This window comes from Halichoerus grypus, chromosome 10 (genome assembly GCF_964656455.1).
Source record: "Halichoerus grypus chromosome 10, mHalGry1.hap1.1, whole genome shotgun sequence".
Taxonomy (NCBI): domain Eukaryota; kingdom Metazoa; phylum Chordata; class Mammalia; order Carnivora; family Phocidae; genus Halichoerus; species Halichoerus grypus.
In genome coordinates this window covers 128351381-128419079 of record NC_135721.1, presented here as the reverse complement: position 1 = coordinate 128419079, position 67699 = coordinate 128351381, and the positions used below count along the sequence as shown (strand labels likewise).

General features: G+C 55.0%; 1 protein-coding gene across 2 annotated transcripts; it reads right to left on the bottom strand.

Moving 5' to 3' along the window:
• Positions 1-8971: 8971 nt before the first annotated feature.
• BCAS4 (breast carcinoma amplified sequence 4) lies at positions 8972-64880 on the bottom strand. Of its 2 annotated transcripts, XM_036064678.2 has the most exons (5): positions 64636-64869; positions 49451-49522; positions 40241-40342; positions 35449-35583; positions 8972-9440 (listed from the first exon to the last, which is right to left on the bottom strand). In XM_036064678.2, the coding sequence occupies exons 1-5, from the start codon at positions 64813-64815 to the stop codon at positions 9321-9323; spliced, it is 609 nt and encodes a 202-aa protein (XP_035920571.2). In that variant the 5' UTR covers positions 64816-64869; the 3' UTR covers positions 8972-9320. The 2 variants fall into 2 exon arrangements, with proteins under 2 accessions (XP_035920571.2, XP_035920576.2); XM_036064683.2 differs by lacking the exon at positions 35449-35583 and having other exon boundaries at positions 64636-64880.
• Positions 64881-67699: the final 2819 nt, after the last annotated feature.

Sequence of the window (67699 nt, the reverse complement as noted above, 5' to 3'; positions counted from 1 at the left end):
AAGCAGAAAAGGATTTACCCCTTTGATTGCCCTGTAGTTGTGTATCCAATCCAAATGCCTGCCCATTTGTAAAGATAGATACTTTTCAGAAGAGAACAAAGTAAGTGCCGGATGTGAAAACAACCTATCGGTGATTGGGGGGCGCCCCAACTGAAACACCACCACTGGAAGCCATTAAACTTGCTTTTGTGAAGTGAGTACTGCTATATACAGGGGTGGTTTCCCTACCGCGACCCCAGACTGCCAGCATCGAAACCTTGAGATGGAGGCCCCAAAATCCTCTCTCAGGGATTCTGCGCTACGAAAGCTTGAGAATCACTTCATTTGCGAGATGGAAGATACACTCTCTACTAATGAAATTAGAATGTATCAAATACGTGGATTTCACAGAGCATCAGGTCAGCCTTCTGCCCCTTTCTTAGGCAATGGTCTTTTCTACCCATTGTGACCCTTAACTTCTAACCTACCCTGTAGCTCACTGGATCAGCAGGCAACTGCAAGCATGTCTCACCAAAGTGTTGAACCCCGCCCCCCAAAAAACTGGAAATAGAAGAGGTTGCTTGTGCCGTTCTGAAATGGCATTGCAACATACCAGTTATCAGTTGGCCACCATGAGGTGGTCTAGAAAGACAGCTTAGATAAATTCTTGATGGTGCATCCAGTTAGGAAATACGGCATTTTCTATCGACTACTATTAGGTCAGCTTGAAAACAGATCCAAACGTGCACCGAAGGAGGGTCACCGTTCTGGAATTCTTTGCATCCTGCTACTTCCCATCAACGTACTCCGCTTAAAAACAACTTTAACGTTCACTAGAACTTAAATCTAAGTGGAATTGCAAATTAGGTGGGAGTTGTGTTCAAAAAACCTGCATATAAGGTGAAAGTTGCGTATCCTGGAAATCCTCCAGTCGTGACTTCAAAGTGCAAGTAAGAGAAGGACAGAGGAAGGAAGGTCTGGAAGGTCCATAGTCATATTTGACAGACAGCCAGAGAGGGAACACAAGCAAGGGGAGAGGGAGAAGCAGGCTTCCCGCAGAGCAGGGAGCCCGATGCGGGGCTCGATCCCAGGACCCCGGGATCATGACCAGAGCCGAAGGCAGACGCTTAACGACTGAGCCACCCAGGCGCCCCCAGAATCTTCACTATTTAAACGAGTTGTTGCAGCTGTGTGTTTTTCAGAATACGATGTTCTCGCACCTGTGATGGAGGCCAAGTGCCGCCACTGCGCAGCACACCATCAAGGCCATTTAAACCTCAGCTGGCTTTTGCCTGAATCTTGCTGGACCTTTATTAAGGTTTTATTACTGAGGCAAAATGGATCTCCTAATAAGCCAATTGTTCACCTTTTGGAAACTGGTAAGAGGCTAGAAATAAAAGGGCTTTCCCAGTGTAGTTGCAAGCACTATGCTGGCTGTGACTTGGACTAGAGCTGAACATGACGCTACATTGTACCGACTACGTGAAGTCACCAGACTGAGAGCCTAGAGATCAATGGTCAAGGCCCTGCACAACTTCCTGGTGGCTGCCTCTGCCGCCAAGGCTAGCTAAACGGGGTTCCCCAGGAAGAGGGAACCAAGTGAGGCTCAAACACAGAGCCCTGTCCTCCAAGGACCCCTCCTCCTTCAGGCTAGGGGCATGACTACACCTTTCCTAGGAGCTCGGCACACACTGCAAGTACTCCGGTACTTTCCAGGCATCCCTGAAGTGTTCCTGGGACTAGTAGGGTACTCAATTCCAAGATAATTTGAGTCCTCAAAACAGCCCTGCCCTAGTGCCCAAATACCCACCCACCCCCAACCAAAAAAAAAAAAAAAATCCTGTGAAGGGAGTATCAGCTCCAGGTTTGAGAAGCTAATTTGTCCCAAGATCCCAGCTGGCAGAGGAGAGAGAGAGAGGCTGACTCGGACCCAGGACATCTGAGTCCCCGGCCACTGGCATTCCAACTGCATCATGCAGCCTTGATCCTGGCTAAAGACAAGCCCGCCCCGTAAGAAAGGCTTTCCCTGCTGTGAACGCAGACACACGAGCCTTGTCTCTAAACCAGCACGTCATGCTTTCCCCGGCACAGCGTCTCCCACCCTCCTCACTCACACTGCCGTCTTGGTCATCTGCCTAACAACTGCTTTATGTACTTAGGTCTCAACTGCCCTTTTTAAAAAGGAAAACTGTCTCTACAAAAAAGGACAGGCAGCAGAATTTGCCATTAATGAAGACGTCCGTAAAAATAAATTCAAGACAAAACATGAGACTAAAACTTCGCCACCTGTTACCGCTTGCTGAGGGCTGTGAGCCTGAGTCTGGCTCTGCTTGTTAAAAACGAAAATCGGAGGGATTCAGGGCACACCGACACCAACATGAGACTTCTTCCTTGGCCCAGGCAAGACAAAGAATCGGGGGAGCCTCAAGTCTTGGTGTGACTTACGTTTCCTAATGCATGCCGAGTGGCACCAAAGAGCCCAGAAGCGGCTCTGGCTCAGAGGGCCTCCCAGGGAAGTCTTCCCCATCACTGATGACCTAACTCTCCTTACCCAGCTTCAGACACCTTTTTTTATGAATGGGACTGTCACTGGCAGGGAACAGGAACTCCAAGTCAGACTGTGCTGGATAAAGGGGACACACAGGTAACAACTATGCTCAGGGGTGTAGGCAAGGACTCAGGTCCTCTGTCCTCCTGCCCACCCACATGGTCACCCTCATCCTAGGCCGACACCCTGGTGTCCACGGGGTGCTTCGCATTCACCTTCCCGCTCTAGTGAGCAAGAGTCCTGACCTTGGAGCCAACTGGACCATTCCAGAGCTAGTCTCTGGCTGGAGGGCTTAGGTCAGAGCTATCTCAGTGAATCCCTGGGAGCTCGGATGACCCTGATGGGCTTAGATCAGTCCACACCCATCTCTGGAGCTGGGGTGGAATCAGTTCAACACAAACCAGAAACCAACCCAAACCCAATCCCACACCACACTCAGGAAGGTGGGAGGCGGACGTTGAGGTCCCTGCACCTTTCAAAGGAAAGCAAGCTCGTGCAGAATGTAAAACAGAAGAAGGTGTGGTTGCTGCAAGGCAGGGAGCCAATCGCTGAAAATCTCCTGACTGCCGGTCTCCCGAAGCTCCAAGGCTGGGCGCCTGCAGACTGAAATGCCCTGGGGAGTTCTATGAGGTCCCTCCCCCACCCCCAGGGCTTCTGACGCAGTTGGTCGGGCGCCCAGCTGATTCCTCTGTGCCTCCAAGACCGAGAAGCCCTGTTTTAAAGACACACACGAGAATGTGGCCTACAGCCCGAGCCCTCACGTGAGTAATACCCTTGCTGCCTGGGGCTTCCTAGGTAAGACCATTTGTTTTCCCCATTCAACAAACACCGGTTGGACAGCCTAAGAACCCCCACCCCACACTCAGAGAGGCGGCCTGTGTGTAGAAACCAATTTTTTGTTTGTTTGTTTATCTCTACACCCAATGTGGGGCTCAAACTCAAAACCCTGAGATCAAGAATCACATGCTCCATGGACTCAGCCAACCAGGCGCCACCCCCCTTTTTTTTAAGTAATGGCCACACCCAATGTGGGGCTCGAACTCATGACCCTGAGATCAACAGCTGGACACTCCACTGACTGAGCCAGCTAGGTGCCCCTTAGAAACCGATTTCACACATGCAAGCGAATGCCCAAGCATCCCCTGGGGTCACGGTGGGGGACAACGAGGAGACCGTGGGCCCCCCAGGTGGGGCTCTGTCTGCCCCCCCTCCAAGGAAGAAATGCACAAACCTTGTCCTCTGGTGCGTGTCCGGGTCTGCTCCCTCTCCTCTGCCTGGGGCCTGGCTCCCCAGAACAGCGGTGGGGACGGCAGGCCGCACGCTCCACTTACCGCGGAGCAGCCCCGGGAACCCCAGGAGCAAGTCCTTCCGGTGGGGGGGCCCACCTGCCGCGCTCAGGCGTGGCTCCGCGGGGGCCCCGGCGGTCCGTCCCCACCGAAGCCCTGGGTCCGCCGCCGCCCTGCCCTTAAGGCCTTCCCCACACCGGCCCCACGTGCAGCCGGCAGGTGCCCTGGCCCCAGGCCCAGCCAGGAGGCAGACGCAGCCTCCACCGCGCCCAGCTGACCATCCCTGAGAAGAACTTGGACGCTTTTGAGGCCACAGCGGGCCCACAGGCCTCACAAGGGAAATTCTGTGAAAGCGCCCCCGAGTCAGAATTGCTTTGAGTTCTTCCAAAGCCAAAGACGGCTGTGCTCTTGAGCAAAAGACAAAGCGGGCCAAGCACATCTAGGAGCCTCCCAGAGCCCAGCCACCTTTGAGCACCCCTCTGCCACCCCCTGGTATCAGAGCTTCTGCCTGAGCCTCTCTCTGCCTCCACTAGGCAGCTTTCTAAGTAACTTCTACACCCAACATGGGGCTTGAACTCACGACCCCAAGATCAAGAGTGGCATGCTTTACCAACTGAGTCAGCCAGGTGCCCCCACCAGGCAGCTCTTTAAGCAATTTTTTCAGCCCTCATTCAAGCTGTGGACCAACTGGAAACAATAAAGCTTTCTGCAGAAGGAGGAAAAAAAAAAATTAAGTGGGATTTTGCTTTAAGATGGGGAGGAAAATGCCCTGCTGCCTCCAGCTTCCTGGGTCAACAAATCATCTCCAGAGAGTTGGTAATCCTATCAGTAAACACCTTTGGGGGTATCTACTCAGCCTCTAACCCTGCTCTCTGAGAACTCCCCTTTATGCCCCAAGAAGGAGAGCTTTTATCACAAATAGATGTTCGATTTTGGCAGATGCTTTGCATCTGTGGAAATGATTGTGTGGTTTTTGACCTTTATTAATACAGTGTGTTACACTGATTGATTTTCAGATGTTAAACCGACCTTGCATTCCTAGGAGAGATCCCACTTGGTCATGGGGTATAATCCATTTTCTACGTTGCTGGATTCAGTCTGCTAATATTTTGTTGAGAACTTTTGCATCTATATTCGCGAGGGATACCAGTCACTAGTTTTCTTAGGTCTTCGTCTGACTTGGAATCAGTCATTTCCGAAAGGAGGGCCATGGAAAGCACACACTTCTGCAGTAAGACCGAACCCCCTTGTCCCCAGGGAATTCGGAATCAGGGCACAGAGATGCTTGCAGGCAGGCAGGCCAGCTGCTAACTACACATAATGGCCAGGCAGCCGTCGCTTACCCCCAGCTGCATTTCTTCACATACCTCATATCCTTGGAGTAGATTCTCCATGGTCTAAGGGCCTCTGGTTCTAAGGCTCTCAAATGCCAAATGCCCACAGGGGCCAGGCAGATCAATAAATTAGTGAAACAGCCGGGGTACAAGAGAAGCCTGAAGAGCATGGCCCTCTAAAGCAACTCAGCTTTAGCTCATCGTTTCCAGCAACAGTGTGAGCCCAGTAGTGCCTCATGTTCCAATTTTTGAAGAGAAGCTGGAAATCCAGTTCTTTCTGTGGACTGTCCTCATTTTTAATTGCTGGCAACTGATTTGGGTAAATTTTTTTGAAGAGGTAAACACCAAAACACCAAAAAGTATAAAAAAACCTGAAACATGAAAAGTCGACTTCTCACCCAAGACAGAGATTCACCGTGCTCAAATTTTTGTGTATCCTTCCATAGAATGTTAATTCCTTTCTCACACAGATGGTAGGATATCGTGTGCATTTCTCTGCACCTTGGCTTTCATATGCTGGTGACATTTCCATTACCAGCTCATAAGGAACTCCTAATCCATTTTTACAACTTCGTAGGATTCCATCCGTCTTTATGTGTGTGTGGACATACTAGAACTGAACCAATCCCATTATTGATGGACATTTAGACTCCTTCCAGTCTTGGGTTATTTCAACATGTGGAGAATCACCGTTTGCGTTTATCATTTCTCTCCTGTGTGTGTCTACTGGGAGGCGAGATCCCTAGAGGTAGAATTACTAGGTGCAAAGGCATAAACATTTCTAATTCGGATAGGTACTGCCCACGGGCCTCCACGAGCATGGAATCTCACTAGCAATGCATGAGAACATTTGTTTCAGAATTTCAGTGACAGTGTCATCAAAAACATTTCATGTTTGCCAGCCTCACACAGTGAAAACAGAGGAATTTCAATATTCTTTCATACTTACTGGTAGAGATTATCTTTCCATGTGTTTAAAATGCCTTTTACATTTTCTTTTCTGTGAGATGCCTGTTCATATCCTTTGCCCATTTTTCTACTTTGTCTCTTATTTTTGGTAGGAGCTGTTTATATATTAGGGAGATTATCCCTTTATAAAATGAGCTGCACATAGATTTTTCCCAATTTATCACTTGTCTTTTTGGTCATTTGTCTTTCGAATTTGCTTAGGATTTCTTGTTTTGTTTGGATTTTTTTATTTTTTTTATTTTTGGTTGAGTTTTCGGTTTGTTTTTGCCATTCAGAGGATTTAACTTTTTTATATATAATCAAATGTATCTTTAAGGCTTCTGGATGTTGAATGATTCTCCAATGTTTCTGCCTTATATGAATTCATTTTATACATCTAACTCGTCCTTAATCCATTTGGAATTTTGGAAATGTTCCTGGTGTACAGAATGAGGTATGGAACTCGCTTTATTTTTTCCAGATGGTTACCCAGTTGTCTCAACACGAAAACATTTTTAAACAGTTCAGGGTAAACCACACACTTCTGCCAACGCGTGGGCCACCTTCTTGAAACCTCTTGCTTTGACAGACATGAAGTTCACATCCACTGGGAAAGCAGGGAGGTGGTTGCCTGAAGAAGAGCCCGGCTCTTCTGAAAATTTGCAATGCCCTTTATATGGGCGTCCCACAAAAGAACCTTTTCCTGGGCAGCAAAGTGACCCTGGCAAGGGCTATGGGGCCTGCCTGAGTCAGCAGTCAAGGCTTTCCTTTACCCGACAGGCCATCAGCTCACCTAGCACGAGGGCGATGCCTCCAGAACACCAGCAAGGACTGAGGTCAGAATCGCTGGCAGGGTCTGTGTCCTGGCCCTCCCTCCCCCCAAGGTGTCCCCAAATGTCCCTCAAAGTTCACTGTTTGGCATCAGGACTCCCAGCAAACTTGGAATGGCCACGAGTCAGCTTTCCCACGGATATTCTCATGCAAGTTCTCCCCTCCTTGCTGACCTGGGGGAAAGCGGGTGTCCCTGAAAGGATCCAAGGACAGCGAAACACAGTGAAGGCCAGTGCATGCTTCCATCTGTTCTTACTCCGAAATTTAAGGGCAGTCCCTAAGTCACTTGCTATTGACGCTCCTGGATGCCACCCATCAACTGAGAAAAGTTGGCCCTTCTTCCAGCCAGGCCAATCACCATAGCAACGCCACCCACTGCAGTGCCCGTTGCTAGCCCTGAGGTCAGCATTCACACGGGTTCCCTCGTATCATCCACACAAACAACCCCCCCAGTGGGCAGGTGCCCTTGTTTGCTGCATTCTCATTGAGAAGGAAGCTGGGCTCAGAGAGGGTAAGCAACTAGCCCAGGGCCACAGGGCTGAGAGATGTTGGAGCCATCCAGGCAGCCTGACCTCAGAGCCTAGAAGCTCTTAGCCACAGTCCTGTGGTCTCTATTTTAGGACACTCACGATGCTGTGGCTTGATCACATGACATTCCCTTTCACCTCCCCCTGGCCCCTGCTTCAGGCCCCGAAAGGGAAAGAGGTCTGGGCGTCGCCAGCAAGCCACATATACTCGGCCTTCCGGAAACTGGTCTCCTCACCGCCTGTCTGAAAAATAACTTTCCCTCTCCCTGAGCGGACACAACAGGGCCCAGGGAGTATCTGAGCTTCCTTCATTAAAAGCATCCCAATCAATACAGCACGGCCACGAGGATGAACAGTCTGCCGCTTACATGTAGCGACAGGCACAGTGTCAGCCGGGGAAGCCGACACCCAGACGGCACCACGTGGGCCCTGTCCACCCATCCGAGGTTACACGAAGTACAGACGCCCGCGACGGCCGTCTGCACGGACAGATGTCAGCGTGCTGGTAGCCCGGGGCGGGGTTTGTGAGAAGTCACTGGACCTTCCACCTAGGTGAACCTTTCTGTATGTAAATTATACCTCGATCATTTAAAATAACGTATACAAGGGGCGCCTGGGTGGCTCAGTCGGTGAAGCGTCTGCCTTTGGCTCAGGGCATGATCTCCGGGTCCTGGGATCGAGCCCCGCATCGGGCTCCCTGCTCAGCAGGAAGCCTGCTTCTCCCTTTCCCACTCCCCCTGCTCATGCTTTCTCCCTCTCTCAAATAAATAAATAATCTTTTTAAAAAAATCAAAAAAATAAAATACAAGTTTAGTACAAGTTTTTTACTAAAAAAATAATCTCCACAGGAAAATGCTGGCTTCTCTTGAAACAAGGTGTCCACCTATATCTTTTTTTTTTTTTTAAGATTTATTTATTTATTTTAGAGAAAGAGAATGTGAGAGCAGAGGGAGGGGCGGAGGGAGAGAGAGAATTCCAAGCAGGCTCAATCCCATGACCCATGAGATCACGACCTAAGCGCAAACCAAGAGTTGGATGCTCAACCAACTGAGCCACCCGGGAGCCTCTGGCCTGTATCTTTAATTCTAAAAATGTGTCCTAAAGTTGTCAAGATCCAGCTTTATTCCTTGCTCTTCTACTGCTCTCTCTCGATTCATTATGTTAGATTTCCTTGAAATTCGAATACAGGTCTGCAGTTCAGTTGTGCGTGTGTGTGTTTTCTTGGCTCTGTGAGGAATTCCAAAAAAACAACCCCAAAAAACCTCACAAAACCCGGAATTATTCATCACCAAGGTGAGAAATCTGGAATTCCAGGACAAGAGCAGGAAACCCATCGGCATGAAATGAAATGAAGGCCAACCCACCTTTGAAGACCCCTGGAAATGCTAACGATCTCTCCGTTCTTGCTGGGAATCTAAAGGCCGGGTGAGGGGCTTCCCGACGAGCAGATTCGGAGGGTCAGGCTTGCCTCGGTGGCAGGAGCTCCCTTCGAGAAAACATTTGCACCCAGACCACACGTGACCTCTGGACACCTTTATTGAGATGCTTCACAGGCCGGCGGGCACCGGGGTTCGCAGACACGTCCACCACCGCAGGCGAACCGAGCGGGCCCCCCACGATTCCCACGCAGAGCCCTTCACGGAGAGACGGGGGTGGGGGGAGCGGGGGGGCTCCGAGTCCCGGGGCCCAGAACCCCGGGCAGGCCCAGCCCCGGCGGGAAGCTCCGGGTCCAGATGGGCGCTCGGGCCCCGCCCCGCGTGGGCCCCAAACGCGTCTGCGAACCGCGTGGCTTCCCGTGCAGCGAGGGAGGGGATTCAGAGCGGGCAGGGACAGCAGTGGGACAGGCCGACCCCGCGGCTGCGGGGGCTCACACGCGCCGGCGCCGGGGGCCGGGGGTCCGCAGAGCGGCCTGGCCGGCGGCCGCGGGAAAGTAGTCCTCCGTCCGGTACAGCGCGGGCAGCTCGAAGGGCAGGGGCGCCGGCGGCTTCTGGAACGACAGAAAGCGAGGTGCCCCGTGAGCCTCCGCAATTCCCTCGCTCTGTGACCCAGGATTCCCAGTCGTAGGAATGACTTCAGCCCGCGGGGAGTGTCGCCCCTGCGACAACGAGGCCACGGTCCTTTGGTGGCACTGCCCGGCAGGGCCAAGGCCACCCCCACACACACACACGCGAGGGCGCCGGGCCACCAGGGCCGGTCCCCGTCCAGGGCGGAGCGCTGCCGGCGTGGGGACGCACAGGTCTGATAGAGACGCCCCGACGAGGCAGGTGTCCCGCACGCCCGCGTGTGCGTGTGCGTGCGTGCGCGTGCGTGAGTGTGCGTGCGCGCACACGTGAGCTCCGCGGGGGGCCCCGGAGCCGGGCACCGGGCCTGCTGCCGGGCAACTGGGGGGCGGGCTGAGCGTTCTTTCCCCGGGTCCCCATCTGTGCCGCCTCGAGTCGGTGCCATCTGAATGTGTTACTTTTTCCAAAAAAATCAAAAACCAATTTCAGAAGTGCTCACTTGTATCTGGTGCGGGTCTTTGCCGAGAAGGCTGGGAAGAAGCGATTTGCCATCAAGCAGCCCTCCCCAGGCTCCGGTTGCTGAGACCCTTTCTGGCGGAGAAACCAGTTCCACAGAGGACCATGGCAAGCAGGGCTTCTCAAACGTGGCTGCACGGTGCCCCCCACCCTCCCCTCGGGAGAGCTAGGAAACGCCTCGGAGCCCCACCGTGCGCCTGAGGACACTGATCAGGGGTGTGGCCCGGCCCCGGGGTATTTCGAAATCCCCAGATGGTTCTCATGCAGAGCCACGGCTGATCCCAATGACTACGGCCCTCTTGGAGGAGGGACACTAGGTCCTGCTGGGAGATGGGAGGTATGTGGGGCTCAGGGGTGCAGAGGGACGAGGTCCTTCTGCAGGTCTCCACTGGGCGTCCCTCTCGCCACCCTCCTCTTTTCCCCCCACTCCCTTGACTCCTCTCCCTTGACTGTCCCACCTCCTGGCCCCCTCCAGCTGAGACCCACTCTGAGTGGCCTGCAGGTGCAGGTGCCAGGGCAGGGGGGCGGGGGCTCTGGCCCATGGCCAGCAACGGCTCCCCCAAAGCCCAGCACCTCCGTGTGCCCCGCACTGCGCTGCGTGCATAGGTGGCCTCCCCAAATACTCGTTCCCCCCAGCGACGCCCTGACCACCATCCCCGTGGTGGAGGGGGGGAAACCAAGGCTCAGCGGGGGTGCCTGACCCACGTCCCACGTCCTCCAAGCCTCCGCCCACTCCACCACCAGGTCCTGAGAGCCGGCGCCAGCCAGGGCCCATCTGCGCACAAGACGGCAGCCCCAGACAACCCGGGCTCACTGGCAGGAGAGACAAAGGAACCAACAGAACTGCTATGTGAGGGCTAATGGTGGGGAGGTGCAAGGACCTGTGGAAACTGGGGGAGGCCCAACTCCCCCTGGGGGGGCGGGTCAGGGAGGTTTCCCGGGACTAGAGCAGGCAGGGCGGGCTTCCAGACTGAGGGAATGGCATGTCACAGTGCTGTGGCGGGGGAGGGAGGGGCACTTGGGGACTCCAGCGGCTCAGTCTGGACTGGGGCCAGGTCACTGTGTGGACAGAGATGAGGCTATAAACCAGGGCCAGATCACATGGGCTCTCAGAGGCCGTGCTTAAGAGCTTCATCCCAAGGGACCAGGGAGCCACTGAAGTCACTAATCGGGAGTATGTGTGTGGAATTAGGTGTTTTAGAAAGAGCAGAATTGAGAGGAAAGAGGGGAGCAGGGAGGAGGCTGTGGCCAGGATCCCCTAAAGGGAAGCAGCCAGGTTTAGGGCGGGCGTGCACAGATTCTCATGTCTGAGCCCCAAAGCCCTGAACTTTGCCCCACAGAAGGAAACCATCAAAGTATTTCAAGTAAGACAGAACGTGCTCAGGTGTCTGAGGACTACGTACCTCCCCGTGTCACCATCCCACAGCTGGAAAACCAGGATGAGCCATTCATCTTGGCGAAGGGCCAGCCTCATGAAAGGGCAACAGAACATTCCATCTGTCAACCCTGGGTCAGCCATTCTTGGCTCAGCCTACTTGGGGGTACTTGGGGCCCAGGCCTACCACCTGCCCCCTTTTTCTAGCACCTTCCTGGGCTGCCCCCTGCCACCATGGATGGGATGCAAGGCCTCCAATAGCTCCATGACCAGAGCACAACTGAGAAATGAGCCACAAGATACATCTCATAGCCTAAGGGATGCAATCTGTGGGTAGCCCATAGGCTTAGGATCTCTTCACCCCATTTCTCCTGAAAATTGGTCATTGTAGTAATCTAGAAAATATAACTATCAAGCAAATAATGACAGCTTGAAGACCAGTTCCCTGGTCCTGACACATGGGGATCAAAGAACATTTTGTGATCCTGAAATGATAGGTCCCTTCTCCTGACCATCAGGTCCCAGACAAGGGAAGGGGCCCATGAGGGGCCAGCGTGGCCTCATCCTGACCCCCTGTTCTTTTTGAAATAGTTCCACCATTCAAAAGGCGGTGCCTCTGAATGGGTAAGACACCCCCCAGGGACGGGGCTTCTGCTTCCTCCTTCAAGGAGAGAGACTTCCAAAAAAGGGAGAAAATCAATATAATTACAACAGAACCAAGGAGAAGTCATCCTAAGAGCCTCCTAGTGGCCCTGGACCAAACCCCCGCCAACATCTTAGAGCACGTGGGGAAATGTGGGATGGTGACTCATAGCTGGTTGGAGAGCTGAGCCTGAAGTCAGCCAGGAAGGGGTGACCTATGATGAGCCAGGGGGCTCCAAATGTGGCCTCAAGGGCACACATGCTGCTCTTAGAGAGTGGGGGGTGTGCGGTGGACACAGGCCTGTCTAGCCTCCATCGCCCTCTGGGATCGGCATCCTGATCTTGAAAGATCACTCGTGCCTGTGCCAGACCTGGCCGCCCTCACCACCTGCTATGGCTCAGGTGGGGGCTGCGGGGGGTGGGAGGCCTGACCCACCGGAGCTGTGACCCGGGGGCGTGGGGGAGGATGGTCCATGAACCTGAGGGCCACCTCTGCCACCGCAGTGCAGGGCCTGCCTGGGATTGAAGCCAACACAGGGACGCAGAGCTGGGAGACAGAGTGAGACAAAGTCCTGACGATATCATTTGAGCAGCCGAATCCATTATTGCCTGAGGCGGGAGTTACCCTGGGCCGGCTCCTGTCCATGAGCCCTGGACTTCTCTTGTTTGCTTCAGCCAAGTTGACCTGGGTTGCTGTCACTTGCAACCAGGCATCCTAAAACAATAAACCCACAGTGCAGCCACTGAGTACTTGCAAACCAGCGGCTTGAATCAGCAGGTAAGGGCTGGTGTGCAAGGCTGAAAACAGCCAGATGCCCCAGCTGCTGCTGGGAAGAACAGAGCACATCCTGGAAGCCAGGCCCCAATCACAGGCACGTCAGGACACCATGGAAACCCAGTCCTCCATACCCGTTTTCTCCTGGATTCTCCGGGCAACCTGCAAAACTGGGGTCTTCCTTGTGTCTTTGAAGTGGCAGGAGCCAGGGGACCAGGGAGCTGGAGTCCACCAGGCCTGTCCAGCTCGAAGCCCAGCCTTTGCCCATCCCCAGACAGGGCCCAAGTCTTTGGGGACAGAACAGCAAACCCAAACCCTTGGGAATCTCCGAGGGGACTTCAGAGATCTCTACCTCCCATCCCTCCTTCTACAGATTCCCCTGGGGGTGGGGGGTGGAGCGGGCTGCCAGGTAAGCAAGGAGGGGTGTCCAGCTGCGGGCTCCCCAGCTCCCAGCCTGCAGGCAGGAATGTTCCACCGGCCTGGGACTGGTTGGGAGACGGGGCAATCTGACCCTGCAGGTGCCAGACTCTGCCGCACCCCCTCTCTCAGAGTCTCCCTTCACTGTCCCCTCTCCCCCTCTGCCCCCAGTCCAGAGCTCGCCTGCCAGCTTACTGTGCTGGGCCTGGCCTGCTCTTCCCTGTCTACCCACATCCGCGCATCCTCACTCCCACCCTGGACACCCGAGTTCTCAAACCTGTAGCCCACACACCAGACGGATGTGCTCGGTCTGCTTCATGATGTCTAAAAAATGGAATTAATTGCAAACAGGCAACAAATCAGGAGATTTCTCATGAACACCAGACTGCCAGCTTCCCTTGGAAAATCAGACGATCTGGCAGCACTGGGCCCACAGCATCTCGTGGGCTCCGGGTGGCCGAGCTGGGGAGCAGGGGCTGCTCTCCTGGGGTTCCAGATCCCTCCCAGCCACTTCGCCATTTCGACGGCCTGCTGCTGCCAGGAGACCCCTCACGGCTGGCCTCCCTGGTCATCTGCGCCACCAGGAAGCTTTCACACAAGCCCCCACGGGGCCGCCGCAGGACTGCGTTCAGGGCGGATCACTGTTTCCTAAAGCGAAGCTCACCCACCTCAGGGTCTTGGCTTTGCCCTGTGCCACCTGCCCACTTGTTTCCAGAAATCCCCACCCCCTCCTTGGAAGTCCTAGCCCGCCTCGTGTCTCCCTCTTGGGAAGCCCTAAGCACACATCCTGAACCCTGGTCCGCTCTCTGCTCGGGCCAGGGTCTGCAAACTTGCTCTGTGAAGGGCCAGACAGTAAACACGTTAGGCTTTGCAAGCCACAGGTCTCTGTCGCAACGACTCAACTCTGCCCTTGAAGGCCCACAGCAGCCACAGATAAATATGCAAACCAGCAGCTCGGCCGTGTGCCAGGAAAACTTCACAGAACAGTGGCAGGCCAGATTTGGACCCCCGGCCACGGTTTGCCCCTGAATGAAATCTGTCTTCCTAAAGAGATCAGGACAAAATTCCTTCCCTGTATCTCCCATATAATGGGCGCTGGGTGATAGGTCACCAGACCCGGGCTGGAGGATTCCGCGCCAGGCCCACTGTGCTGACTGTCCCGGGCCCAAGTGCTATTTGGTTGGCTGCCCTTGGGCCATCACTCTAGCTCCAGCCCGTCCTGCCTCACCCAGCAGGCCACGCGGCAGCCCCACTCATGGGCTGGCTTCTGAGGTCCACAGGGTCAGCCCCAGAGCCTGGTCAACCCCTGGGGGACTGAGGCCCCAGGCTGACCTTGTGCAGGGGAGCTCGGGTGCCCAGAGGCCCACACTCCTCTCCTAGGTCACCAAGCACCCCCAGCTCTCTGGGGCTTGGGAGAGGCTCCCCCCACTTCAATCACTATACCTACTGTGCCCTAGGCTCAATGCAGTGTCAGTGAGCCTCCCAGCCCTCTCCAAGGTCGGGTTTTCTCTGCCCCTTGAGCCTCACCAGAGCTTAGCTGCCCCTCCCCTTGATGGGGCTGCACTTGGCAAGTGGCCTCCAAAGAGCAGAATATGAAAAGGAAAAGGAACTGCTCAGGAGGAACCTGGCGAACACTACCTGAGTCAGATGGTCAAGGTCAACACCATCAGTGCTACATCTTGTTGACAGCCTGTGCCCTGGATGTGATGAAGGCACTTCACCTCTGCGGTCTTCCTCCCCAAGCCCGTGGCCCCAGTCTAACCACGAGAAAAACATCAGATCGGCCCTAATAGAGGGGTAGTACAAAATACCTAACCAATATTCCTCAAAGCTGTCAAGGTCATCAAAATCCAGGAAAGTCTGAGAAGCCATCCTAGACCAGAGGCGGCTAAGGAGGCGTGAACTAAACAACGCGGTTGGTATCTTGGATGCAATCCTGGAACAGAGAAGGACATTAGGGAAAAACTAGCAGAATCCGAACAAACTGTGGGGTTTAGTTACTAGCAATCCATCGAGGTTGGTCCCCCAGCTGGGACAACGCACCACAGTAAATACGGTCATAACAATGAGGGAAACCAGGTGAGGGGTACATGGGATCCCTCTGTATTATCACAGCAACCTGCCCTAATTCTAAAATTTAAAAAACATAGCTTGGGGCGGGCCGGGAGGGGAGGCGGGGAGAAAAGCAGCAGACAGAAGAAACAGCTCTATCTGCATAGACCGAGCCCCCAGCCTCTCTACAACCATAGTGACTGAGTACTGAGCACTTTCTGAGCACCCAGGTCAGGATGGGCCCTGAAGGTTCACAGCCCATCTGCTCTCAGCTGCTGAGAGAGGCAGGTATCCTTAATCCCATTTTGCAGAAGAGGAAACTGAGGGTCAGAGAGGTACTTGCCCAAGATCAGCCTGTTGGGAAATGGCAGAGCTGGATTGGAAACCAGGGCCACCCAGCCCCAGCCCCCAGCCCGGACCCAGGAAGCCCTGGGGCTGAGTGGGGCTGGGGGTGCGCTCTCAGTGCAGGGCTCGGGATGTCCCTTCGTTGCCGGCTTTCCAACCTGAGGGACATCAGGAGCTCCCCCCCGCCCCACCTTTCAGCCGACTCAGAGATCGCAGACTGGTGGCCTTTGGTTAGCATCTGGCCCGCAGACATGACTGGTTTGGCTCATGTAAATTTAAACATGAGTTAGCTGCCAACATGGAAGAACTGGGGTGTTTCAAATAAATACGGAGTTCCTATTTCTCCTGAAAGGAGCGATCTGGCCACGCTGGGCCCGCGTTCCTGTGGGGTGCAGGGAGCTGGCCCCTCTACTGTGCTGCCCGCCTGCCGCCGTCCCCGCCCGGCCTGACTCACTCGTCCGCGGGACCTGCCGGGCCTTGTGGGCATCGGAGCCCACAGTGGCCCCAGGCTCAAGTCACATCACTCAGACACGGGGCTCCCGAGGAGCTGGATGGAGAAGGCGTTGCTTCCCGTCCCTGGCCCTGGGCCCCATGGGCTGGGAACCGCCAGCCTGGGGCTCCCGCCAAGCCCAGCGGCTGCCTCCCTTACCCCCTGGCTCCCCTGCGCACCAGAGCCCGGGAGGCAGGCACTGAGACCGTGGAGGACAAGGCAGGCTGGGAGAGGAGAGGGTAGGTCACATGCCCAGGGTCACCCAACTGGGAAAAGGCCGAGCTAGGAATCAAAGTGGGCTCTCGTGAGCTTTGGACCCTGTCCCCCACCACCACCAGCCCACGGGACCTTCCCATCGGTCCCAGCCTCCCTGCTCCGTCCCGGCCCAGGGCTTTCTGCACCTCAGGCCACGCCTGGCTATTCTGCCTGCAACGTTCTGTGTCTGCTCCAGGGCCCTAAGTCTTCTAGAATGCTCTGACAGCTGTGAGCAGAGCTCCTCCCATCTCTCTGTAAGCAGCCCCTGCGTGTCCAATCCTGCCTGAAGGGCTGGACTGGCCAGCCTCGCTGTGCCTGCCCGAAAGCTGTCCCCCTTCCTCTCCGAACGCTCCCACCCAGCTGGGCCACCAGCCCCAACCTCCGCCAGCCCAGGGACCGGAGCAGCTGGGGCAGGCTGCTGAGGTTCTGGTGACAGAGGAACGGGGCTGGGGGCTCCCACAGTGCGCGGCCCCTGCCCGGAAGGATCCTAGCAGCAGGGACAAGCTGGTGCAGCCTCGCTATGGGTGGATGCTGACCCCAGGCAGCAGCTCTAGAAGGTTCGTGGATCCCCAAGGATTCTGCTTTTAGCTGGAGGAAAAGCGTTAACATGGAAACTAGCAGAGGAGGAGCCCCGGGAAGTCCTGCCAAGATACGGCTACTAAATCCAAACTCACACACGGTCTGGGAGCGAAGACAGGACAGCCAGGTGGGAGGAGTCCTGTCACGGCCTCCTCCAGAACTAGACCTTCCTGGGGGCCTCAGCTCCAGACCCAGAGTCTGATCTCTCCACCCTTGACCCACACTCTGCTGTTGCAAGCCTGGCCCCTCCTCCCTCAGGGCCCCTCTTCCCTGAGTCCTGGCTCCCCCTCCAGCTGATGCTTTGCATTGGAGTCCTCCTGTCTGAACTCCGAGGGCCCTGGGCTTTGCTTCTCATCCCATGGCCACTCATGGAATTGTCTGACTGCCATGTTCTTCCATGTGTATTTTAAAATATTTTGTTTTTTTTTTTTTTAAGATTTTATTTATTTATTTGAAAGAGTGAGCGAGCAAGAGAGTGAGCACAAGCAGGGGGAGAGGCAGAGGGAGGGAGAAGCAGGCTTCCCGCCGAGCAGGGAGCCCGATGCGGGGCTCGATCCCAGGACCCCGGGACCATGACCTGAGCAGAAGGCAGACGCTTAACCGACTGAGCCACCCAGGCATCCCTACGTGTGTATTTTTAATTGAGCACCTGCTATGTTCCAGAAACCCAAATCTGCACAGGTATCACAAAGCCCTTCTACAGATGAGCAAACTGAGGCTTTCAATAGTTAGGTGACTCACTGCGAGGCCCACCCACTGCCCAGACTGGACGCCCGCATCCCCCCTGTCCTCAATCCCTTCTGCTAACTCTTCCCAGATCCCTCTCCCCGTCACCGCTGTCGTCCCATTGCCCCCAGCTGAGGCTCTCGCCCTTAACCCATTCTCCACATGGCAGCCTGAGGGATTGTCCTAAGAAACAAATCTGATCCTCTGGTAAGTGCAACACTTAGAAGATAATGCGACTCTTCACCGTCGCCTACAGGCCCTGCCACCGAGGTCACCGACGGGCACTCGTCTGGCCAAACCCAGACCACAGCTGCGTCCCGCTTGGCCTCCACTGGGCTGAGGGTCTTTACTAGTATTGTTGCTTCTGTTCAGTCGTTTGCATCCTCCTGTTTTTGAATGAAATGCCACTTCTCTTGAAAAGATGGATCTCCAGCTTCTTGTTTAAAAAACCCAGAGCTCTGGTGCACGGAGTGGTGATGACGAGCTGGCGCTGAGTTCTGGCCAGCCCCTTTCAGAGGGGACCTGTGCTCTCACCTCAGCCACCTGCCTGGCCCTTAGAGCTGGGGTTTGCGACCCCAGAACCCTATGATCCAGCCTGACTCTAAACACAGTCTGTCACCTCCCAGTACGCATAACCCTCCAGCCTGGAAATCTGTTCCTGGACTTCCCCAGGGTCTGTCCTGACTTGGCCTTGCACCTGCTCGTCCCCCTCAAGGCTTTGCCACTGGGGTCTTCTCCTGCTGGTGTCTTCCTTCTGGCCCTCCTAAGGGACCCCCAATTTCCCTGCCCCGCTGCACCACAAAGGTGCGTATCCTGTCTACCTCTTTCCTCAGTCTCCCCACCAGGCTGAGCTCCATGGGGATGGGACCTGTGTCAGTCTTCAGGGCCACAGCCCCAGGGAGGCGAGACTCAGGCGAGAAGTGAATGAACTTGAATGTGCTCAACAGCCGAGGCAGAGCAGGAAGGGCCGGCCTCTTGCCAAGTCAGGGCTCAGAAGACCGAGACCAATGGTGACGAGCATCATCTCCAGATGGGGACACCTGAAGGAGCTCGAGGCTGGCATCCCTGCCCTGCCAGGTCCATGCCCCGCTATTGGAGACACCAGTCCTGTTAAAAATAAAACAGACTCAAAGCAATGTGCTGGCCTGGAGGGGAGCCTGGGGCGGGAAACGGTTGTCTACGAAAGTTCTGGAGAAATCCCAGCCAGGCCAGAAGTTAGTGACTAGGATGGTGCGTTGGTGTTGAGAACAGTGCCGTCGTGCTGTAAGATGACAGTGAAGGAAAGTGATTCAGGGGCCGACCAGAACTCTGTATTGCCTTTACGAGCTTTCTGTAAATCTACAATCATCCAAAAGAGAAACGTCATTGAAAAACAAATAAATAAACAAAGTGCGCGCACAGCAGCATCTGCAAAGGACTGAGCGAACGACACAGACAAGAGCTATTAAATAATAACACGCAGGCACCTGGGTGGCTCAGACGGTTGAGCGTCTGCCTTCCGCTCAGGTCATGATCCCAGGGTCCTGGGATCGAGTCCCGCATCGGGCTCCCTGCTCCTTGGGAGCCTGCTTCTCCCTCTGCTTCTCTCTCTCTCTCTCTCTCTCTGTCTCTCATGAATAAATAAATAAACTCTTAAAAAAAAAAAATAACACGCATGTCGTGACAATAACAGCCAAACCTTGCGTTACTTGAAATCACGGCTCACGACGACCCCGTGCAGAGGTTCTAACTGTAAATCCCGCTACGCAGATGTGGGGACTGAGACTCAGCAGGCTCAGGACCTCACTCAGGGTGTGACACTTGCAGGTGACAGACAGGGCCGGCCTCATGGGTGTGCCCCCCTCCCCGTGCAGTCCCACGGGCCCTGCTCTCCCTCAATGCTCTGCTGTCACGACCTGGAAATTCTTAATAAGCTCTAACAAAGGGGCCCTGCGAATTCTGCAGCCCGTCCTAGGGTCTCTGGGCTCCCAGGGTAGGTGTTCACGCCTCAGAAGGGTCATTCCCGGGTGGCTCCATGGGGAGCGTGGGGCCAGCACCCTTGGCCGAGGAAACATCACGGGGCAAAGGGTAGCCGCAGGAGCAGTGGTGAATTAGAGGGGGGCCATCGGTGGATGGATTCGGGTGGAGCCAGGACTGACCCACTCTCGACACAGAGCAAGGAAAGGAAGTTGCTTTCCCAGCCCAGAGCATCAAACCAGCCACCCCCTCCCATGGGTCTGCTCAGTTCAGCAACCGCCTTGTCAGATTCTCCGTGGCCCGACAGGAGGCACGCTTATGCCCAGAGTCCAGCCAGTGGTGGTCCACCTCCAGACGAGTGTCCGTGGCCTCTATCAACAGCTGGCCAAGGTCCCCAGCCGGCTACTGTCATGTGCGAGCCGTACGGTTCTCGCTCTGATGCTGGTTATCAATAGAATCTTTGGAGGTTTTGTTGGCTGGCCTCAAACGTGGTTGGCTCCACAAAAGAATGTTGAAAATAGCACCAGTTAGCTCTGGGAAGCCGAAAGCAAACACAGACTCGATCAACCATTCTGTCAGGGTCCCTAACGTGGATAGCGGTTCTCCATCAAATAAACAAGCCATTAGGGCAAGAAGAGGGGCGTCCACCAGAACCAGCAGGTGTTGGGAAGCCGCCTCCATGCCTGCCCCATGTCCCTGCCCAGCGTGGAGAAAGACTCTTGTCCCCGGGCTGAGCAGCCACCTCCTGACAGCTGACGGACCCTGCCTCAGAGCCATGGCCCAGACTGTCCCCTGTCCCAGGCATCCAGGCAGCCTTGGGAGCCTCCTCTCAATCCACCCTTTCTTCAGACCCAGCTGTCCTCAGAGCTCCGGTCTGGGCTTACAAACCTCGGCCAGGCCTGCCTCCTCCGAGCAGGCGGCCTGGGCTGCGGCCACCGCATCGATGCCATCCCCAAAGCCCTGGCACTCGCCTCGGGAAGCCCTTTTCCAGGAGCTCGCCCCCCGTGCTGTCCCGGTCTGATTAAGACATTTTATCCACTGGGCCCCCTGAGAGTGACAAGGGATGATTTTCAAGGTCTGGAAAATAACATCTGAGAGTGAGAGAAAGAAAGAGGCCTCGATGGGGTGCCTGGGTGGCTCAGTTGGTTAAGCGACTGCCTTCGGCTCAGGTCATGATCCTGGAGTCCCGGGATCGAGTCCCACATCGGGCTCCCTGCTCGGCGGGGAGTCTGCTTCTCTCTCTGACCCTCCCCCCCTCATGCTCTCTCTATCTCATTCTCTCTCTCAAATAAATAAATAAAATCTTTAAAAAAAAAAAAGAAAGAAAGAGGCCTCGAGATGGGCAGAGCAGGAGATAACCGGAGACAGGGAAGGAGACACAGACAAAGAGAGGGAGAGCCGGAGGGGGACAGAGACACACCCGAGAAAGAGAGAGAAGATGCGGAAACAAGATAGGGGAGACTGACAAAAAGTAGAAATAGATGGAATGCAGGAGGGGAAGTGGGGGAAATGGAGAGAGAGGGATGACACGAAGAAGTAAGACAGAAGAGGAGAGGGAAGGATGGGGGCCAGGAAGGGGGTGGCTCAGGCAGGTTGGGGACAAGGACCCGGAGGGGAGGAGATGGGGACGAGAGTACATTCAGGACCTCTCCAGACCCCAGCCAGGTCACTGCGTCAGAGGCCATGAGAAAACACTGGCCAGCCACCAGCCCCCACCTGCCAGCCCCACCCCTTTGTCAAAGAAATAATATTCCCAAAGGACAGAGGCCGTCTCAGAAGACAGGTTCGTCTTTGTGGAAGGGACTCCATCTCATCTTAGAGGCAACACTTTGCTCGTTTCCCATGTGGTTCAGGACTCCTGAAAACCCTGGTCTAAACCCTGCATCTCGGAGCCCAGCCAGTGGGGCCCAGCCCTCTGGCTGCAAGGAGAGAAGGGCGGGGGATGGAAAGATCCTGAGCTCGCTCCCTCTCTCACACCCACCCCAGACACCCAGCCCGGGGGCAGCCCCACCCCACCTGCCAGGACCTCGTCTGTCTGTCTGTCTGTCCAGGGCTGGCTATATCCCTGTGCCTGGTGCACTTTGATGCTGAATCAATTCGCACTCAGTCATCGACCTGGCGCCCCTCTGCCTCCCTGGGTGGCCTCATTCAGCCTCGGGGCCAAAGCCGCTGCCGCATGCTGGACACCTCCAGACCTGAACCCCACACTCACATCTCCAACTGGGGCTCCACCTGCAAACACATCCACACCGACTCTTGAGTCACACGGCAACTTGGATGAATCTCCAGGGAATGATGCTGAGCAAGGAAAGCCAATCCTGAAAGGTTACCCAGTGTAGGATTCCATTTATAGAACATTTTTGAAATAGCAAAATTTGAGAAACGGAGGGCAGATTAGTGGCTGCTGGGAATGGAGCAGGGGTGAAGGTGGTCGTGAAAGGATAGCCAGAGATCCCTGTAATGTTGGAGATGCTCAGCGTCTTACAGACCCGATACAACTGTAGAGAACAACTGTTTCAATGTTAATACCTGGCCGGGATACTGTACTACTTTTGCAAAATGTTACCACTGGGGGAAAATGGGCCAAGTGTACAAGGGATTTCTCTGTATTATTTCTTAACTGTGTGTGAATCTACAATTTTCTCCATAAGGAATTTCAATTAAACACCATGCTCCCCGCCCACACACACACAGAATGGACCCTGTGTCCACAGCCCCACACTGCTCCACCCTGGTCCAGGCCATCAGCATCTCTCCCTGGACCATCCCAGGGGCTCAGAACTCCTAGCTTCCACTTGGACCCACAGGCCAGACGCAGGCCATCTTGAATCCCATAGAGCTGAGTCCCAGCCCTGGGCCCAGGTCTGCTCCCTCCGCTCCCTCCACCTTCCCCTCCCTGCTCCGCGGGCTGCCTGCTCAGGTCTCACTGCTCCTGCAGCTGCCCAAGACATCTGCACACCCCCTTCCCCACCTCCTCCAGTGCATCCCCTTCTCAGGGAGGCCTTCCCTGACCACCTCCTGCCCTCATCCAACTCCCTGCATGCTTCTTCTTTGCTTTTCTCTGTCCCCTGGGGCACCAGACTGTCAGCTGCTGGAGGGCAGGAATATTTTCTGTCCTCCTTGGGTTCTGAGGATCTGAAAGACCGAACAGCTCATACACGTGGGTGGCTAAGTATTTGCTGAATGAACGAATGAAGAAACGAATGTAGAATGAACAGAAGAAGAGAGGGGAGGTCCGTGGAGATTTGGCATCAAAGGAGTTAAGTCTGGCCCAGGGGCTGGGGAAGGAGGGGGTGAAGGGCTGGGGTCTGGAGCAGCCCAGGAGGACTTACAGGGGAATGCGGGGGAGGAAGAAGCCACTGTGTGCCTCAGCACAGAGGGGGGGTGGGCGGGGCCAGCTCCAGGAGCAAAAGCCCAGGGCACAGAGAACACCCTGCAGGCTGGCCACGTGCCCACACCCCCAACACACACCCCAACACTCTTTCAAGAAAACCAGACACAGGGTTTGGGTGGAGGCTGAGCTCACTTTCTGGGGCCTCCTGAGGATCTAGGGGCCAAGTCTAAGGGGCTTCCTACCTAATCTGCCCATTTCCTCCAAAGTGGCTCACTGCTCGGGGAATGAGGATGTGCGTGAAGGCGGGGGTCGTGGGGGCCTGGGGGTCACCGAGGGCCTTGGATTTGCTCTGACATGCTCTCCAATGCCCCACATGGAGCTGCCAGTGCTGAGAGCCGGTCCCTTCATCCAGCACAGGAAACCGTCCCACTCCCACATCCCTCGGACAGCAGTGGTTCCCCTGCCTAGCTGTGCGATCTTGGCCAAGTTACTTACCCTCTCTGTGCCTCCGTTTCCTCACCTGGTAACAGGGCTAATGATAGTTCCTACTTTGCAGGGTGTTATGCCCATATAACTGCAGAGTGCTTAGAAAGCGCTAAGTGCCCGATGGTTGCCGACTAATTTCATTACTATTACGGCCCCCTGAATTCATATTCTTTTTAAATACCGTCAGTAGCTCAGAAAGAGCCCAAGCGTACAATTTCATAACATTGCACTTTTAGTATTAAATGCATTCAGTTTCAAAACATGAACATTTAAACTAAACCACAGTTGTGGGAACCCGTGCTGGTACTGCTTTGATTTTTAATAACAAGGGGCCTCAAAAATTGTAAGTGTGGGGACATTCCCCAGCCACTAAAAGGCATGGCTCATCTATCAATCAAGGCAGCCGGCTCGCAGTAGATACTCGATAAACACCTGCTGATCAGTGACAAGTTACGGGAGGCACAAACACTGGCAGCCAGCCCCAGCAGCAGCCCCTGGCCTGTGGCTTCCCACTTCTCTCACACCAACGACTAATGCCAGCTGAGCCACTCCTGCCCACCCGCCCCCTGCCCCCCCCCGACACCTACTCCTCGGGGTATCGCCTGAGGCCTCTGGAGCCAGGTCCAAGCCAGCTAAGAGCTGCCGGTCACAGGAGGGGAAGAGGGGGTGCCGGGGCCACAGTGCTGAGACCCCCAACCCAGGCCCCAGTGGGCACCTCCCCACCAGTGCTCAGCAACATCCAGGCCTGGAAACAGCCCCTCCCTGCTCCGGCTCCTCACTACATTTAAAAGCCAGCATTACCCCCTTCCGACTGAGGTTCCCAGGTTAATTATTAGGACTCTCCAAGTAACGGGAACTTTGGCCTTGACTTTAGGTCTGGCAGCAAGACCAGGAGCGATGGTATCAGCCGGAACAGGTACCTGGACGAATTTACTGCTTAATGAGACGTGGTTTATTTTCCCAGAAGAAAGCTGACCATGAACAGAGCCAAGTTCAAGAGCTTCCCAGGCCCCTCAGGCAACAAAGGGATCGCACTTCCTCCAGGAGCCCCAACCCCAGCCTCAGGCATCACGCAGTACCTGCGCTGACGAAGGGCTCACCTGCACGCGTCACATCCCTCGGAGCCAGGACGGCCGATGGCAGCTGTGACCCAGCGCCAAGCCAGTCCTCCCCCTCCCATGGCAGCCACTGCCCTGACCTCCCTCTCCTTCTCTGTCACGCGTTGGGGGCATGCAGCCCTCTTCAGAGTTAGCTGCTAATAGCACCCGCCCGGGAGCTGTACTTTCTGGGGAGACCTGAGCCTAGGCGGGGACCCGGTTTCATCATCCCGTCACCCTTTGGTGCTCAGTTCACAGCTGGTATTACTAGTGGCTCCCATGTACCACGTGTCACTGCAGGACTCCCTCCTACGGTGCGCTCACGTCCCCAAGGACACCAGGGCTCTGAGAGGGGCGGTGGGTGTCCACGGCGGAGCCCAGCTGGTGCACATAGGACCACATTCAGACCTGGGGGCCCCTCCACTCCACCCCTCTTTCTATCTGAGGAGGGAGGGGTCCTGGTGAGGGGAGTAAGAGGGAAGGGGGCCAGGGGTCACGGTGAGGCTTTGTGTGGTGCGTGTGACACGAGGAGACAGAAGCCCAGAGACACATGGAGAGAGGCAGAGACGGGCAGATGAATGCTTCAGAGATGGGGATCCAGATGGACACAGAGCCTGACAGGGGCTGACCTCCCCACGTGGTGGCCAGCTTGGCCCCTAATATGTTGACAGTGGTGGGGACTCAGAGGCAGACCCCAGATGCCCCCGGTGCCTGTCCCCCAATGACCCAGCCTCACCTGGGACACGTCCTCAGCCAGCGGTGCGCTGCAGTCCTGGCATGAGCAGGGGGGAGTCCGGCCCAGGGGCGACAGTGGCTCGGGGAAGAGGGGGTTGCCCCATTCAACTCCCACTGGTGGGATGGGCGGCAGCTCTGCACCAGCTCTTGGGGGTGCAGGTGGAACCCCCAGTCGCTCAAAAGGAAGTTTCTACAAAACGGATCCCAGCAACCCACACTCAGAGCAGCTGTGGGGTGCTGGCCCCATGCTGAGTGCCACACACACGAATCCCGGTCCCCGGAGGCAGTGTGCGGCCCCACAGGTGCTCTGGAGCCAGGCAGCTGGGGGCATCTGGGCTGCTTCTCTTCCCTCCTCTGGCTGGTTGCGGGCAAGCGGCTCGACCTCTCCCTGCCTCGGTTGCTCTTCTATAAAATGGGCCAGTGATGGCTGCCCACCTCACTACAACAAGCAGGAACTGAGGCCCGAGTTCAGTCCGGGGCACCCAGCACAGTGCCTGCCATGCAGGATGTCCTCACCTGGCTCCCCCACCTAGTGATTTATGAGCCTCAGCACCCAAACAGTGCTCATGTCCGAGCAGGTGCCCGACAGGAGTTTGCCAAGTAAAGAGGGAATCCTGCACGCTGCAACCCTCAACCCGATTCCATGAGGTTTGAGCACTGCTCCCCCATTTCATAGAGGGGAAAGGTGAGACCCTGTTCCTAGGCCACGGAGCTGGTGAGCAACTCTGCCAAGGCACAAACCCAGGGCTGTTGGGCTCTAGAACCCACGCTTTCATGTTTTTAAACTCCTATTTTGGGGGGCGCCAGGGTGGCTCAATTGGTTCAGTGTCTGCCTTTGGCTCCGGTCATGATCCCAGGGTCCTGGGAATCGGGCTCCCTGCTCAGCGGGGAGGCGGCTTCTCCCTCTGCCTCTGCCCCTCCCCCCAGCTCATGCTCTTGTGCCCTCTCTTGCTCTATCTCAAATAAATAAATAAATAATCTTAAAAAAAATAAACTCCTTATTTTGGAAATTTTCCATATTTACCGGAAACACAAGAAAACAAAGAGGGGACAATGATGAGCCCCACATACGACCGTCCGGTTCTGAGAACTTTCATTCATCTGGGTCAGCGATTCCTAACCCAGGGCAATTTTGCCTCCAGGGACTTTTGCAATTTCTGGACTTTTATGATGGTCATAAATGGAGGCATCTGTTGGGCAGAGCCCAGGGACGCTGCTAACATCATACGATGTGCAGGACAGCCCCGCAGCAGAGAACGATCTGGCTCCAAGTGTCAGTAGTGCCAAGGCTGTGGGGCCCTGGTCTTAACCATGCTTTCAGCTACCCCCCTCCGAGTACCACAGGGGTTTGGTCTACACTTGGGGGTGGGGGGGGGCAGTGCATTATAACATGGGAACAGGGAGAGCAGAATCTATGAAGGGTGACCTTGAGGGGGACACTCCCACTCCCTCAGTAAACAGGCATTGACCCCACACCTGGCCAGGCTCCATAGGAGGCCTGGGAGCCAATAGGTCTCCTCAGATTTCTTTGAGCCTCAGATTTCTTTTCAAAATCAATCGATTTCACATAAAAATCTGCATTCCCAACCTCTCTTTTTTAAAAGAAGGCCAACGGGGCACCTGGGTGGCTCAGATTGTTAAGCATCTGCCTTCGGCTCAGGTCTTGATTCCAGGGTCCTGGGATCGAGCCCCACGTCCGGCTCCTGGCTCAGCAGGGAGCCTTGCTCTCTCTCTCTCTCTCTCTGTATCTGTGTCTCAAATGAATAAATAAAATCTTAAAAAAAAAAAAATAAAATAAAATAAAAGAAGGCCAACGTCAGGCCACTCGGAGCCTTAGTTCCGGGCTGGTGCTGAGGGCACCCGCCTCTTCAGTCGGCAATCCCTGCCCGGCCCCTGGGCCGCATTTAGGGCCACCTGACCCCAGTGTTTCGACCCCTGGAGCACGAAGAACATGGGGCTCTAGAACCAAAGGAACCAATTCCTGGTGAAGTCCAAATGTTCTAACTCTCCTGAGCCTCAGTTTCCTCATCTGTCCCGCAGAAATGGTAACAGTACCTGTGTAACAGGTGGGCATGAGGATGAACCCAGGTAAAGTGCTGGCTCCCGCTGGTCCAAAGAAGAGCCCAGAGCGCTCGGGCTGCTTACCATTAAGTCAAAGATAAGACAGTCCCCACCCTTGAGAAACTCAGTCTGGGGGAACAACAGGTGAAGATGCAGATGACACCCTGAGGTGCTAAGACACCAGGGGATGGACAGGAAATGGGGAGCCCCAAGGAATACTGGCCCGGGGGTACACGGGCAGCTTCCCAGACGTGGTAACATTCCACTTGGCCTCGAGCAATCAATCAACATTACCAGGCAGGGTGCAGGGAGGGTATCCTAGGCAGGAGGGGACCAGCATGTGCAAAGGGCACGGTGTCCACCAGCCCCGGGGATGCTGCGGTCACAGCAAGGCCGATGGTGGACGCCAAAGCTGATGGTGGCGGCGCTGGAGAGGGCTCACTGCGCGCCCACCCGGGAGAAGTTGGAATGCTCCCACATGGGCTTCAACGAGCAGCCCCCGTGAAACAGAAACCCCTCCTTGTCGAAAGGAACTTTCTTCTCAGTCACCCTCAAAATCTCAACAAGAATGCAATGCTTTAAAAAAAAAAAAAAAGAATCTGGTTCGCAAACCAGCCTGCCAGGAGCCCCCGGTCCCTCCCCAGCACACATGCCACCAAATATCTGGAGTCAAATAGATCCATGACCGTGTGAGTATGTAGCTCACGGAGGGCCAGTTTGGTGGTGGTGGGGAGGGGAGTGGCTGGTGAATAGGGGGGCTGGGGACCAAGCGCCACTCAGCCCTCCATTGTTGCGTTAGTATTTGCCATCTGCTCATGTTGCATTTCCACCGCAAGGGATGATGGGACAGAAGGAGAAGAAGAGGCCAGTTCAGGGCCGGGGAGAAGGAGCCTTGGAGTCTCCTCTGCCTTCTTTGTGTTGGTGCCTGGCTCGGCCTCCACCGCCAGATAAAGCCCCAGCCAAGCCATGCCTCCTTCCGGGAGTCACCCCTCCAGGGGGATTGGGCTGAGGGAGGGGGAGGCGTCCCCAGCCAGCCAGAGCTTCCCTCCCTCCCTCCCTCCCTCCCTCCCTCCCTCTGCTGGGCTGGGTGGGGAGGGAGCCGGGGGTGCACAGAGCAAGCGAGCTGGAGGGGAGGAGACACCGAGCCTGGCACTGCTGACTCCTACAGGCCCGCCTGGGCAGGGCTGCTCCGCCCACAGCCTCCATTACCTCCAGGAAAACCCAAGAGGCGGCCCCAGGCTGCAGGGGAGAGGGGAAGGCCGGGACTCTCATCCCAGCTCTGCAGGGCCTGGAGACCGCCTCCTGAGAAATCGGGGGAGGCCATCAAGGGCCATGGAAGCCTGAAGAGCATCCACTGATTAATATTTCCTGAACACCTACTACGTGCTCCACCTGGGTGGGAACCTCAAAGGCCCAGAGGCAGGTACCCAGCATGGGCGACTTGGGCCAGATGGCAGGGATGCTGCTCAGGAGCCCAGACCTCTGTTCTTTTAAGAGAAGACAAGTACAGATGCTTATGTGAAATGTGGTTTTTAAATGCTGGCAACTCATTCAGATTAAACACACACACACACCCCCCACGCTGGGCAAAGAACATACGTTGGTAGGGCAGATTTGACCTAAGGATCTTCCGTGTACGACCGTGACCATTGAGGCTGTGGTCCCAGGCCTTAGAAAGAGCACAGAGGGAGGGAACAGACACACCGACCAAGGTCAAAGCGGGGTCAAATCCTGGCTTTGCCACTTATGCCCGGTGACCCTGGGCAAGTATATAGACCCCTCTGAACCTCAGGTTCCTCCCCAGTGAACAGGGATAACAACAGCTCCCTCTGGGGTTGTTACGGGAAGCAGAGACAGGGCACAGAAAGCCCTTCGTATATGTGCTCCATAGAACTGCAATCGTCGGAGCCATAGTAGATGCTCACGAAAACTGCAGGCTGGTAGTCACGCTGCTACTGAGGGCTGAAGGGCCCCCGCTGGGGCCGGCGCAGAGAGGGAAAGAAGATGCCTCTTCACTCTGCCCTGCCTCCAAAAACCTCTGAGGAGGTACGGGCCATCAGCCTAAAGTTCAGAGCTGGGGAGTATGCTAGACACAAGCCATGGGGGCCACGGATTTTTCCCACAGCGCTTCCCATTTAGAAACATTCGCTGCTGACTTTTAGACACCAGAAGGTTCGTAGAAGACTCTCGAGGTCCAGCTCTCTCTCCAAAATAGGAAAATCGGGTCACACTTGGCCATCACCTCATTCCAGTGAGGATGCCAGTGAGCTGCCAGACAATCTGTCCCCCCTTTTTTTTTTTAAAGATTTTTATTTATTTATTTGTCAGAGAGAGAGAGAGCACAAGCAGGGGGAGCAGCAGAGGGAGAGAGAGAAGCAGGCTCTTCACTGAGCAAGGAGCCCGATGTGGGGCTCGATCCCAGGACCCTGGGACCATGACGTGAGCCGAAGGCAGATGCTTAACGACTGAGCCACCCAGGCGTCCCAATCTGTCCCCCTTTTGATGAGGCGCGGGCTCCACCGTCGCCGCGGGTCCCGCTAGTCCTCACGGTGTCTCGGCGGCAGACGCGCTCCTGCACGCTGCCAGGCCGCCCGTGGGCCTTTGTTGGCCGAGAGGGGGCCGGGGGGCCGGGCCGGGCTGCAGTCCACCCGGGCAGCCTGGCTCTGTGTGGGTGTCACCACTTGGCCCCGAGTGGTTTTGCTGTTAGCCAAAGAGATTTCCTTGGAAAGCATCACACTCTTATCCACCAGAAAATTAATCAAAATGACACCTCCTGAACAAGACGTTTTGGCTCGACGGAAACCAAACCAAACAAATCAGCGAGGCTTCTCTGTGCCTCCGGGCATGGGTGCAGATGGGAAGGCCTGGTCAGCAGGACACAGGGAGGGTGGCCACGGGGCTGTGACGGGGCCTGGGCCAAGGGACACCTCACATGGTCTCCCATGCCCTTCCCAGGCCCAAGGCCCCATGGCTCCAGCTCACACTTCCAGTTCCGCACACGCCTAGAAAGATCTCCAGGTGTGAGGGGCCCCCTGTGTTGACCCGAGCCGACGGCCACCTGTTCAGGTGGGGTCTCTGGAACCCCACAAGGCCCAGGGAGGTGAGGATTCCAGCGAGCTCAGGGCATACCGCATGGGACGTTTCTAGGCTGAGGACTCTCACTCCTACCAACTGCACCCAGGAGCTCGGAGGGTACCACTCACCCCACTTGGTTCTCACACGACACTGTTCAGGTCTCAACACGGCACGGCCGACCCTGGATGCCAGCCCAAGCTCAGGGGACAGAAGGAGCCTGGCGGTTCTCCAAGCAAAACGGACTTACCACGTCACTCCCTTGCTATGAACCCTTCCATGGCTCCCCATTGCCCTCAAAATTGTGTTAAACACCTGTGTGTGGCCCGAGACCCTGCCTAACCTGGCCGTGACCCCATGTCCCCCAACTCTCCCCCTTGTTCACTAGGCCAAGCCACACTGCACATCCTGCCATTGCTCTGCCGCGCGTGCTGTCCCCTGTCCCCCCTCAGGGCCTCTGTGCACCCTTTCTCTAACATCACACTGACTTCCTCATCATCCAGGTCCCAGCTAATGGGGCCCTTCCTTGGAGGCCGTCCTTGGCTCCCTCAGAGCAAGCCAGGGTCCCCTTTTGAAATGACTATGTACTGAATTTTCTTAGGATTTGGTCACTGCCTGTATTCTTCCACTAGACACAAGCTTTCTGGGGGAGGAGATCACAGCTCTCTCCCAAGGCAATGGAGGACAGCGCTGAGAAAGCGGGTTCATATCCTGATGCCCCGCTGTGTAACCTTGGGTAAGTTACTTAACCTCTCTGTGCCTTAGTTTGCTCGCCTGTGCAAAGGTGATAAAAGCAGCACCCCTCCCCCCACCTTCTGGGGCGTTGACCAGCTGCGAACAGTGCGTGCCACCGCAGGGCTGGCTCTGTGTCACCATCGCCACGATACCTGCAGACCACTGAACGATTGGACAGTCTGTCCCGGGTCACTCCATTCATTTCCAGGCAAAGCTGGCTTTTCGGATCTGCCGATGCTCAGCATCAGAACCGTCCTTCGGAGAGTTCTGGAGTCTTTCCCTTCCTTTCTCTTCCCACCACTATTCCTCGTCACTTTGCATCAAACACCAAACCCGTTTCCCGTCAAGCTGAGCTTCCCTGGTCCTGCTGCCTGCCGCCCGTGAACCAACAGCTGAGTGGCCTGAGGCTCACAGAGGCTCAGGGACCTGCCCACGGACACACAGCTAAAACATGCCGGAGATGGGGTCTAGCTACAGCAAGAGAGAAGTCCAATGCTTAAAGGCTACAAGTTAAAAATCTTGGAACACCGTAAAAAACAATATAAAAGTGTAATGGGAAACTTTTACATAGTACAGCATGAAGATAGAGACCATTGTCCGATAAACACATGTGCATCAGCATTAAAATCATGGCACGGACCACGTACATTCTTGTACCTGGGCACAGAGGGCCTGGGGTACCAGGCCAGCCCTCATCTCAGCCTGTGGACCGACGGCCTGCTTCTCCGGCAGCTCAGGTCAGAGGAAAAGGCCTGGGTTTCAGGGGAGCTCGTAAGGAGGTGGTGTATCCTCGGGCTGGCACCCCCAGGCCCCGCCAGGCCAGCCCAGGCCACAGCCCGGCACGGTCACATGGGCAGGCGCCGGTCCGGGTCCCTGGTGCTGGGTGCGGGGGTGGGCGGACTACTTCCTGGCCCTGTTCCTGGGGTGCGGGGAGACCCTGGCCCAGCTGCCCTGCACCCTCCCTGGGCCTCCCACTACATCTGCAAAGTGAGGGAGGAGGGAGAAGGAGGAGGGCAGGAAGGAGGGAAGGTGGGGCTGGCCAAGTTAATAAAAACAAGGACCAATTTTCTCTCCGTGCCCCCCCTGCCCTCCCCAGGAACTCCTGCTTCAGCTCATGGGCTAGCAGGAAGGGGGAAAAACATACCCCAAAAGGCCCCTGCCCAGCTCCAGGGGTGAAAGCTGACGGCCCTCCCTCCTGGGCCCCACGAGAGGGTCCCCACCCTTCCCCTGACTCTGGAAGGGTCATGGGGGCACAGTGATGGGTGGTGGGCTTTCAGGGGAGTGCTACAGCTCACCCTATGGGGACAAGATCCCTTGCCAGCATTCCCACGGGGCCAAGGGAGCCCCGAAACCCCTGCCCCACTCTTCACTCCATGGGGACCTCGGGGACCCTCGGAGGGAGTCTGAAGAGGGTGGGTAAGGGCAGGAGATGGAATCTGGGGCTGGGGGGGGGCTTCACACTGTCAGGGGAGGGGAGGAAGGCCTATTGTGGACTCACTGAGAGGAATCGGCTGGAGCCAGTGTGGAATCCTGGCTTTGGGGGAATCCACCCCTGCACTCTAGGAGAACCCCCGTCTCCCAGACAGTGGTCCCAGGGGCAGAACTAGGCACAGCGAGGATGCAGGGCCAAGTGGCGCAGGTTACCGGCCCTGAGCCCAGGCCTCACTCGCAGATCTGAATCCCGGCTTCACGATTTTTTGGGTGGACAAGCAATTCAACTCTTTGGTGCCTCAGTTTCCTCCTCTGTAAAATCAGGACAACGACTGGACCTACCTCACAGGGTGGGAATGGCTGGTGCCTGCAGTCAGGGCCCCACCACAAGCTGTGACGATCATTATTCTAGAAGGACTCCTCCAGCTCACACCCTCAGTGCAGGTAGAGCCCTGGACATCTTTGGGTCTGCATAAACGCGCGTGCACACACTGACGGGCACCACCTGCCCCAGACAAAGCCCTCCTGGGGCCAAGTTTAACATGCTGGGTTGCTGAATGACTCACCACCCCTGGCTGGAATGCACTTCCTGGAACAAGTCCCCGCAGGTAGGCCTGGGGGGGCCCCACCTCCCGCAGTCTGGTAGAGATGAGAGAGCGCAGGTCCCAGCATGCCCAGCCACACTCATGTGGGATCCTGCTCCAGCAGTGGGCAGGGGAACCCCAGTTTCAGAGGCCTGCAGGCCTGAGTTCCAAACCTAGCACCGAGCTCAGATACATCTCTCTGTCTCTCAGCTTTAGTCTCTGCCTCTAAATGGGGACACTAGTGCCAACCACATGGGGACAACTGCAGATCACAGAAAAAGATTGGAAAGTGCAAAGACCAAGGGCCCAACAGGCCCCAGTGTTAGGAGACTTGCTGGAGGCATGGGCAGCCAAGGTCCTCTGATTTTCCCCCCGATGTGCTTCTAAACCATCAGCACTGTGTGATTGGAGGCGGGGGGGGGGGGGTTCCCTATTTAACAAGGAACAGTCACCATAGCTCAAGGGAGAGGAGGACAGAGAAGCAGCTCCTGACATCATCATTGTTGGAAGACAGATTGCATTTGTCTGGAGATGGGGCAATCCCAGAGGGCTTCTCAGAAGAGGTGGCATTAACTTCGGTTCTGAAGGATCAATAGAAGTTTCAAGACCATGAGATCTGTGAGGCCACTGTCTAGCTGTTACTGGCCTTGGGCCAGTGACTCACCAGGTGGCAGGTAAGTGAGTAGCACAGGTGTAAGACAAGACAGAGCAACGGGTTCCCGGCAGGGACCAGACAGGGAAGCCCAGTCAGGCATCCCAAGTCACACCGTTGAAATAACATTGCCTGACCAAATAGAACGAGTACACCAGCTAAATGCTGTCCGTGGGCTGCAAGACCACAACCACTGAAACCTTCCAAACTTCCATTGCATCTCCTACCAAATCGGAATCACGCTGATGCCCAGTGCACATGATGGCTGGGAAAGGTAAATGAGTCCACACACACGAAGGGCCTGGTGCAGCGCCTGGAACACGGTCAACCAAGTGGAGATATGCGGGCAGGCAGAGGGTTGGAAGAGCAGAGGGGGGACCCCCAGGCAGACCCTAGGAACAGTGAGAGACCCCACTGAGGGGCGGGACAGGGCAGCTGGCTGAGCTGTGACGGGTCCAACCCTGCCTTATCACACCAGGCTGTGTGGCCTCCCACAAGTCCCTTCACCTCCCAGAGCCTCAGTCTCCCTCTCTGTAAAGTGGGGGCGATGATAAAGATCCTTCCTCCAGAGACTGGTGTGAGAACGAGGTGCCACAGAAACCAGCAGACGGAGCGCTTGGAACAGACCTGACAGGAACCACTGTTAAATGACCGAACGTGGCCTCGGGCGGGGTTTCTCAGCCTCGGAACTACTCGTGTGCAGAGCTAGAGAATCCTCTGTCGTGGGGGGCTGTCCTGTACGTTGCAGAGTGTGTAACAGCACCCCTGCTTTCTTTCTTTTTTAAAAAAGATTTATTTATTTATTATTTGAGAGAGAATGAGAGCGTGCATACAGGGAGAAGCAGACTCCCCGCTGAGCAGGGAGCCCGATGCGGGGCTGGATCCCAGGACCCTGAGATCATGACCTGAGCTGAAGGCAGACGCTTAACTGGCCCACCGAGGGGCCCCATCACCCCTGGTTTCTACCCACTAGATGCCAACAGCCCCCCTCACATCCAGCTCACAACCAAAATATCTCGACATTGCCCAGTGTCCCCTGGACTAGGGGACCAGCAGATAATAAGCTGCAAAGACAGGTGTGTCTTAAACACTGAAGGTCTCCGCTGCAGAATCAGTCTGGCCTCAGTCTTCCCATCAGCAAAACGGATACAATGATGGTTTCTTTGGGGTTGTAGGGAGCATCCCAGGGAAGCAGAGATGTGGAGGGACGAGGCCTTTGCAAGTTACAAAGGGCCACGTGCAGGCTGGCCCTGCACCGTCCCCAGCCCCTCTGGTCGGCTGGAGGCTGACTCGTGCCTTCAGAAGGAGGACCCACCCTGAGTTCTGAATGTCACCCTGAGCACATCCTTAGGTGTATAAGGACAGGACAGGAGGGCAGGGGCTGTCCCTGCTCACTGCGGTAACCCCGGAAGGACCATAGTGCTCAGCATACAGCAGGCGCTCAATAAATGCTGGATGAATAAGCAGGCGGTCACAGCAGCGAAGCTCAAAGCTCAGGGCAAGAAGAGGCGCCCAAGGGAGGGACGGAGACACTCCAGCCGGGCCAGCAGTCCCTCAGCCAGCCAGCCAGACACCATTTCCTGTCTGTGGAAGTGAGACATGCCCTTTGAGCTCTCACTTCCTGAGCCCCTCTCCCCACTCTGGGGTCTGGCAGGAGGCGGGCGGTGGGGAGATACTCACATTCCTGAAGGAGGGAAGCCCCGTGGAGCCCAGCCACCTCCGCAGAGCCCGCGGGAAGGCCCCGTGGTCCCGCTCGGCCTGAAGCACGTGGGCCTCCAGGAAGGAGACGTGGTGCCCGACCATCCTGACGAAGGCCTGGCGGAGAGAAGGGAGAGCCGGGGATGCCACATCTGCCGCGGACTGGGACACAGTCCTGGCCGCGCTGCTCCAGCCTGCGGAGAGGGGCTGGCCTCGGTGTGTGCTCCCGGGGGGGTCACACGGGGCCTGCTCAGCGGGGACATCCTCAGACGCCCTGACCGTAACAGTAACGGCTCCCCTGTGTCCTCTCACCTTCTCCCCATGGGGACCCTAGTTTTAGCCTCTATTTTACAGAGGAGGGACACTGAGGCTCAGAGGGGTCGGGTCGTCTGACCAAAGTCATGCGGCCAGCAAGTGGCCGAGAGAGGAGTCAGGTGCATATCCATCAGACTGCAGAGCCTTCTTTATTAAAGATGAGCTCTTTAGAAATTGCCAAAATGCTCACTTTCATAGTTGATGGGGATAGCAGAGAGTCTCAAACTCAGAGGCTGCTAAGGTGCAGGCAGGTGACCAGCAGGTGAAGGAGGGCTGAGTGGAGGCTAGGATGGCCCAGAAAGCTGGGTCCAAGCCCATGGGGGCCACTCCGCTCCAGGCCTCTGATACAAAATTCCCAGGTGCAAAAAAAAGAAAAAAAAAAACAGAGAGAGAGAGAGAGAAGAGGGAGAGAACACTCTGGGGTCAGACTCTGTGGATTAGAATCCAGGTTCCGTCACTTACTAGTTGTGTGCTTTCTGGCAACTTACTTAATTTCCACAAGCCTCAATTTTCTTACCCATTAGATGATAATAATGATGGTACTACTATACTGAAGACAAATAATACCAACCTTGCTAAGCAGTTAAGTGCTTAGCACATATCGACCTCAATAAATGTCAGATATCGTTTTGAAAAAAAAAAAAAAAAAACCTGTAGATTTTATGAAAAGTCTCCAGTTTTTATCAATGTTAGCAATAAATTCACAATTAAAAAAAAATAATATTGTGTAGGCCCAGAAAGATTCAACCCACCCATCGGCCTCCTTTTTGTGGTATCTCTTCATGCCTTCCTGCACACTGAGCACACGTGAGTGCCCGTGTTCGCGTGTGTACGTGTTCCTGCGTGTGTTCGTGTGTGTGTCTGCATGCGCATGGATTTAAGTGTGTGCGCGTGGTCATGTGTGTCAACGTGTTTGTGTGTTGCATGCATACATGGCTAAGGCCACCGAAGAGCCATGTCACAAAAGCCTCACCTCTGTTTACCTGCCTTGTTCCCACAGTGGACTGGAAGAGAGCTTCTCTCACCAGGAAGAGGAAGGAGGACATCTCAGGGCTGGGCCCTCCGAGGGAGCCTCCCTTCACTAGAAGGAAGCTCATGCCGCACCCCCCCCGCCCCCCGCCAAGGCCTACAAGGAGCCCACCATCCCCAGCCCTGCCCGCTCATACTCCCACACACCAGGCGCACCGGCCTCCCTTGGGTTCCCTGAAAACGCAGGCCCCACTCACCACAGGGCCCTTCCACCTGCTCTCTCCAGGCCGGGTCCTGCTCTCTGTCCTTGACGGGGTGAACCCTGCCCATCTCTCAGGCCCTCCACAGACAGGCCTTCCCTCACTGCCTCATCTACCATAGCCCCCGGCACTGTGGCGACCCCAGGTTTCCCTGTCTTCTTCTTAGCCCTCCTCAGCCTCCGAACTTCCTGTCTGCTTATTCACAATCCGTCAGCCTCCAGAATGTAGGTCCTGAAAGATCAGGTGCGGAGTCCGAGGCGGCCCCGTAGGGGCTCCGCTGGATGGAGGGCGCGGACACGAGCAGCCCGAGCAAAAAGATGCCATTGCGCCGCTGCCGCCCCAGGGTTCTGGCAGGGGCAGAGCTGGAAGGTCCAATGAGCCGCATGAGATTTGGGGGGGACGGGAGACAAGGGGCCACGGGGCCAGGGAGCTGCCCCCCAGCAGAGGCACATCTGCTTGTGAAACACAGCAGAGGGTCCCACGGTCTCCGTCCTCCCCGTCGTCCCCATCCTCCCCGTGCTCCCCATGCTAGCGTCAGTCTGCTGGGGAGTGTGAGGCGACGCTGAGGAAGCGCACTGCCGGCGTTGGAAGAGCCTCCGAAGGGCCCGCCAGCGAGAGGCCTGACTCGGGGAGGCTCCAGCACAGACGGGCCCGGGGGGACAGCGGGAGGGCCACCTCCTCTGTCGCGCTGGTGGCCGCGCCTTGGGAGTAGGGGGGACTCCTACCTACCTCGTCTTTTCTACAATGAAACTGTGCGACTTTTATGATCAGGAGGAGGGAGGGAAGACAGGGAGGAGAGAGGAAAGCCCCCTTGTTCCCAAACATATTGGCAAGTACTGACAGGTGCGAACACTTCTGGCAAAAGGCCCCCCGGCTTCAGACCAGGGCGCGGTCCAGGCAGGAGAGCCAACACTGGGCACTGAGGAGCGGTCAGGAGCAGACGCCTGCCACCCCAGCTCTACCCCCGCCCAGCTGTGTGGCCGTGGGCAGATCACCTCACCTCTCTGTGCCTCCCTGCTTCCTCTGCCAAAGGGGACCTATAATGGGACCTTCCTCCCGGGGCGGTGGCGGGTGGAGCGCCTTCTTACCAGGAAAGCACTTCGAGTCCCTGGCTCACAGCAGGTGCCCTGTATGGACTCGTTTTTAATACTAAAACTGAGAAAGGCCCAAGTGCCTGCCCGAGTGGTCACCCTGTGGTCCCCAAGCCCCTCCTGGCAGGCAGCACTGATCTGAGGGTGGTCCTGAGCTCCCTGGAAGGGCCCGGGGTCCACAGCCAACTGGGCAGAGCAGCGAGCAGCCGCCCCGGCCAGACTCACCTCTCGGCCTGTGGCAGCAATGACCAGAACAGTAGTGGTCCTCACCGAGCATCTAAATGTGCCCCCACGGAGGTCCACGTCCTCACTCCCAGAACCTATGAACCTATTACCTTCTAGGGCCAGAGGGACTTTGCGGATGGGATTAAAGATCCTGAAATGGGGAGATGATGCTGGATTATCCAGGTGGGCCCCATGTCATCACAGGGTCCTTGTCAGAGGGAAGCAGCAGGGGCAGAGTAAAAGAGAGTCTGGAAGAAGCTACGCGTGGGGAGGAAGCCATGAGCCAAGCAATGCCGGCAGCCTCTGGAAGGTGGACAAGGCCCGGACCCGGAGGCTCCCCAGAGCCTCCAGAAGGAACCAGCCCTGCTGACAGCTCAATGTGAGCCTGTGAGACACATCTTGGACTTCCAACCTCAGGAGGATTGTTAAGATACAAATCCGTGTTGTGTTAAGTCCCTAAGTCTGTGGCTATTTGTTACAGTTATAGGAATGCTTTGTGGCCGGGTCTCTCCTGCTGGAACACGGCCACGGACGGCCCCTGTCTCTCCCACTGCGAGAGCCCCGCAGCAGCACACAGTAGGCCCTCAGCATGAGCAGACTGCCTGCCATGGGAAGGGCTGGGCCAACCCAACGAGGCGAGAACCAGGGCTTCAAATCCTCACATTTTCTTTCCTCTGTCAAACGTGTGGAATAAAATTCAAATGAATCAGCTATTCCAAGGGCAAAGTTTTAATTATATTCCTGCCTCATTCTCTCCTGACAAGAATGTTAACTCTCTGCTAACTCCAGTGTGGACTGCCACGCTCCTTTCCTCCACAGCTCGGAGGGGCTCACATCCCCTCTGTCCAGGCGACCGCGATTAAACGGCAAGCTCCTCCCAGCCTCCCAGGCTCTTCACTGTGTAAGGAGCCAGGACCCCAGGCTGAGGGCCCCGGGAATGATGAAGAGCTTGGGCTCCAGCGGATGCCAGCCGAAGTCCCAGCTTCAAGGCATGAGTGGTGGGACCCCGGGAAAGTGGCTTCCCTCCTGGAGTTTATGCTCCTCCTCTGGGAGATAGGACAATGAGGGTGTCGACTTTGTAGTGCAGCAAGGAGAAAAATGAGATACCCTGGGCTTAGCCTGGGGCTCCCACAAATAAGATGTGGGTGAAGTAAGTCAGCAATGAGGCAACAGGGCATGGTGGGGATTGTGGTAAGCTGCAGGACACGGGCCCCATCTGAGGGACGGCGGCCATTAGCTCTACAAAAACACAGCCCAGGGCTTGGAAATGTTCTACTTCTCAATTTGGGTCATCCTCATATGGGAGTTGATGTGTGTAAAAATTCACTGAGCCATACACTTACGATGTGTATACTTCATGTATTTATACCTCGAGAAATAAACCTTGAGATTAAAGTATTTAAAGTATTTAAAGAAATGTGGGCTAAATGCTGTTAAAGCTTCTGAATTTCCAAAAGCGGCTTAAAAGTCAGATTCTTATAAAAAAAGTACCCTAATTTTTAAGTGGGGTACTTTATATAAATTCGTGTTTGTCATATTTTTAAAAATACCATGTAAGGGGCGCCTGGGTGGCTCAGTCGGTTAAGCGGTTGCCTTCGGCTTGGGTCATAAACCCAGGGTCCTGGGATCGAGCCCCGCATCGGGCTCCCTGCTCGGCGGGGAGCCTGCTTCTCCCTCTCCCTCTGCCTGCCTCTCTGCCTACTTGTTCTCTCTCTCTCTCCCTGCCAAATAAATAAATAAAATCTTTAAAAAAAAAAATACCACGTAAGCACAGCCCCTCTTTGGCCACCAACCCCCTGCACTGGGTCTAACGCCTGATGTCCTCGAGACCGGATTGGCATTTCAGAAGAGAGGATGAAAGACCCAGAACAAGCCCACGGATCTCGCAAAGAAAGCTCACGATCCCAGACACACCTCTAGCTGGTCCACTTTGGCATAGATGCCACGCATTTCTGTCACTTTGGCCTGAAGGAGCGGGATGTTTTCCTCCAAGATCTGTGAAGTGTCGCTCCTGATCTGCAAGAAACAAAACAGCTCATCAGGCCCTCTGCCCTGGTACCCCAGGCTCCGGCCGGTCTCTCGGGTCGCCCAGGGTCTGCAGAGACCTCGCGGATGGTCAAGAGGCCGAGCGGCATCCTGCACAGGGATAGCCCACCGCCTCTCGGGCCCCAGACCTACTCAGGTGTTACTTACTGAACCGCCGATTGTTTCCCCCACAAACACCTGACAACACCAATCCCAAACGAAAGAGCCCCATTTTCAAACCACTCAACTGGAGCAAATGGAAAGAAATCAAAATCTCTTCTCTAAACCCAAGTTGAGGTAAGTTTTCACTGCCCTGAAATTAATGATACTAGTAAGTCGATAATAATTACTAACATTCATTAATAATGTGAATGAAAACCACAGCTTTCCTGTATCCGAGTGCGTCCTTCTCTGTCGACGCTGCGCTAAGCATCCCCCACACACAGCATCTCTTTTAAGTTTCCACTGCTTCTGCCTGGAAGGGCTCCAAAAGTGGCTATGACCTTTATGAAGCCACATCCTTCCCTTGGGCACTGAAATCGGACGCCTATGCCTCGATTTTCTTTAAGAGCCAAAGGACCAAGCCTAACCCCTCAGTGTGTGGGAGAGAGAGATTCCATCTCCACGTTAGCATCTCCTTACGGTGCGGGGAGGCGGCGAAAGTTGCTCTCAGATGCTAGGGAGCATCGGGACCCCCTGAGGGAGACCTTTCCAATGCTGATTCCCAGGCCCCTCTATGTCTGGGGTCAGCTGGGAATCTGTGTTTTCAGCTAAGCTCCAAAGCCATGCTGGAGTGGGGGTGTGGGGACAGTCACAGAACACCAGTGGGAACACCAGGAGCTGGGCGCAGGACTCAGCCTGGTGTCTGAGTTCGGTTCTACCCACTGTGAGCTGTGTGACCTTGGGCAAGTCACCGCACTCCTCTGAGCCTGCCTTTGCTTCTTGCTTCCTTGGCATGCAGGTGAGGAGAGAACATCTGGCACAAGTGTTGGGCACAGCTCCTGACATGGTCCCCAGTGACCACGGCCTCCTGCTCTTCACCTGCTGCAAGCCCGCTGTGGGATCCCCTCCCCTGGACTGGGAACCGGCCCTGGCGATTCGCTTCTAACAGAGACGACTCAGCCAAGAGGAGAGCGGTCACTCTGGAGACAGGGTTCCAGAGGACTGTCCCCCCAGCTTGCTGGCCTCTCTCTCTCTCTCTCTCTCTCTAGCTCATGCACGCTCCCTCTCCCTCCCCCATCTTCTTTCTCACCGGGCCTCTCCATCACCAGCCAATTGCCATGGCAGAGAGGCCCGCGTGGCTAGGGACAGAGGAACTGAGGCACACAAGTGCTGGCTTCGCGGGACGTGGTCCTGCCCCAGCAGAAGCAACACCTTGCCAGGAGGACCACAGGGACCACAGGGACCACCCAGCGCGGCCGCACGGACGCCTGACCCACAGGCGCCGCCACGTAGTGAGGACCAAAAGTTTTGGGACAGTGTGTTAACCAACAATAGATAACTAACACAGTGACAACTCAGCACAAAATTTTAATTTCAAAAATGCCTGCAGAACTATCTGTTTTTCCTCCTTTTTCTGCCTAACACATGAGGCTTCCTGTGGTTCTCCTGGAATTCTGCTCCCATCGTCCTTCAGGATGTGCCCTGGGTCTCAGAAGCGACCCCATTCCCTGAGTGTCCAAAACCAAACTCTTCCCTCCTGGTCCCCCTCCTCTGGTCACGGTGCTGCCATCTCCCTGGGCACCTGGCTCCAAGTCACTGTCCTGGGTACACTCTTGTCCCACGTCCTGGCCCCACAAGGGCACAGACAGGTCCTGAGAGGGTGGCATCTGGCATCATGCCGCCCGGCCTCCGTCTCTGCCCTGACCTCCCCGTGCCTCGGTTTCCTAGTCTATAAGATGGGGACCATACAGTACTTCTCTTGAAAGAATGCTTTGGAGGTTAAACAAGACCACCTCTGACTGGATGGGGCCCACACATGCACCTCGTGTGGTTCGCAAAGTGTCTGAGTTTTTTAATTTGACTTAATTTCCAACTTCAAGATTCAAGCGGGGCTCTTAGGAGAAATGGCTGATTCTAGAGGTGGGGCAGGGAAAACAAGCCCCTGAAGAATCTTCTAGTTCCAAAACGTAAGGGAGTGTTTTTTGGTTGTTTTTAAACATATTTTTCCTTAGGTAATCTCTATGCCCAGCATGGGGCTCGAACTCACGACCCTGAGATCGAGAGTCGCCTGCTCCAGTGATGGGGCCAGCCAGGCGCTCTGTAAGGGAGTGTTTACACAGGAGCCAACCAGAAAGAGCCAAATGGCCGTAGCGGGAATAATCTGGACAAGAGAATACATAAGGCGATATGGGATTATAACTCGAAGGACAACAGGAATCCATGAGAGTCTGTCAGGAAGAAATGACGGGACACAGGCTACGGGAAGGGGACCACGGGGGCCAAGCGCCCCTGACATGATGCCACCTCTGTGGATTCTCTCCAGAAACCCGCCACCCCGTCCAACCACCAGAAAACCATCAGACAAACCCAAGCTGAGGGACCCTCTACAAAATACCTGACCAGAGCTCCGCAAAACTGCCAAGGTCACGAAAAGCCAGGAAAGACTAAAACGTCACAGAGGAGGAGACCAAGTGGACAGGACAACCGAATGCACTGTGGGACCTTGGCCAGAAAGAGGACATCAGTAGGGAGCCTGCGAAAGGAGAATCAAGTGTGGAGCTTAGTGAGCAACACACCCATGTGGGCTTCTTAGTTCCGGCGAAGGTACGGTGGCCACGTGAGATGCTCGCTCCGGGGGGAGGCTGGCTGAGGGGCGTGTGGGAACCCTCGGTACCATCCCTGCTCTCTTCCTGTAAATCTAAAACTATTGCAAAACAAAACATATAAACATGGCTTTAAAATACTCAAGTGAGGGGCGCCTGGGTGGCTCAGTGGTTAAGCGTCTCCCTTCGGCTCAGGTCATGATCCCGGGGTCCTGGGATCGAGCCCCGCATCAGGCTCCCTGCTCGGCGGGAAGCCTGCTTCTCCCTCTCCCACTCCCCCTGCTTGTGTTCCCTCTCTCGCTCTCTCTCTCTCTCTCTGTCAAATAAATAAATAAAATCTTTAAAAAATAAGAAATAATAAATAAATAAATAAAATACTCAAGTGATTAAGTAGGGCTTTACAAGGTGTCTTAAAAGTCAGCCCCTCTGGCAACACTGGGCCTAAGTCTCCCTGGCGCGAAAGGCTGGGCTGAGCAGTGGTGGCAACTTCCAGGTGGGGCATGAGCTCCCTGGTGACACAGTCACCACCCCTCCCTAATGCCTCACCCCCTGCCCCCTTCACTCAGGTCCAGATCCTGCCTGGCTCCTGTAGGCACCTGCATTTTTGCCCCTTGTCAGGAAAAAGCCCTCAATATTTTCCCTTTCTTCCCCCAAGGCCAAATCTCTAGAGACAGACCCATCCCCTCCCCGCCACAAGGCTAAACTGGAGAAATCACCAAGGTTCAGTGACTCAACGAAGAGTAGATAACTCACAGCAGGGGCGGGACACAGTGGATCAAATGCAAATCTTTTCTTTCTGCTAATTTCTAAAAAAATGAATAGGGTGAGAACAAAGAAAATCAGGAGGGCCTGGTCCTAGTGACCCACCGACCGGAGAGAAGGGAATGCTGCAGAGAGGAGATTCACGGAGCACGTCCTTCCCTTCCTCTAGCTCTGAAGGAACCCAAGGAAGAGAGCATCTGGGGCCGGGCAAGAAGGCCCCTCTCTGAAGGCTCCTCTCCGATTACTGGAATTGCAGGCCATGGGGAGCTAGCTAAAGCTGCCCGGATGGCAGGCTGCGCGTGCGTGGGGGGAAAGTAGAGAGTAATCCTGGGGGTCTGAAAGGCCCCCAAACCTTTCTTGTGGTTCCCCATGAGCTGGGAACTGGAAGGTGGAAAATAAGGGTGGGAGGGGCACAAGGGCAGCACCCCACGAACCTTCGCCACGTGCTGAGAACAGGCCCTGGGAATCAGAAAGGATTTTATCTTCAACCTTTCGTGGCTGAGGACAATGAGCAAGGACAGGAAAACGAAATGGAGCCGGCCCAAGGTCACAGGGCTACCGAGTGGCAGATGGAAGGTTCCTATCCAGGTTGGTCTGAGGCCACCGGTGACACCAGAGGTCAGTGCACATGTTCTGCCAGGCCTTGCAGAGTCAGCCTGCGTCATGTCTGAGAAAAACCGAAGCGCACCCACACCAGGTGCCACGATCTGAAACGAAGGATATTTCCCTGAGAAGCCCAGATTTCTAGCTTCTTGTGAAAAAGCAGAGGACCTGGCCGCCCTGAGCCCGTGGCCCATGTGACAGCAGTCGGCTAGAGCTGGGTAAAGCTGCCCCCGTTGGTTAACCATAGTCCCTACCGCTCCCTAGAGTCTCCCAGCATGGCGTCCGTGGCAGCCCTGGGCGCTTCTCTTCTTACAGGCGAGTCAAAGGAAAGCAACACATTTCTTTCCTCACACCCACTTCACACCATCATGTCACATGCATCTGAGCGAAGAGAGGTCAGCGAGGAATCAATGCTGGCTGAGCCTCTGCCAGGACGAACGCCCAGCCAGCTTTATTGGCCTGAGGACCTGGCAGACCCTTCCCCAGCCTGGTCACCCACCTCCCCGGAGCTGGCCTCCAGAGCCCAGAAGTCTGGGCAGCGGATGTGGGGGTTATCACTGAGCAAAGACGGCTGTCCAGGATGATTCAGGGCCTCCAGGAAGGAGAGCCAAATGCACTTGACCCAAGAACACACACCAATGCCAAATGCAAGTGCTGGACCAAGGCCAACAGAGAATTTTCTCCATCCATGGGAGCGAAGTAAGAGTCTGCTCCCTGCCAGGGGTGGGGTTCTGAGGGCTCGGACAAGGTGCCCGAACTCCAGAGGGCACCGAGCTGGAGGCCGTACAAATCCTCACCGGTGTCACGACCTTCTGGTGCTTTGATAATGACGAGCCACCATGCACGGGTCACCTCCCACAGAGCCGGCACCCTGCTAAGCAGTTATTTTTATTTGAATGTAGGAAATGACAGACGGCGAAGGGCTCGGCCTTAAGCGGGCAGCCGGACGAATGTGTACGAGTGCCCGCATCCGCGTCAACAGCACCCAGCCAACGTGTCGAACACCCAGCAGCCCAGAAGGCTCCAGCCACAACCGCCCTCCCAGAGCGGACCACGATCCGGCTTCCACCACCGTGCAAATCTGTGTCTGACTCCTTCCCCCGGGCTTCACGTTCGTGAGGCACCCATGATGTTTGGGGCGCTTTGTTCTTTTGCATTCGGGCTGCTTCTGGTTTGGGGCATCGTGAACGAAGCTGCTCCGGAACATTTGTGTACGGGTCTTTGTGGACCGTCGCTTTCACCTCTCTTGGGTAACTACCTCGCTTTACAATTGCTGGGATGTAGGGTCAGCGCACGTGTGACTTCGTGAGAAGCTGCCACACCGTTTCCGAAGCAGCTGTGCCATGTGGCGTTTCCACCAGCACGTGAACAAGTGTTTCTGCTGCCCCACGCTTGCCCGCACTTGCTACCATCGGTCTTCTTCACTGTGGTCAGTCTAGAGGACGGAACGAGCACATCCCCGCCTCATCGAGTCCGCACCCTAACTCTGAGAAGGATACCGTTTGCGGTAGATTAAAGAGGGCTACAAATTCTTCCTGTTCCTTCCATGGACACGTGGGGTCTGTGTCCTCTCCCCTTGGATCTGGGTGTGTTGACCGTTGTGACCAGTAACATATGACAGAAGTGAGACCGTCAGTTTCCATACCCAACCCTCCAGAGACCTGGCGGCTTCCGCTTCCCCTCTGCTGGAATGCTTGCTTCGGGAGGCCAGACGCCACGCTCCGGAAGCCCAGGCCAGCCCCGAGGAGAGGCTGCGTGGGGAGAAGTTACACCAACCAGTCCCCGGCCGCGCAGCGCTCCCAGCCCAGATGTCAGACAAGTGAGAGGAGCCACCTGGACATCCCTGCCCCAGTGGGTGGCACGCAGCTCAGATGCACCGTCCCCTCTGGGCCCTGGCCTGGCCCGCATAACACACACCTCTAAGTTCTGGGGTAGTCTGATGCAGCCCTAGACAATCAGGACCATTATGTCCATTTTACAGAAGAGAAAAGAAAGGTACAGAGAGGGGACGGGCTGTGCCCAAGGCCCCACAGCAGGAAGAGTCAGAGCTCAAAGTGGCAGCTACCAGCATTATATCTAAGGTCTAAACAGGTGGCAGGCGCAGGGTCGTGAATTCCAGTCACATAGAGCGATCAAGGACAGGCTGGCTGTGGAGTTAATGCATCAGACAGGAAGCCGGACTCTCGTTTCTAACAGCCTGATGTGATCGGAAATGGAGCGGCTTCCCTCTGGACTGTGTACCAGAGAGCCTGGCCTCTCTCAGACCTCTAACTTGATCAGTGTTTCCAAAGGCCAACGCAGGGACCCAGGGGACAGTGTCCATGGTATAACATCACCTGCTCTCCAGAGGTCCCCACTCATCCCTAGCTTGGATCAAACAAGAAAAGGAGGTTCCAAGCCAAGGCTGAGAGCTGGACGCCTCTCTCCGTGCCACGTGCACAGATGCACCAGGTAAACTGAGCCTCAGCTGTTGGGGCAGGAGGATTTCCAGAATCTAAACGGCGTCAGCACTGAGCACTGTTGCAGGGGCCACAAAAGCATCGTACCAGACACATTCTCTGAATGCAGGTGCACTCGTTTACATACACACTCATGAAATGGTTGTCCCCCCCATGGGAACCCCACTCTGTTCCCTTTCTTAAAACACAGGACCCTCTTGGTCTCGTTTCATTTGCCTGCTTTCAGTAGGGCCCAAAGTACTGAGAAACACACTCTGCCATAAAACACACATGAGCACGTGATGGATGTACCTGGCAGGTGGCCCTGGAGTCGGGGAGCCCCTCACAGGAGCAGTGGACGGCGACCGCTGGAGAGCTCACGCGCTGTCCACAGCAGGGTGACCACGACACCACTCTGGCCGATGCTGGCCAGGTGGGCCCACGCACCCCAGGGGAGCCAGATCTTTGCTCTTCCAAAAGAAGCCAGAAATCCTGATTTTTTGCATGACATTCTATAAATGTCAGCAGCAAATTCCTTTTTCTTTTCCTTCCAGAAACATCCAACATATCTGTAGGCGGGACTGGGTCCATGGGTCATGTGCATGATCTCAGTCTTAAAATCGTTGTAGAAATGCATCGCCAGGCTTCTGGTTCGAGGAGGGCCTTATCAGCGCTGCCTGAGCCCTTGGCCTCCAGGTGACACACTCAGCTCCCCACCCCGGGAAGCCTTGGCGATTTCTAAGATAGGGTGGCCGGGCACCTCTCCCCATCCAGGCTGACTCCTGCCCCAAGCTCTCCCCTCAGGCAGATAATGGGTCTCCTTTCAAGGAGGAGGATGGCTGAACTTGAGAACAGAGTGTCCCTGGGTCACCAGTCCACCCATCTTCCAAATCCGCCCCCTGCCTGTGGGCCCCCAGGGTCCACACTGTGCCCAGCACACCATACCCACGGGTCGGTGCCTCTGTCTGGACGCTCACCCTCCCCGGCGGCTGAATTATTTCTGTTCCTTCTTCAAGCCCCAAATTAATCACCACCTGTTCTGCAAAGCCTTCCCAATTTCCCAGGCAGAATTTAACGCCTCTGCTCTTCACTTTTTTTTTTTTTTTTAAGCAAATTAAGTCTTAGGATCATGTGCCCAGTTCCTTCTAGACCCTCTCTCCCTCTTCAAGACCTCTGCAGTCTCCCTTTGCACCTTGAACACACCTTCAGGCTGGTGCTTCAACACTGGGTGACAGCCCTGGTCACACACAGTGGGCTCCCGCAGCAGGGGGAACGGAGACAAAGCTGACTCTCTTTGCACCCTCAGGCTCACCATGGCGCCCCGTCAGGGAAGGTGCCCAATGGCTGGTGATGAAGAAAGGACTATCTGGGCTGTTCAAAGTCTGTCTCATTCCTGGCTCCCACCTGGACCCACACCCAAACTAGAAAATTGGTTCTCAAGAGAAAAACACACACATGTTCTCTTGAGGACATTTCTGTCTTGTTCACTGCTGTGTCCCCATAGGATGGCACGAGGAAGGTCTGTTGAATGAATGGGGATGACACGGTGCCCATTGCCTTGTGCTGCTTCAAGGAGAAATGGGGTGATACGGACATCACGCTTCACACCGTGTCTGGCACCAAGTAGGTGTTCAATAAACGTCCAGTCTGCTGTTAGTGTTTTACCCTTGGGCTCTCACAAACACTTCTCCAGACACGTGCTTCACAGGGGCACAAATCTACCCCCCTGGCTCCAGCTGGGCTTCCTCTGCTCCAGGGAGAGGCAGGGCCTGATCACAATATGGAGCTCTACCTTTTGGGTCTTCGGGCAGAAGCCTTAAACCCAGGCTGCTGGGAGCTTCCAGAAAATTCTATCATGGCTCCTCAGGGCCCCACACCTGGCTGGCTACAGTTCTGGGGACACAAGGATCTAGAGGAGATTTTTTTTTTTTTTTTTTACAGGATTTGGAGTGGAGACCTTGTCTTCTGGGCCTAAGGCACCATCTTCCATCTTCTTCTCCACCCAGCCAAGGGGATTTGATCCAACAGAACAGAGTGGGAGGCAAAAGCCGAGAGAGCAGAAGGATTCGGGAAGGAACCTGACGCCCAACCCTGCCTCGGGCTACAGCCTGGGCCAGAGGCTCCTCTAGGCCTTGCAGGCCTGAAGCCATTTCCTGGCCGTCTCCATGTTTGCCTGGCGGACCGCGCAGAGCCGAGGAAAGTTAAATATAGTCTTAGCATCCCCGCTGAACGGCTCCCCGCATCGGTGCCCGAGAGTGCCACCTGGTGGCCCACGCCGGGCTCCTCGGTGGAATAAGAGCCATCTGGGGGGGATGGGCGTTATCAAGATGGCCGCCTCAGGAAGCCTTGGTGTTGAGAGAGCGCGAGAGAGTGTGAGAGAGAGTGTGCGCGTGGTTTTCCCCTCACCGCTGGCCGCTGCCCCATTCCTTCTGGTTGCTAAATCACCACCAAAATGGCTTCCCCAGAAAACTCCAGGAAGGGCCTGGAGTCTGGCCTGGGCCTAAATCCACGCCTCCCAGGCAGACACTCACCATGTCAGTCAGGCTGCAGAACTCTTCCAGCCTGAGGAGCATCCCCTCGATGGTCTCCTCCACCTCCTTCGCCTGAAAAGAGACAATATCCTGGAGATTAGCAAGTGGTTTCCAGGGAGACAAACGCCCTTCACTGTTTTTTTTTTTTTTAAAGCAAACTAAATCTTAAGATTATCTGCCCAGTTCCCTTCAGACCTCCTTTCCCTTTTCAAAACCTCTCCTAGCCTCATTTAAAATCGTCATAAGCTGGCCACAATCTTGACGCCTGTGGACAGAGGCCTGGTTAAAGCCACCATGGCCCATCCACTCCGTGCAGATTTCACAAGAGAGGAGAAGAATGAAAACTAGCAAGAAACAGGACAAAGCTACCCTTATTATCCCATTGTTCAGATGAGGAAACTGAGGCTCAGGGGTGAGGTAAGCCTGCTCGAGCTCACACAGCTAGCAAGTGGTGGGGCCAGGATTCCCACTGGGCTTGAGTCCACAGCCTCAAAGCTCTTACAAACCGTGAGAAACACCCCCTAACAAACACCACGGAGAGTTAACACAAGAGGCAGAAGAGGCAGAAATAGAAACCCATCCTTATACCAACACACGAAGGACGTACGCGGTTTACCAGAAAGGCCTGGAACCATCCAGACCAAACTGCTAGTAGTTAGGGGATGTACTTACACCAAATGATCATTCAATCTGAAATTCAAATTGAACTGGGCATCCTGTAGTTTATCTGGCAACCTATTAATGGTGCTTCCTTGGCCCTGGGGAGTAGGAATTGGGGAACAGTGTCTAACAAAGGGAGACTCGAGTGCTTTATGTTATCTGAAGGGTTCAAACCTCGAGGTACCAGGGCTGGGTAGTGACGTCATGAGTGACATCAAGGAGTAAAGCAGGCTGCCGGGGCTTTGCGGCGATCTGAAAGTGCTTGCCCAAATCTAGAACATCCAGCAGCCATCAGTAAACACAGACTCGGGGCTGCCAGAGCCTTCCATTTTTCAAGAGAAGCCAGAAATTTTAGAGTTATGGAAAATGTCCCAATTTTTATTTTTTTATTTTTTATTTTTTAAAGTTTTTTTTTTTTTTTTTTTTTTGAGAGAGAGAGTGAGAGAGAGAGAGAGAGAGAGCACAAGAGGGGGGAGTGGGAGAGGGAGAAGCAGACTCCCCGCCGAGCAGGGAGCCCGATGCGGGACTCGATCCCGGGACTCCAGGATCATGACCTGAGCCGAAGGCAGTCGCTTAACCAACTGAGCCACCCAGGCGCCCATGAAAATGTCCCAATTTTTAAATGGTAGCATGGATTCATGTCCTGCCAAGCACGGGCCAAGCCAAACATGACCTTGAAAGGGTCCGCCAGTTTACAACCCCGTTTAAATCACGTGTGCAAAAATTAGTTTGAACCTTTTTTCTCCCCCCTCAAGTATGGACCGTGTTCAGGACTTCTCAAATACCTCTTTTCGGTTTTGTTTTGTTTCTGTAATGACCAGGCATCTAGCAAGAAAGGTCGCCGAGAACGTGAGCCACTTGCTCGGGCTTACCCGGGCCAGACGGTTCCGCTCCAGGGAGGCAGCCCCAGACATTTCTGGGCAGGCCTGGTACCTGTGCCCCGACACCTCCCCTCATCGCCTGCTTGTCCCGGGACAGAGGGTGATGCCCTGCCGGGGCCCGCTGCTTGGGGCAGGAGCCGTTGCTAACACCACAAAATCAATGGCTGTGCAAAAAAAAAAAAAAAAAATCTTTCTGGCTGGAGTAAAAATAGTACCGAGTTGCAATTTTAAACTCTGGAACCTTCATCTCGCAGCTGGGACTATTTCTGTGCCTGCACGGGGGAGGCTTGACAAGGAAGGGGACCACAGCGGAGGGAGGACTGAGAGACACACAGGAAGTTCTCTCCGCCCCCCAAGAAGTAAGATCACAGGAAAAGAAGCCTTTAATGCGCTAAGGAGGGAAGGAGACAAGAGGCCAGAGAGATGGGAGACAGGAAGGTTGGTCGCTTCCTTCTGCTCGCAGAGGGGGGGATGAAGCGGGAGAAGGGCACAGATGGGCGGGGGAGGCCCCCCCAGGGTGCAGATGCAGACACCCCAGACCCCAGACCCGCCGAGGAAGGCAACACCTGCAGAGGGACACGGATGCCCTCGCCCCAGCTGGACGGGCCACCTCCTTCCCCGGCGGGGCCTGAAGCTCTTTGCTCAGAGGAAGCACATCTCCCCCTACCCTGGCGGGTTCGGGAAGGAGGCTAGTCAGTCCCGGGTTCAAATCCCATCCTCTCTTTTGCCAACCGTGGGACCTTCATTCAAGGGTGTGACTTCTGCATTTCGGTCGGCTCCCCTGTGATATTGCCTTCACAGCGGTCTGGCAGGTTGTTAGGACGTTAACCTCACATAATGAATGTGGTCCGATCAGTTGACAGAGGGCGGACGCACAGTAGGTGTGTAATAAGTGGTTGCTTTATGTATCTCTCTCACTAGATAATAAAAACAATGGCTAATTGCTAATATAGGGATTATTTCATTTGGTTCTCACAAGACCTCTACACAGTAGGAGCTATAATTTCCCCCATTTTATGGACTGAGAAACAGAGGGCCAGAGAGCTTAAGTCACTCGCTCAAGGTCACACAGCTAATAAACTCTGAAGCCAGATTTGACCCTGAGCACTCTGAAGAGCTGAAGTTTATAACTACGAAGAGGCTCTTTGGAGAGGAGGGGAGGTGTGTCCCCTTTATTGCTGCCTGTCAGCTACAGTCTCCATCCCCCCCTCTCCCCCCCCATCCTGGGGCAGGGCCCCAGGGCAGGAGAGAGCTGAGAAAGCATTTGCTGACTGGCCAGCTGAGGAGAAACGAGCCCTGAGACATTCCCAACCAACAGGAAGGAGCTCAGGATTAGCCACCCCATCATGCCCACAAATCATTCACAGGACAATTTTCTCTCAAGATAATCCCCTAAGTGGCCTCAGAAATGAGAGTCCTGAAGGCGGCAGCCCACAGGCCTTGTTCACCAGCCCGTCAGCGAAATGAATGCCCTCGCCCTCCTGTGCACCTCCCTGGGCATAAACTGTCCCACTCCGAGGGGAAGGCAAATGGCTCGCCTGGAGTGACACTCAGGGCACGGCCGGCGGGGCCGATGGGTGGGCATTTTTAACACACGTGAATCATGGCATTTCCTTTCTTACATCAAACTCCCCAAGTGCCAATCCCACCTTCCCAGCTGGGCATGCCAGGGAGTCAAAACGGGACCGGCCCCGGCCCACCAGTGACGGGCACCCAAAACCCCACAAACAGACCCTCCACCATGGGCTTCTCCAACTCAGCAAGTGGAAACCCCACTGTCCATTGCTCAGGCCAGACACCTGGGCGCATCTTTTTTTTTTTTTTAAGACTTTATTTATTTGACACAGAGAGAGAGAGTGAGAGAGAGAGAGCACAAGCAGGGGGAGTGGGAGACAGGCAGAGGAAGAGGGAGAAGCAGGCTCCCCACTGAGCAGGGAGCCCGATGCGGGACTCGATCCCAGGACCCTGGGATCATGACCTGAGCCGAAGGCAGCCGCTTAACTGACTGAGCCACCCAGGCCCCCGCACCTGGGAGCATCCTTGACGCACCTTCCTTCCTCAGCCCGGCCCATCCAGTGTGTTTGCAAATCCTCTCTGGGCCACCTTCGGACCGTGGCCCGAAGCCCACCGCTTCTGTCCGCCCCTCTCGCCGCCACCCTGGCACCGGGCACAGTCCTCGCTCGCTGGCCCCCGCTTCCGCTTACTCTTCTGTCAAAACCAAAGCCCTCGTCGGCAGGAAGTCTTCCGCCGTCTGGCCTCGCGGCCACCGGACCCCTACAGCTGCAAACTGGACGATGACAAATGCCACTAAGCGTCGGGAGCCCCTGGAACCCTGGCACGCCGCTGGGGGCCGTGTGACCCGGCGCCGCTGCTGTGGACCCCAGTCTGGCACTCTTTCAGAAGGTGAGATGCAGTTACCCTGTGACCCAGCAACATAGCCCAGGGAACTGGGAACACGATGTTCTTACGAAAACGTGTGCATTATTCATGAGAGCCGAAAAGTGGAACCAACTTAAGGTCCATCAAGTGATGAATGAACAAACAAAATGTGCCACGTCCACGCTATGGAAATATTATGTGGCAGGGGCGCCTGGGTGGCTCAGTCGGTGAAGCATCTGCCTTCGGCTCAGGTCATGGTTCTGGGGTCCTGGGATCGAGTCCTGCATCGGGGTCCCTGCTCAGCGGGGAGCCTGTTTCTCCCTCTGCCTCTGCCCCTCTTGTGCTCTCTGTCAAACAAATAAATAAAATCTTTAAAAAAAAAAAAAAAGAAAAGAAAAGAAATATTATGTGGCAATAAAAAGGAATGTCGACCCGATACATGTTAGAGCATGGATAATCCTCGAAAACATGAAGCTGAGTGAAAGAAGCCCGACACAAAAGGCCAAGTATCACATGATTCCTTTTAGGTGAAATGTTCAGAAGAGGCAAATCCACAGAGACAGAAAGCAGATCACTGGCTGGGGGGTAATGGGCAGCGGGAGAATGAGGGAAGAAGTGCTAACGGTCATGGGGTTCCTTTCTTGGGGGACGGAAATGCTCTGGAACGAGGTCATGGTGATGTTCGCACAACATAGTGAATGGACTAAAACCCACTGAACTGTATACTTTAAAATAGTAAATGTTTTGTTACATGAATTATATCTGAATTAGAAACAAAAAAAAAGTCCTCCCCTGTCCTCCACCTCCCTCAGCAGACACCTAATAGATGCCTCACCAGCCCCACGCCATCTGGACCCTCCATCTGCTCTCTGACCTCACTGTCCACAGCTCACTCCGCATCAACTACACCAACCACATCCTCACCCCAGGGCCTTTGCACCTGCTGTTCCCATTATTGACAAAGCTCACTGCACACTTCCTTTCAGCCTTTGCTCAACCATCTCTCCTCAGTGAGGCCTTCCCTGGCCTTGTAGTCCCCACCACTCCCTGTCCTGCACCAATTTATTTCTCTCTTCAGCCTTCATCACTGTCTAACATCTTATACATTTTGCCTGTTTCGTGTCATCTTCCTCCACCCAAATAAAAGCCCACACAGGGCAGGGGTCTTAGTGCCTTCCATTCACCTTTGCATTCCCAGGGCCCAGAGCAATGCCTGACACCTAGTAGGTGGCTCACACTTGCGGAGCTGTCCCTCTGACCCTCTCCCGTCTGCATACCTTTGGGCAATCTGATTCTGCCACCCTGCCCAGGAAGAGGTGGGATCCACTCTTCCCTCCCCCCGAATCTGGCCTGGCCCGTGACTTGCTCTGACCAATAAAACGGCTGCAAGCAATGCTTTGTGACATCAAGAGACCTTGCAGCATCTGATTCACCCTCTCGGAAGACAATGGCCATGGGAATCAGTGCAGGCAATGCTGCTGGAGACCACAGGACGAGAGTGGCCGCGTGGAGGACTGAGGTCCCCCAGCCAGCACCAACTGCCTGACATGAGTGAGGCCATGTTGCGTACAGCCAGGCTCCAGCAGAATGCAGCCCCCGGAGCCCAGCCAGCACTGTGGGTGCAGAACCGCTCAGGGGAGCCCCGCAGACCTGCAGAATCACGTACCATAACACGGTGGCTGTTTTCAGCCACGAAGACTTGGGCTAGTTTGTTACCTGGCAATTGGTAACCAGTACAGTGCCTAGAGAACACCTGTTGCAGGAAAGGAGGGAAGAAGGGAGCGGGGAAGAAAAGAAAAATGAGCAAGGGAAGGAGGAAGAAAGAAGCCTTCCTGGCGGGGCTATAGCCTGAGAACCGCAGCCCAGACCGCGCTCCGGCCCCACCCTTGCATGTTATGCTGTGTGGTCTTAACTATACTCTGACATCTCCGTGCCCTGGTTTACCATCTGAAAGTTGGGGGAAAACAATCCTCAGACTCTGCCGTGAGATGGAAGCTGAGAAGGGTCAATGAAGTAACTTCTCTGGGTTACTCTCGGTGAGATGCCATACCCATACGAAAGACGGTTGTAACTGGGACCCTACCGCCTTCCAATGCAGTGGACACAGAAGCCAGGCAGGAAATGACTACAAGGGAATATGCTTTCTGCACACTGCTTATTTTCGGTTTCTCACATTTGAAAGAGACCTTCTACTTTTCTCTAAGAAACACAGAGCAAACACAGGATAGTGAGTGGCAGCTAATACCCAGTTTCCAGGCAGAGAGACAACAGGGAGGGGTGGGGATTGTGGATAACAGGAGACCCCTTCCCCATCTAAAGTGGGCGGCTGCTACTGGACCCCAGAGAGTGAACCAGGTGGGAATGTGCCAAACCTGTTTCGTTCAAGACAGACAGTGACCCAGGAATTTATGCAACCTTTCCCAGTTTGAGAATTCAAAACCCCCCAAATTAAAACACAGTATGACAGCCAAACAAACCTGTCTGCAGGCTGAGTGTGGCCTTTAAACCTCTGGCTTGTGTCTTTAACACAAGGATATATGGGGCACCCGGGTGGCTCAGTTGGTTGAGCGTCCGACTCTTGGCTTCAGCTCAGGTCATGATCTCAGGGTCGTAGGATCGAGCCCCGCACGGAGCCCTGCATCGCATGGGGCTCTGCGCTCAGCAGGGAGTCTGCTTCTCTCTCTCCCTCTGCCCTTCCCCCTGCTCATGCTCTCTCTCTCAAATAAATAAATCTTAAAAAATAAAAATAAAAAGTAAGCATATATGAATTGTCCAGAATAGCCAAATCTATAGAGACAGAACATAGACCAATGAGGGTCATCGGGGAACAGGAGCTGAGGGATACAGGGTTTCTTCTGGGGGTAATGAAGATGTTCTAAAATTGATTTGGGTTGATGGCTCCACAAAAAGCCATTAAGTTGTACACTTTAATTGTATGGTATATTATATCGCAATAACGCGGTTTACACACGCACGCACACGTGCACATGAGAACCCTCCTAGGAAAGCACAAGGCCCGTTCAGCCAGGCCAGGAACAGGGCCACTGAAGACCTCTTCTGTTGCAATATTTCAGAGAAGACAGACATTGGATTTTTTATGAGAAAACTCCTCTTTTTTAGAATTTGGCAACTACTTAGCATTTTTCAAATCAAATCACAGTGCCAGCCAGAGGACACCCACCTGCAGCCGAGCCAAGTTCCAGGGCGGGTTTTTCGGCTTCTGCCGACACCATGCCTGCTGCCTGCCCCCTGGGCTTCCTCCGGCTGGGTGGGCCCGGGGTCCCCAAGGACACGACCGACCGGGGCCAAAATGAAGGATCGTGGGGCCTGCCCTCGCCCTGGACACGCAAACAGGAATGTCACCTCTTCTCCCAAAGCAGTCGTGGGGGCCCCTTCAGATGACAGCAAAGTAAAGGCCTTGTTAATGTCGGCGTCCACTCTTCTGCCAGCCTGACAGGAGGCAGAAAGAACAGCCTCGTCTCTGTACGCAGGATGGAAGGGCCCCCGGGGAGCTGGGGCCTGGACGGACCCGACGCGTCCGGAGACAACCCACTTCCCAAAGAGAGGACACAGGAACTCCTTCCTCTCGGGCCCCAAAACGGGGCAAACAAGAGTTCCCATCCAGGGGTGCCTGGGTGGCTCAGTTGTTTGGCGTCTGCCTTCGGCTCAGGTCATGATCCCGGGGTCCTGGGATCGAGCCCCGCATCAGGCTCCCTGCTCGGCGGGAAGCCTGCTTCTCCCTCTCCCACTCCCCCTGCTTGTGTTCCCTCTCTCACTGTCTCTCTCTCTGTCAAATAAGTAAATAAAATCTTAAAAAAAAAAAAAAGAGTTCCCATCCAGGCCTTGAGGGACCCTTGACCTCAAGGTTTGAGCCACTCTACCACGCTTGCCCTGATCCTGGTTTCTAAAAGGGTTTATTTGGCAACAGCAACCAAAATTTAGAATGCAGGTACCGTTGGACCCAGGAATTCCCCCACGAGGTATTTATCTGACAGACATATTTGCACAAATGCAAAATGATGTGTGGACAGAGCTCCTCTTGCAACAGGTTTTGTGGGAGTAAAGAATCCACGTAACTTAATCATCCATCAGTAGAGAAATGGCTGCCTGAACTGAAATCCAGACAATGCAATTCTGTTGAGCAGCTAAAAATAATCGGGCAGCTCTCTGTGTGCTCATACGGGAAGATCTCCAAGACATACTGAGTGAAAGAAGCAGGATACACCAATGGAAGGCTACAGGTGGGGCTGGGGAAGGACCTGTGATGCCTGTGGGAAGGGGACACGGACAGGAACAGCGGTGGCCTCCGCTCGAGCAGCAAGGGGCCGGGGAACTGGGTGGGAGGAAGCGCCCTAACCACTCCTTGGCCACTGGGACCTTGGAATTTTGTGATGTATGCAGACCCATTTTATTTTTTATTTTTTTATTTTTATTTTATTTTTTTTAAAGATTTTATTTATTTGACAGAGAGAGACACAGCGAGAGAGGGAACACAAGCAGGGGGAGTGGGAGAGGGAGAAGCAGGCTTCCCGCGGAGCAGGGAGCCCGATGTGGGGCTCGATCCCAGGACCCTGGGATCATGACCTGAGCCAAAGGCAGACGCTTAGTGACTGAGCCACCCAGGCGCCCCACGTTTTATTTTTTAAAACAAAACTTATTTTAAGAGCAAAACGAGCTCCAGTTCACTTGAAAAGAACACTGAGGCCACATTTCTGTCACACTTGCACCAAGGAATGATTCAGAACCCAAGACAGCTTTAGGCAAACTTGTGGCTCATGTGGACCGTGGGCTCAGCAACCTCGTTTTGCAAACCCAAAACCGGAATCATGTACGCAGGGCAAAGAGTGCACACCGGGTTTCCAGGCCTCCACGAGGCCGTGCTGGTGAGTGAAAACTCACGATCTTCAGCACCAGTGAAGCGCTGGAAAGGGCCGAAATCCCCACTGCCAACACTGTACTGAACAATTATTGTGCATCACCCCCCACACCTGCTGTCCCTAAGGACAAAAGCATCTCTCACGTATTCTCCCTCCCAGCACCTGGGAAGGTGTCTGCACCCAGCACCTGCTCGACCAACACCTGCAGAATGAGTGAACGAACAACTGCAGCTGATGTTGCCCAGCCTGCTGACCACGGGCCAGACCCTGCGCCACACGTCGCCTGTGGATTCACTCATCCAACCCCCCAACCGCCGTATGAGATGAGCCTTCGAGGCGCAGAGGGGCACTGAGCACAGGGCCGAGGTCCGACCCCAGGCCGAGTGGCTTCAGAGCCCGCGCCTCCCCCCCACGAGGCCTGGGCAGGAGCAGGATTGGGGGGGGGGTCCACATAGCCATAAAGGATGTTTCTTTAACTGATATGAACCAAGTCACTCGGTGCTGTGGACAAAGCAGCAGGCAGGACAGATGGGCTCCCTCGTGGCGCTGCCGCTGGAAGCAGGCTGGCCATCAGAATCCCCAGGGGGGTGTTTACCAGCCCAGCCCCCCAGCCCTGGGCCTTGTTCACAGGTGGCCCCCCATAATCAGCAACCACACTGATTTTCCAACACACCCATCAGTCTAGGTCACTCCAGGCTTAAAACCCTGCTGGAGAGCTTTCAGAATGCCAGTGTCCAGGTGGCACTCGTACCAGTGAAATCAGACTACCTGGGGTTTGGGGGGCTGCTGGGGGTGGTACACGTGACAAGCACCAGAATGATTTTTTTGAAGATCCCCAGAGGACTCCAACCTTCCGCAAAGTTTGGGTACCATGCCCTATATCGGCGCTCTCGACCTTGGCTATGCCCCGCCCCACCCCTGGAGACTGCTTTGACTTCATCTTCTATTTATAGATGCATGAAATAGGTGTGGGTTTTTTGCTGTTTACGTTGTTGTATACACCACGCACACCTCCGTGCACCTCGCCTTTCTCCCCTGGAGCCGGGCGCTGCCACCCAGAGCTGACTCCCTCCGCAGGATGTTCAGACCCAGGGATGACCCCTTCCACTGGGTAGAAAGACAGGAACTTCCCTCTGAGAGAGGCTGCCCCCTTCAAGTACCCGCCTTGGCCTTGGCCCCTCACGCCTCCAAAGGTTCTGATTCAGGGAACATGGCCAGCTCAGGCCACGTGCCCTCGGACGGCCGCATCTGTGGTTCCCCTGCTCCCGCTCCAGCCTCTGCAAACACATTCCAGCCCTGTAGCCGTGAGGCCAGGAACCCGATCACGGCTTTCCCCTGCTGAGGGCCAGCGCACCCCTGCTCACGGCCAGGACCCTAGGATCGAATCCAGAGCCCTCCCCCTGGCCCTGGGCCCTGGTCTCGCCCTGCCCACTCTCGCCCTTGGCCGCCAAGGTCCACCCACTCCCCGTTCCTCACGTTTGCCCCTCGGCCATGCACGCGCTGCTGGAGGTTTGCCTGGTGGTTCCCTCCAAGCCTCCCTGTGTGTCTGTCATCGTCCCTCCACTGTCTCCTTCATGGCACTGAGCACCATTTAATGACTCTGCTTGATCATGACTGTCTGCTCACCTCCCTCACTGCGACACCAGTCCTTGAGGGCACGCACCCTCTCGGCCTCGCAGGCCTCTCCCTGGTACTCCACCCAGCACAGTGCCTGGCACCCAGCGGGCTCACCATGAAGATCTGAGGAATAAATGAACACAGAACTACATCTGGAGACAGGGCATCTGAACATCCCCCACTTGAACTCGGAAAGTGGACCAGCAGGTCACAAGGGCAGGACCCATGTGGGGGGGGTGGGCATAAGCACATGGTGTTTGCAGGATGGACATAATAGAGCATCCTTTGCTTTCACAAAGAAACAGCCTCTTTGATGTCTTTTTTCATGAAACTCCAGGGCATCCTTGGCTAGTTTGTTTTCCTACTTTAGTCCAAACACATGGTTTGGAGAAGTCGTTCCGTTTTTTCCCCTACAAGATGACAGAAAAATCAAAAGTTTGGGCACCTGGGTGGCTCAGTTGGTTGGGCGACTGCCTTCGGCTCAGTTCATGATCCTGGAGTCCCAGGATCGAGTCCCGCATCGGGCTTCCTGCTCGGCAGGGAGTCTGCTTCTCCCTCTGACCCTCCCCCATCTCATGCTCTCTCTCTCTCATTCTCTCTCTCAAATAAATAAATAAAATCTTTAAAAAAAAAAAAAAGAAAGAAAAATCAAAAGTTCAAGCACAAAGGTAAATGGTAACTGATGCTAGCTTCGGTACGGGGAAGACAACAGGGAGGAGTGCGGACTGTGGCAAACAGGGACCCAGACCTACCAGACCGGCTAATGTTTTATTTCATTTTTTTGACTCGACGCCCAACGTGGGGCTTGAGCTCATGACCTTGAGATCAAGAGTCACCTGCTCTGCTGACTGAGGGGCGCCTGGCTGGCTCGGTTGGTGGAGCAGGTGACTCTTAACTCGGGGTGGTGGGTTCAAGCCCCACATTGGGCATAGAGCTTACTTAAAAACAAAACAAAACAATAGACTGCCTAATATTTTAAATAAACCAGAAACTCAGAGCTTTTCATGAGAATCCTCCATTTAAGAAACCCTACGTTGACAGATCCAATCACATCAGAGTGCCAGATTCAGCACTGGGGGCCACCAGTTTGCAACCGCTGATCTAGTCCACATGCAGTTAAAAGACCCAGGTGTTGGGGCGCCTGGGTGGCTCAGTCGTTGGGCGTCTACCTTCGGCTCGGGTCATGATCCCAGGGTCCTGGGATTGAGCCCTGTGTCGGGCTCCCTGCTCGGCGGGAAGCCTGCTTCTCCCTCTCCCACTCCCCCTGCTTGTGTTCCTGCTCTCGCTAACTCTCTCTCTCTGTCAAATAAATAAATAAAATCTTAAAAAAAAAAAAAAGACCCAGGTGTTTTCTCCGCCATCATCCTCTGCTCACTCAAGCAGAGACCCTGGGCCTGAGAAAGTGCTGACTTGACTTCCTTCCATCCAGGCCATGAACCTCACAAGCCTGTCCTGTGTCCCAGCAGAGGAACCAAACAGGATTTTGAAAGAGCCTAGCCAGGAATTCACCCGTGGGTGGGTATCAGCACTCAGCCATTCGGGAGCGCCCTGAGCGACCTGCCCCCATAAATCAGAGCGCACCCAAGAGGCAAACGTCTCTCTCTCTCTCTGCCATCTGGAGACTGCCCTGAAACTCCTCCTGAAAGAGGAAGTTCAAACCAGAAAAAGAGAGAAAGTAAAACACACAAAAAACCGGTTGAACAGAATACCCTAAAGGCACGGGAAACAGTAAAACACTCACCTGCCCGCTGCTGTCGCATGCGACCCTGCCGCAGCGCCTGGATCCTGGGAGACAGACTGCAGTCCTGGGCACGGCTTCTGCCCTCCTCGCTAGCCACACCTCCCATGGCTCCCCCTCCCACCTGCTGTTCTTCTATCCCGAAGGGCACCCTGCTTCGTCCCACCCCAGGGCCTCTGCAGGTTTTGTTCCCTCTGCCTGGGTGATTTTTCTCCTCCTAGCCTGGCCAGGTCTCATTCACACTTTAGGGCTCAACCTAAAATGCTGCCGCCTCAAGGAAGCCCTCCCTGACTGCACCCCAAAAAAGTCAGGTCCCTGGGCTTCCTCTTTCTTGCACATTCTTCAGTGGGTACCACTCAGGTCTCCGCTTCCCTGGAGAGACCTTGCCCGCCCCCTGTCCTGCTGACTCACACTGATACCCTCTACCACACCACCGCGTCACCATCTAGAGCTTTTGTGTGTGACGTGTCTTTGGTCCAATGGTGTCCTGAGAGCAGGGCCCCTGCATGTTTCACTGCTGTCCCCAGCTCCTGGCACGTACGTAGTAGAGGTTCAAGGTGTTACATGCAGCAGGCCCATTCACTGGGAACCCCAGGACACCCCTAGGACTGGAGTCGGCTGGTCTGGGATCCATTTAAAAGCCAGAAGTGGCCCCGGGAGAAGGGCCCAGCTGTCCAGGCCTGTTCCCAAACCAGATCTCCCTTTTCCAGCTCATTGACCCAGCTGCAAACAGCCTCAGTGCGGGGACCCACTAATGAATTAAACTTTAAGTAGAGGTTGCAAGTGACTCTGCTCCAGCAGTTTCTGCTTCTTCTGGTAAATAAACTTCAGACAGCGCTCTAAGTGGGTTTATTGCTGCACCGAGCTACAGGGAGCTGGGCTCTTCATTACATCCCTCACAAATGAGTGTGAGCCAGCCCGTGTCTGAGTTAAAGAGAGCCCTGAGTGAGAAAATGAAGTTAATACACGCAGTTTCTCTTGAAGGCTGTCCCTAATAGAGACAAAATGAAGCTGAGGTTCAGCCGCTGGGCACAATGACATCTCTCTGCTGAGAGCAAGGGAGAGAAGGAACGAGAAAGACACTCACATTCCTTAAACCAGTGAAAAACTGTAGACAACCCGAACGTCCGTCCCTGGGGGCAGGGGTCATAAATTACAGTCCCTCCAGCGGATGGCACTGATTCTGTGAGGGCCTCCGTTTCCTCAGCTATAAAATCGACCTAAAAACCTCCTGGCCACTGGGTCGGTGGGAACAGGGTTTGGCACACTGCTAGCACTAGTATGTGCCCAGGAAACAGGAGTAATTATTACTTCTTTGTGGGATATTACGAAGACAAAGAACGATAGAGACCTGCGCTCTCCCACACGGAAGCCACCAGCCTCACAGGACTATTGAACACTTAGAATGTGGCTGGTCCAAACAGAGATGTGTTGTAAGTTCAATATAAAAGCTTGATTTGGGGCTGCCTGGGTGGCTCAGTTGGTTAAGTGTCCAACTCTTGATTTCAGCTCAGGTCATGATCTTGGGATCGTGAGATCAAGCCCCAAGACAGGCTCTGGGCTGGGAGTGGAGTCTACTTAAGATTCTCTCTCCGTCGTCCTCTGCCCTTCCCCCTCCCCATCTCTCTCTCGCTTTCAAAAATAAAAAAATTAAAAGCCTGATTTTGAAAACCTAGTACCAAAAAAAAGTAAAAATCTCGTTAAATTTTTTTTTACATTGATTACATGTTAAAACGATTGACATTTTGGAGGCACTGTTACTTTAAGTATATTGAGACTAATTTCACCTGTTTCTTTTTCCTTTTTTATGTGGCTTCCAGAACATTTCAAATTACATGAATGGCTCATATTTGTGGCTCAGATTATATTTCTATTGGACAGCTCTTATGGATACATTCTGACATGAAAATATGTCCACGCTATTTTGTAAAATTGAGATGTAATTCACGTATCATAAAATTCACCCTTTAGAAGTGTACAGTTCTGTGGTTTTCAGTATATTCACAAAGTTGTGCAACCATCACCACTAATCCCAGAACATTTTCATCACCCTGAAAAGCCCTGTACCTCATCATTAGCAGTCACTCCCCATTTGTCCATGCTATTTTGAGTGGAAAAAAGCAAATTGCAGAACAGTATTACAGTATCATGTGGGGTTTTACAAAAGATAACACACAGTATTATTAATATATATGCACACCCACGTTTGTAAATGCATTTTTTAAGTGTCTGGGATGAGGTACACCACATTGTTGGTGATGGTTATCTCTGGGGACTGGAGTTGGGGACGCAGAGAAAAAGGAGAGGGTGCTCACCCTTTATTGGCTGTACTTCCGTCCTGCTTTTGAGATTTAAAAAGAGAATGAGTTGAATTCAAGCCTTAAATAACTCCTGGCGGACTTGGATAAATAACATTTTTCACGGCACTGTTAACAGACTGGCTTCAGCTGGAAGATGAAGGGCCTAGTTTCAGATCCACTTTTTATTCTGTGCTTTTAAAATAGAAAGTACAGATAGAGACGAGGTATTTTCCCTCTTAGCAACAGCAGGACCAAGGCCCGGGGCTTCCCCGCACAGACGCAGCCTGCCCGCCTCCTCCCGGGCCTCTGCACCCGGCTCGGAGCCGAGAGGGCTGAGCGCCCGGCCGGGGGCAGGACCCGGGGCCGGCCTCCCCAGGGCCCCGCCTGGCAAAGGGCAGCAGCTCCGAGCGCGCCTCGCTCCCCCGTCCCCGCCGATGCTGGGGGCCCTGGTCGGGATGCGACGCGAGTCTGGGTCCCCGGGGGCCTTGTCGGCTGGAGGAGGGAGCGGCGCGACCTGCCGCGTATCTCTGGGTGGCGCCAGGCATCACCTCTCCGCAAAGGAGGCGGCCCTCGGGCCCCTGCGCCGGGTGCGAGAGGATGCGGCGCGGACGCCAAGGGTTCGGGTCCCGGCGCTCCGGAGGCCGCACCCACCCTTTCCTGCCCCGGGGTGCGAGGGCCCAGACCCCCCAACCCCGAGACCCGGCTTCGCCTACTGCCATCCCCCGTCCCCTACCTCGGCCCCGGGCTCGGGGGTCAGGAAGAGCGCGAGCTCGCGCGCCCCGCTGCGCACGGGCTCCGGCCGGTCGGCGTCCACGAGCAGCATCAGGAGCGCGACGGGGTCCAGCTGGCGGAGGCTGCCGGGGAGCCCGGGGCCGCATCCCGGCCTCGGAGCCCCGCCCCCGACCGGCTGCATGCCCCGTGGCCCGCCTGGAGGAGGCGGGGCAGGTGCGCACCCGGCCGCGGCCCAGCGCGCCTCCCCGAGCGCCGGGCCGAGTGGGCAGCGCCACCCAGTGGCGAGCGGCGCTCACTGCGCCCGGCCCTCGCACCACCTGGTAGAGCAAAGCTTCTCGAACCCGCCTGCAGATTGCAATCACCTGGGACCCTTAAAACCTCCAAAGTCCCGCTCACACACAGTCTCTAGGGTTGGGACCTGGGCACCAGTATTTTCTGAAGTTCGCCTGGTGATGCCAACATACAGCCGAGTTTGAGAACCGCCAGTATAGACCACCCCTTTTCATTGGAATCCGGGCGGAGCCACGGTTCCCAGCCCCCACAGCACTTTAGAATGCCCCGGGGAGCTTTCAGAAGCCCGGAAGCCAGGCCTCACCCCGGCCGATTCAGCCGGAATCCCGGGGGTGGGGCTTGGGCATCAGTAGGTTTTAAAGCTCCGCGGGTGATTCCAGCATCCAGGATAGAGAACGGCCGTCCAGGGGATCCTTTCATTTAAAGACCGAAGCGCCCGCCCCCAAGGCCGCCCTAATTCCAGCAACTTGTTTGCGCCAGGCGGAGAGTCCTGGGAATTAGGGAAACCGGCTGTAGTGGTCCTTTTCCTCCCAGGAGCAGCTTTTAAAATAAACCCCCCAGGGAATTCGTAAATGCTCTAAGTTTGACCCACCTCCCCCGCATACACACACACCCCTGGGAGGTTTGTGTAGACCCAATGAGGAAATCCTAATGAGGAAAATCCTAAAAATCGTGGAGGTATAGGGAAGTCCAGAGTTCTAATTTTTCCTATGACGTCCTTTTTTTTTTTTTTTTTTTAATGTTGCATTCGTGGAGCAAAATCAGGCTGGGCTTAGGGTTGTAAATAAATATACGCCACGCCCCTCGTTCCTCGCTCCCCTCCCCTCGCCCCCCTCCCCGCCCGGCCCCCGGTTAAATCTAAATGCAGAGTTTATCTGACAACCCTAGGTAGGGGACGTAAGCACATGCTCGATCCGTCTTGTGGGTGAGCTGTCACCGTACGATTCGTACAATTCCCACTTCCACATCTGCTTCCCGCCCATTTCTCCATATCTCTGCCCAAACATTCGGGCCCTCAGGTCAGGGTCGCTTTCTGGAAATATCTTGGCAAAGATTTGGGCCACAGGTGGTTCGTTAAAGGACTTGATAGGAACTCACGGAACCTGAATTTGGCCGTTCATTACCGTCGTGGTTTTCCTGATGCTCAGAGCCCTGCCTCTCATCACACAGACACCCAGGAACCAAGCCCAGACCCTCACCCCTTCAGGTGGGCTGGGACCCTCTCTCAGAAAAGCCCAGAACTGACTTCAGATGACTTCAGCAAACTTCCCCTGGTGGATGAGACTCACAAACATAATGCTAAGAAGAAAGAAAGAAAAAAAAAAAAAAGACAAGTTGCAGAAGGCTCCGTAGGGCACGCTGCCATTAACATAAAGTTTTTAAAAACATGCAAAACCGCACTGTAGATTGTGTATGGCTACAACCATATGGAGAACACGTATAAAGCGGCGCCTGGGAACCGTGCAGGCCACATGCAGGAAAGTGGTGGGGGGAGGGGATGGAGAAGGCTTATGAACGGGGTTTCGATTATATTTGTAACGTTTTCTTTCTTCTGCTGATGTTTGCTGTCAGAGTTAAACCTATTGAATGCCCAAAATGACTCATTAAAAGCAAGGCAAATAAAAGGCCTGGGATATTATCTAAAAGTGCAGATTGCTCAGACCCCCTTGCCCCGGAGACGGGGTATCTGGGGAAGGATCTGTGCTCTTCACCAGCCTCTCAGTGATTTCTACCCTGGGCTGAGTTGGCTAGCCAACAGTCATTTTGCTGTCAGGATTTTTTTTCTTCCCCCTAAATGTGTGATTATGCCTTAGAAACATTTTGCTAAAAATACAGATGCCCGGAGCCCTCCCCCAACTTTCTGAATCAGAATCTCTGGGGAGCTATAGGCATTCGCCTCTTAACAGCTTTGCAGTTGATTCTGATGCTCGCCAAAGTCTGGGAATGACCCCTATTTAGGGGCTCCCTCTTGCTGCGGGCATTCCCCGGGGACCCCCGTGGGAGGCCACATCAATGGTTTTCAACAAAGGGGACTGACTGTAAAAGTCTCCGGGCCTCTCAGTGCTGCTTGGCTGTGCCCCAGCACCCTGCCCCCGGTCCCCAGCTCTTGGGGATACCCAGGGGCAGGCAGCAAGCCTGAGGCCTGGCATGCAGCCTGCCAGGGCCGCACCCTGCCCAAACCAGTTTGAACCAGCTGCAGGGATGGAGCCGTGGCGTGTCCCCACGAGCTCCCTCTGGCGCCCAAGCCCGGCTCAGAGCTGCGCCTCTGGTCTCCTGCTTGGGAGTCCTCCGCGGGTGCAGGCAGCGGGCTCTCTCCCAGCCTGGGGGGTGGGGGTGCCGGCGAGGCCCCCTGGAGCCATAGTAGGAGTCCCTTAGCTGGGCCCCAGGGTCACACACCCTGCCACCCCCCACCCCCACCCCCATCTGGCTTCACCTCCAGCTACAAAATGGTTGCCTGTTTGTGTCTTTTCAAGGTCAATTCTCCCAGTTCAGGCCTCAGGCATACAAGGTTCTAGATTAGCAATGGTTCCCAAGCTTGGCTGCACATTGGAAACTCCTGGGAAGGTTCCAGAAAATACTGATGCCCAGTCCCCACCCCAGAGATTGTGATTTAATTGGTCTGGGGTGTGGCTTTGGTTTGGGGACATTTAAAAGATCCCCCCAAGTGATTCTAATCTGTCCTATTCCAGTGCTTGCTTAACTATGTGGGCGCTGGTGACCCTAGGGTCCCTCTGTGTCTACAACAGTCCTCGCGGCTACTGTGTCCTGAGGCA

Coding starts and splice junctions, on each gene's coding strand:
- BCAS4 (XM_036064678.2), bottom strand. CDS start 64,815: ATGCAGCCGGTCGGGGGCGGGGCTCCGAGGCCGGGATGCGGCCCCGGG. Junction 40,343..49,450: donor TCTGCAGCCTGACTGACATG/GTGAGTGTCTGC, acceptor TGTTTCTTGCAG/ATCAGGAGCGACACTTCACA. Junction 35,584..40,240: donor CCAAAGTGGACCAGCTAGAG/GTGTGTCTGGGA, acceptor TCTCTCCGCCAG/GCCTTCGTCAGGATGGTCGG.